Source organism: Garra rufa, chromosome 13 (genome assembly GCF_049309525.1).
Source record: "Garra rufa chromosome 13, GarRuf1.0, whole genome shotgun sequence".
Taxonomy (NCBI): domain Eukaryota; kingdom Metazoa; phylum Chordata; class Actinopteri; order Cypriniformes; family Cyprinidae; genus Garra; species Garra rufa.
Window position 1 is genome coordinate 15,022,693 of NC_133373.1, and position 72,089 is coordinate 15,094,781.

At 37.2% G+C, this 72,089-nt stretch overlaps 4 protein-coding genes across 5 annotated transcripts in view; 3 read left to right on the forward strand and 1 right to left on the reverse strand.

Moving 5' to 3' along the window:
• zpax2 (zona pellucida protein AX 2) overlaps positions 1–1,236 on the forward strand; it is a 19,482-nt gene extending 18,246 nt beyond the window's left edge. Inside the window, exons 19-21 of the mRNA XM_073852727.1 lie at positions 1–163; positions 240–351; positions 420–1,236. Of these exons, the coding sequence (XP_073708828.1) occupies positions 1–163; positions 240–351; positions 420–490 (346 nt within the window). The 3' untranslated portion in view covers positions 491–1,236. The remainder of the gene's footprint in view (positions 164–239; positions 352–419) is intronic.
• A 25,480-nt stretch (positions 1,237–26,716) lies between these two features.
• On the forward strand, positions 26,717–37,526 carry rhag (Rh associated glycoprotein). Of its 2 annotated transcripts, XR_012338219.1 has the most exons (11): positions 26,717–26,978; positions 31,502–31,685; positions 31,824–31,974; positions 32,617–32,764; positions 34,670–34,836; positions 34,936–35,073; positions 35,170–35,291; positions 35,655–35,728; positions 35,861–35,934; positions 36,055–36,546; positions 36,581–37,526. XR_012338219.1 is itself a non-coding variant. In XM_073817125.1 (10 exons), the coding sequence occupies exons 1-10, from the start codon at positions 26,795–26,797 to the stop codon at positions 36,127–36,129; spliced, it is 1,317 nt and encodes a 438-aa protein (XP_073673226.1). In that variant the 5' UTR covers positions 26,717–26,794; the 3' UTR covers positions 36,130–37,526. The 2 variants fall into 2 exon arrangements, 1 of the variants encoding a protein (XP_073673226.1); XM_073817125.1 differs by having other exon boundaries at positions 36,055–37,526.
• Positions 37,527–40,908: 3,382 nt separating this feature from the next.
• Positions 40,909–45,941, forward strand: LOC141283283 (uncharacterized). The gene is made up of 7 exons (XM_073816569.1): positions 40,909–41,113; positions 41,437–41,506; positions 41,944–42,081; positions 42,231–42,289; positions 43,069–43,158; positions 43,285–43,377; positions 45,252–45,941. The coding sequence occupies exons 1-7, from the start codon at positions 41,111–41,113 to the stop codon at positions 45,300–45,302; spliced, it is 504 nt and encodes a 167-aa protein (XP_073672670.1). The 5' UTR covers positions 40,909–41,110; the 3' UTR covers positions 45,303–45,941.
• Positions 45,942–46,432: 491 nt separating this feature from the next.
• rd3 (retinal degeneration 3, GUCY2D regulator) lies at positions 46,433–54,928 on the reverse strand. Its single transcript, XM_073816568.1, has 3 exons — positions 54,785–54,928; positions 51,154–51,485; positions 46,433–47,490 (listed from the first exon to the last, which is right to left on the reverse strand). The coding sequence occupies exons 2-3, from the start codon at positions 51,438–51,440 to the stop codon at positions 47,124–47,126; spliced, it is 654 nt and encodes a 217-aa protein (XP_073672669.1). The 5' UTR covers positions 51,441–51,485; positions 54,785–54,928; the 3' UTR covers positions 46,433–47,123.
• Between the last annotated feature and the right edge of the window lie 17,161 nt (positions 54,929–72,089).

Here is a 72,089-nt window from a genome sequence, read left to right on the forward strand (position 1 = left end):
ATGTGCCAATCCTAAAGACCCTGAACAGACCATCTTCCATCCTGTAATCCCAGATGACAGAGTGGACATCCCAGATCACTTCAAGAGATTTGAGGTTAAAACGTTTTCTTTAAAGGAGGATGATGGCAGTTCTGAAAGTGAGGATGCCACCTTGGCCAGAAGGGTAAGCAAAAAAAAAAAAGAGAGAAAACAAAAAACTAAACTAACCCTAACCTGTACAATTTACATTGGAAATTTAGGTTTTTGTCCATTGTGACGTTATTATTTGCCATGTCGAGAACACTGCTGATGGACGTTGTTACAAACAGTGTGCAGCGACTCCGAATAAGATCAAGAGCAGCTCAAATCGAGGTAACCATCTAAATTCAATTAGGTAAAAGTGCAGTTTGTTGTCTCTGACCAGTCTTTCTCTTCTACAGTTCGCAGAAGTTCAAGCTTTTCAGAAGAAACCTTGCAGCATGTGTCTATAGGCCCTATTCTGTTCATATGAACCTAAGTTTTTAAATTTCCAAATTATGACAGGAAATGTACGTTACTAATTCTGAAGCAATCAACATGAAGAGACTTCTCGTTTTGTGCACTGCTTGGTGCAGCATGGAACGCAAATATTATATAGCTGTGCGATGTTGTGAACCTGTGGACATGTTTTGTGATGAATAACATCTGCCTTACAAAATTATTACACCAATAAATGTCTGTTACAGACACCTTCCCATTGCAATTACTTAATGTAGATGCTGTGATTGTCCACAAGATGGCGACTCAAGTTTAATAAAGCATTTAACCCTGCTGAGAGGAATTTTATCCTCAATTTGGGTATGACTTTTCTAAAAAGCTGACCAGGGAAGGTAACGCAAAAGTGGACGTATGCCACATAAAACATTCTGATTCAAAACGATCTAAAATTGATTCAACTCTTTAGAGAAACTTTATTGTGATTTGTTATAGCTTTTCCTCCAGACTAAATCCACCACATTTCCTGCAGTAGGGGGTTATGGGTAAAATTTGTGTTGCCTGATAAGGGAGTCTGGAAGAACAGGTAAGTAGCTCATCTGTTACAGGTTGATCAGTGTTTAAACAATCACCTCAACATGTTGTTTGCTATATAAATTATGCTAACTGAATATTACTAAATGTAGGAAGATTATAGTTAGCAGTTGTACTGCACAAGAAATATTGTAATGTAACAAATGTTCAAATTGATACAGCGATATATGAATGTTGACTTTTTTTTCTTTTGACTATGCAGTTTTTTCTTTAAACACATTTTAAACCGCTTCCATATAATGACTGTTTATAGTGACCATGGACTGTCTCTAAAAATTGAAAAAATAATGAATAAATGAAAATAAATTATTTGAAATGCAGTATACCACTCCTGTGGATTTTCTTTTCATCTGCCACCACAAATGTTTAGTATAGTGAACAGGACATTGTAGATACACTGCAAATTTTACATATGTGAGATCAGCGTATGTCCTTTCTCCATGAATAGATCAGACTGAAATCATATAACAAACATTTTGCTCCTATAAACATGTCATTGCATCAACAAGCAGGGGGAAAACTGGACTCCAAACCAGCCAGACATTGATGTTCTTGGCAGAGCTCAAGACTGTAGACATGCATGGTTTCCTTAGGATTTCCATTCTGAAAAAAAAAAGCACATCACATTTACACCAGACAGACTATAGATTAACTCATTTACCTTCAAACAACCCTTTAAAAAAGCATGTATAAGTTGCAGGCAAATCAGATCTTTCATTAGGTGAGACCCTTGAGGGTATGATTTGGAAAGGCACACATCTTAATAAAAGGTCTAATAGTTGAAAATGCATATCAGATCAAAAACCAAGCCCTGAGGACAAAAAAAAATGCCTGTACAGATCAGAAACAGCGTTCCGTCAAGCAAAACATCTGGGAAAACATTCTGCTGCATTTTAGGTTCACAGAAGCATGTAGTCTTTGTTACCCTTAATGGAAGATGTTTGAAACAACCCGGACTCTTCCTATAGTTGGCCTCTTGGACAAAATGAGTAACTGAGAAGGGCTTTGGTTAGAGTGGTGACCAAGAAGCTGATGGTCACTCCAGTTGAGCTCCATGATCATATTTTGAGTTAGGAGAAACCTACAGAAATACAAAGACCATTGCAACACTCCACTGATTTGGGCTTTATGGCATTTTGGCAAGAATATCCTCTCCTCAGTGAAGACACATGAAAAAAAAAAAACAGTTCGAATTAGCAAATAATAATAATAATAATAAACACCTAAAGGACCCTCAGACTGTGAGAAATTAGGTTGCATCATGTTCCAAGCAATTCCAAGTATTTTGTCTGAAGGAAACCAGGCCCTGCTCGCCACTCGTCAGAGTAGAAAGAAAGCTCAGTATACCAAAATACTGAGACTGCTTTAATGAAAACCCAGTCCAGAACATTCAGAACCTCAGACTGAGCAGATGGTTCACCTTTCAACATGACAATGATCCTAAGCACACAGCAAGAGTGTCTTATAGACAACCCCATGAATGTCCTTGAGTGGCCCAACCAGAGCCTGGACTTAAACCCAATCAAATATTTCTGGAGAAACCTGAAAATTTGTGAGTGTTCCCATCCAAGCTGAGAGAGCTTGAGAGGTGAGGAGAAGAAATGCTGATGTTCAAAGATTGTCACATCATATGAAGGAATATGAAGGATGAATACTTTTGAAAGGCTATATATATATATATATATATATATATATATGTGTGTGTGTGTGTGTGTGTGTGTGTGTGTGTGTGTGTGTGTGTGTGTGTGTGTGTGTGTGCTTTGATATGTGGTGGAAATATGTATATACAATGTGGGACATTATTAGTGCGCAAACTGAACCAGTGCGTTAGTTCAGAATAGTTTAAGAGAGTTAACAGCACAGGTTTAGTTAAGTTCGCATATTTCAACATGTTTATTGCAGACGTATAAACAATGGCCTTATACAAGTATGTGCCAAAAAAATTGAATATTGAGGGAAAGTCCATTTATTTCAATAATTTGTTTCAAATAGTGAAACTTGTATGTTATATTAGCTCACTACACACAAAGTGAAATATTTCAATTCTTTATGTTTCAATTTTAATGGTTATGGATTAAAGATAAAAAAAAAATCCAGTATTTCACAAAATTAGAATATTTCATGTGACCAATAAAAAAAGGATCTTAAAAACACATGTTGGCCTTCTGAAAAGTGTGTTCATGTACTGTATTATGTCCTTAGTACTTTGTTGGGCCTCCTTTTGCACTAATTACAGCATCAAGGCGGCGTGGCATGGAGCCGATCAGCCTTTGACACAGTTGAGGTGTTATGGTAGCCCAAGTTGCTTTGATATTGGCCTGTCTGCATTTTGGGGTCTCTGTTCCCTTATCTTCCTTTTGACAATACCCAATATATTTTCAATGGGGTGTTAGTTAGGGGAGTTTGCCGGCCAATCAAGTACAGTTATTCCATGGCTATTAAACCAGGTACTGGTAGTTTTGGCTTTGTGGGAAGATGCCAAATCCTGCTGGAAAATAAAATCATCATCTCCAAAGAGCTTGTCGGCAGCAGGGAGCATGAAGTGCTCTAAAATTTTAAAATGTGGACTTGAAAAAAGACAATGGACCCACACCAGCAGATGACATGGCTTCCCAAACCATCACTGACTGTGGAAACTTCACGCTGGACTTTAAGCAGCTTGACTTTTGTGCCTCTCCAGTCTTCCTCAAGACTCTGGGACCTTGATTTCCAAATGAAATGCAAAATTTGGGCAACAGACCAGTACTTTTTCTCCTTAGCCCAGCACAGACGCTTCTGACGTTGTTTTTGGTTCAGCACAGAATTCTGCAGCTGTAGCCCATGTCATGCAGACGTCTGTATGTGGTGGTTCTTGATGCACTGACATCAGCCTCAGTCCACTCCTTATGAAGCTCCCCCAGATTTTTGAACTGCCCTTGCTTGACAATCCTCTCAAGGCTACGGTCATCCCTGTCACTTGTGCACCTTTTCTGGCCACATTTTCCCCTTCCTCTTTACACTCTGTTAATATACTTCGATACTGCGCTCTGTGAGCATCCAGCTTATTTTGCAATTGCCTTTTGAGACTTTTCCTCCTTATGGAGGGTGTCAATGATGGTCTTCTGCACAACCGTCAAGTCAGCAGTCTTCCCCATGATTCTGAAGCATACTAAGCCTGACTGAGACAATTTAAAGGCTGAGGAAACCTTTGCAGGTGTTTTTCATTAATTAGCTGACTAGATTGGGACACAGAGAGCATACAATGTTGAACTTTGTCATGATATTCTAATTTTGTGAAATACTAGATTTTTTTTATCTTTAATCCATAATCATTAAAATTTAAACAAATAAAGGCTTGAAATATTTCACTTTGTGTGTAGTGAACTAATATAATATACAAGTTTCACTTTTTGAAACAAATTATTTAAATAAATGCACTTTCCCTTGATATTCAATTTTTTTGGCACATACCTGTATATAACATCTCCTAGGTTACGTATGTAACCATGGTTCCCTGAGAAGGGAACGAGACACCGCGTCCCCTAGGGGTCGCTATTGGGGAACGTCGCAGCGTGATTTGTGTCTGAAGAATGCATATGAAAAAACTACATGAAATGGCCAGCGACAGCGTATGACGTCACCGCAGCATGACCACCACTGCTGGTGCGTCACTACCAGGCGTCACTGTGTAAAGAGGAGCCGGTGTAAACACACATCCGCTTCAACGTCTGAAGCTTCTCGTCCGAAGCATGGCAAAAAAGTGTAGGGGACTCGGTGTCTCGTTCCCTTCTCAGGGAAACATGGTTACATACGTAACCTAGGAGACGTTCCCTTCCGAGGGAACTCTCACCGCGTCCCCTAGGGGTCGCTATTGGGGAACGGTTATACCCACGCTTCCATGCTGAGGGGAGTGCATGCTATGACAGCCAGCACTAAGCATCAATTTTGAGAAGAATTGCCCCAATTAGGACGTGGTGACTGCTGTCGGAACGTTTATCCCCCACGGCCAATGGCCTGAACTGTTACCCACTTACCTGGATGGGTCAAAGGACCCAGGGCACAGCTCAGGCTTGGAATCAAGCGATTCCTTTGGGAGAAACGGCTAAGTATTAACTTATTTAGAACAGGAACTGCCAATACTACCGAGTCTAGTACCCTCGGTGAACTGACTCACAGAGACTAGCAGATCTGTCCTAGGACAGAAACCGTTCTAGCAGGGGTTACCGTCAGGTAACACACCCTGGATAACAGATGGTCAGGAGATATCGAAGGTGATATTGAGTGGAGTTGGGCCGAGGGAGAACAGGGTTTTAAGACCAACTCAAAAATGGGAACAAAGGACCGCGTAACCCATACCATATAGGATTTTAGAGAAGAACCCAGAAACTTGGTGGGGACTTACCACTTATGTGGATTTTAGGAAGTGCACAGGGATTGCGTGCACACTGATTTCAGAAAGCGCCCAGGGTTCAGCGTGGGACACTTACCCTAGTAAAGGGTTTTAGAGACAGTGTTTTTCCCTTTTAGGGGGTTTCACCATTAAAGCTCCAGGCTTGTCAGAGATGACAAGCATTTAGATAGGGGAAGAACCCTCCCTGAGGGAGGGGAGCAATGCTACACCCCAATCAGGACAGACAGTCCGCAAACTGTTAGTCGACTGATGAAATCATGGAGCTACTGACCATCATAATAGTGGAGGTAGATAGCGGACAGACTCCTAACCCTGAGCTGCAGGGAGGAACATCCATCCTTAAAAAGGGCAACACTCTGAAGGGACCCTTTAGTGTAAAGGGGAGCATATAAAACCCAGTCCACATGGATGCCTATTACGCCTACAAGGAGAAGGTGGTGCTCAGAAATTACCCTTCCTTAGAAGGGGAGCATACTCATCCCACCAGGAGCCGTGCTCTAAAATGGGACCCTTCGCAAAGGGGAGCAATCGTGCTCGATTCAGGAAGCCTGAGAGGAGGTAGTGACTATTTCTACCCTTTGAAAAAGGGAGAAATTTGCCTTGCGGCAGTGGCGCTGCTTTGAAGGAACCTTGAATAAAGGTGAGCTGCCAGCTGCCTGAAGAGACTTCTACGTAAGAAGCTCTTGACTCTAGCAACGTCAAGGGTAGGCTTCAAAACCCTGAAGGACAGGGAGGAATACCAACACCCGCCAGAGGGTGGTGCTCTAAGAGGACCCTTTCCGCAGAAAGGGGAGCAGCCAAAGTCATCTCAAGGCCCTGAAAAGGGAGAGCTCCTAGCTAGTTGTGAGGCCTGAAGGGGAGCTTGTACTCGACCCGGTAGTCAGGCACAGACAGGCTCCTAACCCTGATTAACAGAGAGGAAAACCCGCCTCCCAGGAGGCAGCGCTCAGATTTCACCTTTCCTCAGAGGGGGAGCCTACTTCTCCTGCCAGGAGCAGTGCTCTTGTGAGACCCTTCCCAAAGGGGAGCAATCACCATAATCATGGTTGAACTAGTCTCAGGAAATCCCCCCTCTTTTTTTTTTTTTGGCGGTTAATTAACTCCACAATTGTGACGCACTAAACATACTCCTGCCCAAGCGCCAAATTCCCTCAGGAATAAAGCAAGCAAGGAGCTGCTGGCGATGCCGCGAATGCGTTAGATAATGCCGCGAGAGGCAAAACACACTCATGCAAAATGAGGAACAGAGAAACTCACCTCCCTCCTTTGCGAATGCAGAAGTGTGAAAGTGCGGGTATCAGATTACCACACACGTCACAGGCATGCCTCCAGTGAGAGAATACATGCACTCTTAGACAAAGAGAAGCTGAAAACGACGAAGAGGATGTGTGTTTACACCGGCGCCTCTTCGCCCGGTAGTGACGCACCAGCAGTGGCGGTCGTGCCGCGGTGACGTCATATGCTGTCGCCAGCCATTTCGTGTAGTTTTTTCATATGCATTCTTCAGACACGTCACGCTGCGGCGTTCCCCAATAGCGACCCCTAGGGGACACTGTGAGAGTTCCCTCGGAAGGGAACTCACTGAATGAACCAGAGCACTATCTCCACTAGATGGCATTATACAATGTGCACAGCTCTGTGTCCAAGTTTGGAAGAGAAGAATGAACTGTGCGTGAGCACTATCTGTCCAAGAACAACAGAACATACTGCTGCCAGAAAACAGATATTCAACATAGACCTATATATTTGCAATATATAAGATTCAGTCAGCCTCAGCTAAGTGAATTATGCTATATTTATGTTTTCTGTGATATAGGTGGGTGCACAAGATTTTTTGTCTCCCAGTCCTCAGTAGCTTTGTATGTTCTTGAGTAGGCTCGTTTACCCAAAATGTCATTTGTTCAAATCTGAACCAATTACTCTTGTTTGTCAGGTTTTTTCAACTGATTGATTAAGGTGGTTCAGAAAACCAGTGTTTTGTTTATTAATCAGACCTGATTTTTAAAAAGAACCCCAGGTATTAAAGGGATAGTTAACCCAAAAATGAAAATTTGATGTTTATCCGCTTACCCCCAGGGTGTAAGTGACTGATGTAGGTGACTTTGTTTCCTTAGTAGAACACAAAAGAAGACTTTTTACTTAAACCGTTGCAGTCTGAAGAATTTACTAATTCTTGATTGTTGAGAAGTGGAGCAAAACCAGGTGAAATATAAAAAAAAAAATAAAACCTTGTACTCAGACAAATGAAACCACATTTTTGTATTACTAAGGTACTAAGCTACCAAGCTATGCTTTGATTCAACTTCCCAACCTTTGTTGTGCTTTTTACCTTGCTATCACTTATTTTGCAATCAAACAATCAAGATGTTTTTAACATTTCCAAACGCATTCTTATGTTAGCAGACAGATTACATTTTCACATGTGACCAACAATTCCTCAACACATATAAATTATAATCAAAATATTCATGTGACAATGTTGACGATGTTGAATTTGTAGTAATTTTAACTATCAAATACACTGTTTTGTATTTAATGTAATTAAAAATGACTTCAAAACCACAAAAATATGATGACTTCATGTTAAATGTCAACTCCGCCATTGGCCAATGACCATGGTCAGACAGAAAATCTTGCGGTGTTGACAAATTTGGCATTTCTTTTACAAAACAAGTGGAGTAAAGTAAATATCAAAACCAGAAACAATTTTTATTTATTTTCATGTATTTCTTTTATTATATTTAATGGAAAGCAATGAAAAGTACACACTACAGACATGATTAAAATACTGTATAAACTTCTAACATATCTGCTGCTACTTGTGTTTCTATTCACTTGTGTTTCTCAGTTCCTGTTGTTTACATGGAGTGCTGCGGTCAAGTTTTCAACACCAAACGCTCTCATTATGCCTCCTCAGCAGTCAGGAAAGCAATCCTCCTTTAAGACCCTTGACATCAAACATATGCTACTTATCAGCCTGAAGATATAGTTTATCTAAATGTTTAAATAACACTCTGATCTCCAGCCCTAATGAGGCAAATATCTGCTAAAGGTCTCAAATCTGTATATGTAGTAATACAATGTAATGTAACACACACACACACACACAAACACACAAACACACACACACACACACACACACACACACACACACACACACACACACACACACACACACACACACACACACACACACACACACACACACACACACACACACACACACACACACACACACACACTTTTTTATATATACAAACAGCCAGACTTGATGCAACAGCCACAAATGCATATCTTGCTCAGTGTAGATAATCACTCAAGAGGTTGAACTGTGTAAAATGCATTGAGACTCAGTACTGAATAAGCCACAGAAGTCTGGAGTGTTTCTGCACAGTCGGAAAGATAGCGGCTGAAACGGCAAGAGGGAGGGTGAAGAGATGGGCATAAGTGCTTGGCCTCTGTTTGATAACACTGACTCTGCCATCCAGGGCTTCTTATCACAAACAAAAACATACTTGCAGTTATTCTTCAGATGAGAACTTTTTTTGTGGCACGACATGTCTGTAGTGAAGTCTCTTGTTGAATTCAAAAAGTTTAATGTGGACGAAAGTTCATCAATCATAATCACCTGGCTTACAGACTGAGTAATACTATTTATCAATCCGCATTTCATATGTTCAGCTGCCCAATGTAATTTTGTCCCACAAAAATTAAACAAAAATCAGTCCAATTGAGAGGTAAATCGCTCAATCTGGAAACACTGATTGTGTGGAGCAATAAACAGCATTATATTAATTAATATTGCAAACATATGTGCAGTCAGGGTTCAACATGTCAAGGTTTTAGTAAACGTACACTTTTAGGTAGATGTAATTTCAGTGTGTGGATGTTTTTATTTATTTTGACATTTTTGTTCTGAACCTGAACTGAATTTTAGGTCGTTTGGGTTGCACACTTGTTTGCACCTTTTAAACGTACACTACAAGTCAAAATTTTGTAAGTTTTTTCTTTGTTTCTTTGTTTTAAGTCTCTTATGCTCAACTAAGATGCATTTATTTACTCAAAAAAATTATTTACTCAAAGCAATATGAATGGTATTACAATTTAAAATAACCATTTTCTATGTTAATATATTTTAAAATGCAATTTATTCCTGTGATGAAAGCAGAATTTTCAGCATCATCAATCCAGTCTTCAGTCACATGATCCTTCAGAAATCATTGTAACCATCTAAAACCAAACAAATAAAATTAGAAAGAAAAAAAGTAAGCAAGAAAGAAAAATATTTTTATTCAGTAAAAAAGCATTACATTTATCAAAAGAAACAGTAAAGACAGTAAAGATTCATACAAGTACAAAATTATTATATTTTAAATAAATACTGCTAATCAAACTTTCTATTCATCAAAAAACCTGGAGAAATATCTATCCTGGTTTAAAGTAGCAAAAGCTTTTCCACGATTACTAATAATCCTTATTAATAATAGACCAGCATTAATAACTGATAATAATTGAGCAGAATATCAGCATATTATAATGATTTATATTTTGATTGTTTTATTTACTATTTTTATTTTCAGTTTTTATTATGTAACACTGAAGACTGAATAATGATGCTGAAAGTTCAACTTTGTCATCACCAGTGTTGGGAAAAGTTACTTTTAAAAGTAATGCATTACAATATTGAGTTACTCCCTAAAAAGTAACTAATTATGTTACTTATGTTATTTTTTATGGAAAGTAATGTGCTAACTTTTGCAGGGATGGCTTGTTTGTTTGGAGATGGATCAGTGTGTGAAAGAGAAGAGAAAACCATAGATGAATTCGCACAGACCTATTCAGGTACTGGTCATTTAAAAGCTCAATGCAGAAAAATATGATGGGGTATAATTGCTCTCGGCTTCAAAGTTAAAACAAAGACTATAGAATACCCAAGACATGTCACTCGTGTAGTTTTGAATGGGGAAAAATGCAACGTTCATTATGGCCGCGAAGCCCCGCCTTCTTAGTGAAAGAGCCAATCGTTGATTAGTAAAGTCAGGGCGTCACTGCAGTTGCTATAGAAACAATCTGTGCTCTAAGACATGCACTCAGTACTGCTTATGCGCACTGGCTCATCTAGCCGGAAAAATAAGCGGTTTTTAACGCTATTGGAGCACAAGGAACCATATTTATGAGGCAGTTCTTGTTGGATTTCTTTGGAGATTTAAAATATGAAATTTAATCGTAACAGTTTTGGAGAATTTGATGTTTCCCCATTCAAACAGATAGGAGCTGCACTTGCCTGCCCGAGAGGCGTTTCAAAGATGTCCGTGGAGTGACATGACTTGCCTTAAAGGGACTTTGGTTAAAATGATTTGCAACTGTCGCTTTGTCGCGTCCTGCAGAGATGTCACTGACACTGCGCTCCGCTGAACTGCGGCATTCTGGCGCCTCAGTAACGCAGCATACATTCACAAATGATAACTCAGAGGCAGAGTTCAGCTCACGCAGGGGCGTAATTTCCACTTGGGGCTTTTCAAAATCCTGTTTGTGTCCTCCCACTTTCAAATGGTTTTGTAAAAGTATTGTAGAATGCACACTCAGCGCCGCTGATTCGCGCGATCGTTAAAATGAAACCAAAAGTAAAACGCGCACACACATTCAAAAGCAATTTTAATACCCCAGGTTTAGAGATACATAAAATATCTAGGCTGTTATTAGTATGTGGGCTAAGTTGTGTAGTTGTCTATAGCGTATCATGATGGGAAAATTCGGTCTCTATTTGCACTTTGAATACTGAAAGAGTAGCCTACTTTGATCATGCCTGCATTTGTTGTCTACACGACTAAGAAAGAACTGTGTCGTTTATTTTTTGTTATTTAAACTGTAGATTTCTTAAAAATGCAGTGGCTGCCTCTAATTTAAATGGCTGTACTTCTAATGGAGAAAACAAACATCTTGTTCATGTATTCATATTTTCATTCATTCCTGTCCCTCCCTACACGTCGACGTCACTTCCCTGGTTTGAAAAAAGCACGTAAAAGTCCTCCTACAAGTTGACATGCACACAGATGTAGTAGGAGGACTTTTACATGCTTTTTTCAAACCAGGGAAGTGACGTCGACGTGTCGCCATTTGTAGTTTTTGAGACTAGTAGGGATCGGCTAAAACGTGTTTTTAAAACACTCATGGTGGACTTACAAATGTTCTGATGCAGCGTTTTGTGAGTACATAACCTATTTACACTACTGTACAAGTTTGGTAAGATTACTTGCACGTTTAGTGGTGCAATTTACGAGATACATCACATGTACCATTCACTCCTGTAACAAGCTAGCCTGACAAGCCAGACCCACGTAAATGTAGGGTCTGGGCACTCTCCATAGACAGAGCTCAACCAGAGGGGTGGGATAAACGGTTGTCTTTCAAACTCCCTCTCCACGCAATAGGATAACGCTACAACCAATCAGAGCAACGAAGAAGGTGACGTACTACGTAGTCAGAGCGACGGAAAAGCGAGTTCCTTGCATGTGTTGTGGAAAAGCTTAACTTCAAGTCTTTCAGAGTGGCGGCCAAAGCCGATTCGAAAGAACGTTGTTCGCTAGCAGCAGCCATCGCTCTATCTCTCACGCGTAATTCACGGAACCAGAGAATGTCTGACGCCTGTTTCACACATACTCCGTCTACAGTGCGTCTGCAGTCCATGTGCGTTATGTATGCGGTGCAAAAGCAGCACGGACTCGTTTTGCTTTCACACAGCGTCCGTAACTGATCCGCGGCTCTTTACCACAAACACAACATTTATCCGTTATTTTGATTTAAAATCCAAACATGCTTTTTCAGCATTGTGATCCTCTTTTATCACAGTACACTAATACAATAATACTAGACATATTCACGTTTAAACTCAGTAAATATAAACAACGTATTATTCATCCATTCATCCTCAATAGAGCCATCGCTCTATTTCTCACACATAATTCACAGAACCAGAGAATGTCTGATGGAACTTATGGTCGCACGTCAGTCGTCATCATGTTAAACCCGCCCACCGACTCGTGATTGGCCCGGTCGATTTTGGATTTTTAGAAATCTCAAGTGAACGGAGAGTAACTAGACTGCCCTTAGAAGCAAATGTAATTTGCTGCCGCTAGGGGCGCATCTAGATTCTAGGCTAGTAACAAGCAATTCGAAAAACTCTAATATCTCCATAAATGTTCGACTAAGGTAAAAAAAACTTCGGATGGGGGTATTTAGATGGGCTTCGGAGTGCATAGCAATGAAGTCAATTCTACTCCGAACCATCCCTTTAAGGCGTAAAATAAACATATAATCAAAGGCTTTCAGAATCAGCCCATTTGCTTGTAAAACATCTGCAATCAGAATCAGCCATGAAGAATCAATATCGGCACATTACTAAAAATAAATTGGGTGCTCCTATATTTTTTTGGTGCTCCTAACTTTTTGAAGTTGGGAACACCAGTGCTATCAAGTAAAAAAGTTAATTTCAAGCCCTGCTATGCCTTAGGACAGCATGAAAAAAAAAAAAATAAATAACAGATAGAATTATAATAACAGTTATTCTCCCTGTGCTATTTTTTAATGTTTCAAGTGTTGCATGTGTTTTTCTCCTGTAGCTTTTTTTTTTTTTTTTTAACTAAGAAAGCATTAATTTTTCATTATGTTTAGTAAAATCATTTATTAGTCTTAGGTGGGATAGGTATTTTCGGGAGGGGGGTTGCCAGATTTTTTTAAAGGTTTAAAGGGGGGCGCGACCAAAAAAGTTTGAGAACCACTGATTTAACATATTTAATTATTTCAGGTTTGCGATGAATTTCACTGTTTTTATTCATTTTGAGGAATACTGTGTGTTTTGTTTTTTTTAGTGAGTGAGATGAATTAATGCATGTTTACATTTATTCCAGAACTAATAATCTTACAATTTCTCTCAACATGGGGACAGGAGAGCGTTTAATCAATAAATGGGGAGAAAAAGTAACTGGCGTTACTTATTTGAAAAGTAACTCAAGATATTTTCTTGTCAATTAAAAAGTAATGCATTAAAAAAAAACGTAATATTATTACGTAACTTGTGTTACTTGTAATGTGTTGCCCCCAACACTGGTCATCACAGAAATAAATTACATTTTAAAATATATTAAAATATAAAATATAATTGCCTTTACTGCACTTTTATCAAATTAACACAGCCATGATGAGTAGAAAGAGTTCTATCAAAAACAAAGTCTGAATTATTCCAAACTTTTGACAGGTAGTGTATGTTCCAAACTGCAAAACATGAAAAACATAATCAATCTTGATAAATATTATGAATAAAAGCTTATTTATTCACCCAGGACCTTCAGAGCTTCTTTATGGAATGCATACTTGTAAGGCTTTTTGTGTGCTTACGCCCAATATCAAATGACTTTTGGCTTCTCTGATATGTGCTTGATATGTGCCTCATAAATTATGATGCTCGAGGGTCTTTACATCTGCCTCTTCTGAATCTAACTGTAATTTGACACAGACATTTTCCAGGTTTCACAATTCAATAATGTGCATCGGCATTCCATTTCTCCATCCTCCAGGATCTGTTTGCCATTATGGACTTTCACAAGGAGTCATCCATAATCTTCATGGAGAAAGGTCACATGCTGGTCACACACATGTTGTTTGCAGTGTTCATGTCTACACTGTTATGCCTGAGCACTAACAGTTACCGCCTGGTGTTTACAACCAAGGGTTTTGCCACCCGACAACACTGTCACAAAATCAGTAAGAAGAAGAATTTAAAAATCAATGTCAGTGGACTTTACACATCAAATGCTCTTTTTTTATAGTTGAAATATTATTTTTAATTTGAGAGATTTTCACACATTAATAGCATTTTTTAGTTTTTAATCTTATGCTTTACCTTTACTATGTAGATACTGTAACATTCATACTTTTTATTCTGTACATTTTAATTTTTATTAATTTTGTATTTTTATTTTATTTATATTCTAGCTGTTTACTCATGAATCTGACTTATTTTTCACAGTTTTAGCAATGTAAATGCATAAATAAATTATTGATATGATTTATAAATGTGTGCTTTTAAATGCATTTTTATTTTATTAAAAAATATTTCAATATTTCACTATTATTTATTTACAACATACAATGCATCACTAATCATTGAGCTCCTGTACAAACATCCTGTTTTCCTTTTTCTTTTCTTTTCTTTTCTTTTCTTTTTTTTTCCTCTCAGTCTGGCAGATTAGAGCCAATCCTTTTTGGTTTTTCAAAGGCATCCTGATTGATTAAAGCGCTGGAGGAAAGGGTGGACGAGGTCACTTCAATTAAGTCCAGTTTAAGGAAACTAACATTGTAGACTGCGTGAACTAATCTAAAGCCCTACTCAGTTCTATTGTCCATTAAAGTTAACTGATCGTACTTTCAAGAGGCATTACAAATCACTGCAATGAAAAATTAAGTGCAGTGAACGTTTTCCTTAAAAACATTTATGTACGATTGTTTTAAACAAAGAAATTAAATATTTTGAAAAGATTATCATGCATTTCAAGTTGGCAGTAGCCTGAGACAAACTTCTGTTTTTGTTATCTGCATAATTGAGGCAAAAGAATTTAAAGATACTATCGAATGCTTTACTATCAGAAGATAAGAACTCAGATTTAAGTATGGCTGGTACTTTGCTTTTGCATTTGATCTGGTGCCAAATTATTTCAGCTTAAAGAAATAATTCATATAATGACAAAACTAATGTATTAATAACCAGTGTGCTAATTTTAGTAGCATTTGTTCCACACAAACCAAAGTCATGCAATGTTTGCAGAAGGGAGGAAGTTCAGCAGATAAACCAGGAAATGGGCAGAACGTAATTAGTATGTGTTTTTTTTTCTGTTCTTCTCGTCTCTGTCTTTGAATAGGATGCAGTTTGAAAATCACTTTCAATTCAAACTATTTTAATTTTGTAGAATAGTTTCTCGGTTCATTGAAAAGTAAATTAAAATTCATTCATTTTAGGCCTTGCGTGGTCACATTTCATGTTTTTTAATTTCAAAAATGTGCAAAGTTTATCTGAGTAAGAAAAAATACCTATTGCAACACACTCTTGACTTTGTTTCATCGGCTGAAGTGTTGCGTGTGAGTCAGGCAGTTGTGTTCATGGGCTGTCCCTCTCTCTGCCATCAATAACGCGGCTGTTGCACATACCACAGCGCTCTTACAAACCCAGCAATAAATCCAGACCCTCCTGCTGTCAGATGTTCAAAAATAATCTCAGGTGCTCTGAGTTATTTTAAAAACAGATAATGATTAATGCGTTCATATACAGTCCAACATGCAATAACATATGCAGAGATCCATTATTATCTATGCATGCGTTAGTTAGATATAAAGAATGTATTAAAATGACCAAAACTTAAAGGATTAGTTCACTTCCAGAATAACAATTTACTGATAATTTACTTACCACCATGTCATCCATGTATTCATATCTTTCTTTCTTCAGTTGAAAAGAAATTATGTTTTTTGAGGAAACCATTCCAGGATTTTTCTCCATATAGTGGACTTAAATGGGAGCCAATGGGTTGAAGGTCCAAGTTGCAGTTTCAATGCAGCCTCAAAGGGCTCTACACGATCCCAGCTGAGGAATAAGGGTCTTATTCAGAGAAACAATGCGTAATTTTCAAAAAAAAAAAAAAAAAAATTAAAACTTATGTACTTTTTTAAATACAAATCTTTGTCTTGCACTAACTCAACTTCACGCATTTTGTAGTCACGTTGGAAAGGTCACGCGTGATGTAGGTGGAAGTATCAACCCAGTGCTTACAAAGGAATGTGCAAAGAAAGTCAAACGCCCTTTACAAAAATTTGTAAAACAATGATGTATGGGGATTTTGAAGTTGGAGAAGAACATAAGATGAAGTTTTTTGCCCTACTCTACCTTTTTGAAGTGAAGTACACAGAAGAAGTGATAATGTTATTACGTAATGCTCTCTAATAGTAAACTTCCCATTAGTCAATGAAAAAAGGCTTGGTCAAACCAAATTTTGTTAGTTGCTTAGTCACAGAAAAAAGAAATCTACAGGAAGTGACAGACAGATTGTTAACAGCTGGTGTATGTGGCAATGTAGTACATTAGGCAGGACATCCAAATGCTTGCCTGTCATTCATCGACCTCAAATATTGCTTTTCATCTGAAATATGTAAGTAGTAGCAACATTACATAGCTGCTCAACCTAATGTTAACCTAGAAAAATATATGCTATTGAATTGTCTGTGTGGACTATGGAAGCTGAATAGTACTCTTAAAATACTCTGTCCTGTCGGCACGATAGTCATGTAGTTAGTGCGCAACTGCGTTCAGAGCAACCCGAGTTCAAATCCCACTTTGAGGTCCTTTGCTGTTCCCACTCCCCTCTCTCCACCCAATACATTCCTGTCATCTCTCACAATAAAAGGTACAAAAAGGCCGTAAATATATTCTAAAAAAATCTTTTGAATCTGTAAAAACTGTGCACTCAGAATAACAACGAAAAATTGTGCTTTTGTTAAATAATTAAAGCAAATAGGATGCACATTCTGCTGTCTCCGTCTCTGTGAACTTGACAGCAAAACTTCAGACCTCTGTGTACACTTGTCACAGGTGCGTGTAGGAAGAGCGCAACACGAAGTTGAATACAAAAGCAAAAGTTCTTTAATGATAATCCACAGGGGTAATCAATCCACAGGCAGAACAGGTAGAGATACACACACACATTATGTAAACTTAAGGCCAGACAAAGAAACTCTGAACACAAACTAACTAATAAAGGGGCGCTAATTACAAAGACAGGTGCAGGGAATAAAAGATAACTAGGACAGGAACTCCAAATAAGGGCATACAAGGAAAAAACCAAGGCAGACAGTTCACGTGTGACAATACTTGCCTTACAGTCATGAAAAATATATCTATAGAGAGTGAAATGTCTACTTTTATGAACCAGTTCAAATAGAAAACAAATATTCTCAGATTGTGTAATCCATATTAATCATGCATACAGGCGCATCATCCACTACTGCAGAGATGATGAGTCATAGTCGCCGACTTCATCTCTTAAGTTGAAAACAATAAAAAGCACTAGTTGGTGTGCTGTGGCAAGCTTTTTTTTGCATGTGCTTGGGTGTTTATTAGGATATCTATGCATATAATGTATACATATAAAGGGTAATTATTGTGATTTATATGGTTTATTAATAAACATGCAACTAATAGTCGACTAATGCTTAAAATGAACGAATACTAGTCAACCAGAAAAATCTTTGGTTGAGGACAGTTATGAGTGAATTAGTAAAGTTGAACTAGTTTAAGATGAACATTTGTGGTTGAAAAAGGTTTTAGAAAATGGCTGACCATTTCGCTAGATAAGACCCTTATTTCTCGGCTGGGATCATGTTCTAAAGGTGCATTGAAACTGCTATTTTGACGTTCAACCATTGTGTATATGGAGAGAAATTCTGGAATATTTTCCTCAAAAACCTTCATTTCTTTTTGACTGAAGAAAGAAAGACATAAACATCTTGGACGGGGTGAGTAAATTATCAGGATTTTTTTTATTCTGGAAGTGAAATAATTCTTTAATTCTTTTGATGTATATAAAGATCAAACAATTTTGTTAATCTGAGGCCCCCTATGGTACTCAACAACCCATCCACTCAAAGTTAACATCTTGATTCTGTAGGCAAAATTTTGGCTATTATTACAAATGCTACTCCAATTTCGGACAATGAATGTAACTATTGTACTTTTCTGTAAGCATTACATAACGGTTAGGTACAGTATGGGAGCCTGATGCAAAACAAACAAGATGCTGACTTGTGATTGTTCTTGATTACCAACATCCAATGTGTTGATTACTAGCCTGTCTGGGTTTCCCTCCTGGTCCCCTTATCAGACAGCACAAGATTTCCCACAGCCCCTTACCACAGGAAATGAGGGTGTGGTGGATTTGGGAAGGGGTGCTATTGGCATCAGAATCCTCCAGAGTTGACAGAGGTACCACAACAGGATCTGTTGTCAACTCTACAGTTTTTTGTATAGACCCCAGCACTCACTGTGCAATCATTTGTAATTGGGCAAGAAAATGTAACTATGGTAAATCAGGAATTTTGTCAGACCATTGAGCAAAATGAGTTGAAAGGTGACAGACATCATGAACAGACCCAGGTGGAATGCAACATTGTATCTCACAATTCAGCCTTTTTTTCTTACAATTGTGAGTTTACATCTCGCAATTCAGACTTTGTTCTCAGAATTGCCTGATACAAACTTGCAATTCTGACTTTTTTCTCAGAATGCAATTCTGAAAAATAAACTCAAAATTTCTCAGAATTGAGTTTGTGTCTTGCAAATTGCGAGGTTATTAACTCGGAATTCTGAGAAATTAATTCAGATTTGCGTGATATAAACTCGCAATTGCATGTTATGAAGTCAGAATTGCGAGATTTGCTCACAATTCTGACTTTTTTCTCATAAAATATCTATGAAATATGTGTCAAAATGTAACAAAAAAACAAATGTCTACAGAGTTCTGCATTCCATGTGTGTATTTTTTTATTCAAACAATGATGAAGCACATTGTTTATGTGGGACCAAGTACAAAAATCATAATTACTTTTGTTTAACGTAAAATCATACTTTTACAATTCACAGGAAATGGAATTCCATCAACACATGCCGATGGTAAAATCTTTTAACACTGCCTAACTGAGAAGCCATCAGTGTTGAATGGGGCATTTTCAGTCAATACTTTCTTCACTGGCCGCTTCTGCATTCAAGAAGCAGATTCTAAAGTTCTAGTTGGAAAGCCTTTTACAAATACATTGTGAAATGTTGTAACTATAGTTGAATACACTTAGCATTTCTTTGAGTATGCTGGGGCCCCGGGATCCTGCTGACTGACTTGGTCCGGCATATGCACTGAAGTGGTCAAGCAGCTGTGGGATCCATGGGGTGATGAATCGGTGGACAGCTGCTGTCTTTGAAAGCAGGTCAACACAGATTCGCTTACACCAGCCTCAAACACACAACATATGAGCTTTGGGATGAGCTTGTTTTTTATGTAATGATAAATATGCAATACACGTTCTCAAATACCGGTGAGAGTATATTCTAAGAGTGCTGAATGGAAAAGATTGATCTATGATAAATCTTTCATTCCTATAACAGATCACTTCACAGTGATACCTGCTGCTTTCTTGAAGGGATTCCTGGTTATTAAGACTTGTATGGCTTAATATAATGTAAATGACACCCCTTACTGAAATATGTAGTAGAAAACCCATGAAAGATTTATGTTATTTAAAAAAATCCTATTTTTTATCATAACACAACTTGGAAAATAAAATACAATAGAAGACAATAGCGGCTACTGAAAGAGCTTACAGGTGGCGATGGATATAAGCATAGTTTTACACCAAATGTTGTACCATAGATTTTTTTTCACACAAGGAGTCCAAACGCCCCAGGATTTCCAGTGAAATCTTCACTGAGAAACTGCTTTTGAGCCTGCGGGGTCACGATAAGCATTGGCATGTTTACATCCTGCGAGAATGGCATTGAGCATTTCTTGTCTCTGCCATTTGTAAGCTCTTTCAGTAGCTGTTATCGACTAAAAGCCTCAAAGGCATCGGGGTTAAAGTGGAAAGAACAAAGACGTGGGTCTTTATGAAGTTTTATTTATCCACAGGCATCTTCCCATTCTTTTTTCCTCTTCTTATTGCTAGGAAAGCAGTGAAGACTTACATCGCTTTTCTTGTTGCCCTTCGACTGAAAATTGTACCCAAAAGCAGCACAATGAGGCATCAAATCAGTATTTTATTTTCCGAGTTGTGTTGCGGTATAAATAGCCACAGGTAGCGCCAGTAGTTCACAGAGTGCAACCGTTTTACATCATTGAAATAATAGCGCATCCCGTCATTATAGAATGAATAAATGAATGAATGAACTAAATAAGTAGTGAGGTAATTAAGGTACAATAATTAATGTTTCATTATGTTTCTAAATGCTGTTCAGAAAATAAATAAATAACCTATCTACACTTGAGGTCAAAAGTATACACCTTGCAGAACCTGAAAAACAAAAAAAAATATTTTACCAAAATAAAAGGGATCATACAAAATGCTTTTTATTTTTTATTTATTACTGACCTGAATAAGATATTTCTCATAAAACACATCTGCATATAGTCCACAAGAGAACACAATAGTTGAATTTATAAAAATGACCCCGTTCAAAAGTTTAGATAAACTTAATTCTTAATTGTTTTTACCTGAATGATCCATAGCTGTGTTTAGTGATGTTTGATCATGAGTCTCTTGTTTGTCCTGAACATGTAAACTGCCAGCTGTTCTTCAGAAAAATCCTTCAGGTCCCACAAATTCTTTGGTTTTTCAGCATTTTTGTGTATTTTATCCCTTTCCAACAATGACTGACTGTATGACTTCAAGATCCATCTTTTCACACTAAGGACAACTGAGGGACTCATATGCAACTATTACAGAAAGTTCACTCACTGATGCTTCAGAAGGACACACTATGCATTAAGACCCAGGGGTGTAAACTTTTGAACCGAATGAAGATTTTTTTTTTTTTTTTTTTTTGCAGCTTAATACTGCCCTTCAGAAGTTACTTAGAAGTTTCCTAAAAGATAAAATAAATTAAATTGACCCTGATTTTCAAATTCAAATTTCAAATTTCAAATTCATTCCTTCTGAAGCATCAGTAAGTGTTTGAATCTTCTGTAATAGTTGCATATGAGCCCCTTAGTTGTCCTCAGTGGATCACAAAATCATACAGTCATTGTGGAAAAGGTTCAAATACACAAAAATCCTGAAAATCAAAGAGTTTTGTGGGACCTGAAAGTTGTTGTTTTTTTTTCTCTCTCTGAAGAACAGTAGGCAGTTTAACTGTTCAGGATAAACAAGGGACTCATGAACAACTATCACTAAACTCGCACACACACACACACACACACACACACACACACACACACACACACATGTTTGTTTTTGTGAATTGTGGGGACATTCCATAGACGTAATGGTTTTTATACTGTACAAACGATATTTGCTATCACCCTACACCTTCCCTACACCTAAACCTAGCCCTCACAGGAGACTGTGCATATCTTTACATTCTCAAAAAAAAACGTATTCTGTATGATTTATAAGCCTTTTGAAAAGTGGGGACATGGGCAATGTCCTCATAAGTCACCCTCTCCTTGTAATACCTATGTCATACCCATGTTATTACACCAATTTGTGTCCTGATATGTCACAAAAACAAGGTACACACACACACACACACACACACACACACACACACACACACAAAGCTGTGGATCATTCAGGTAACAACACAGTAGAATGCAGAATCAAATGTATACTTTTGAATGGTGTCATTTTAATAAATCTATCATCTATCTATATAGAAATTTAAAATTTATCTACAAATTTAGATTTTTACTCTTCTCTTAACACAAAAAATATATGCCATCTACAGACTTGGAAATAAACAGGACTATTGGTATAGTACTCTTTGAAGATTAACAGTCCTTCTTCACTGTCAATAGCTATGTTTCCATCTTATGTGCATGGATGAAATGGAACAAACAAGATGTGCATAAATTCTAAAAATGCACAAAAAATATATGTTTTTTTTCTCAATTTTTCTCAATTTTTAATCAATAAACTACGACAAAAACACATTTGCCAAATAAACTTTTTAATGCACTTCAAAAAACTCAGGTGACTTTGCACAATTAGATGGCATAACTAGACTAAACTGCATGTCTTTGCACAGCATCTGAAATGTTGTTTTAGTCATTCTGAAATGCCTGAGCAAAATCATTTCATCAAAGTGGTTCAGTATGATTACCTTCCAGTACTGTCTTACACGACTGCTTTCCCAAACAGCAGGCATCCTCCTCCAAAAGCAAGACTGCATGACCGCATTTATTTCATTTTGTCCGCTCTAAGGCGCAAGTAATTAATTCTAAACAAAAAAGATCCACAGTGGCTACTTCTGCTACAGCAAATTACCTTTTTCTTGGTGATATGTGGTGCCAGGTTTAGTTACGATTTTGTTGTCTTCGCCTCACTGAATGGAACAGTGGAATATTTCCATTATGTTCGAAAGGTAAATTTGCAGCTTTGGATGAAAACATATCTATTGTTTGACAAACAGCAATCTGAACATTCTGCTAAATAACTTATTTTGCGCTTCACTGAAAAAAAAAGAAAAAAGAAAGAAAGTCATACAGGTTTGATGGTGAGAAAATAATGACAAAAATTCCCCAGTGACAAATTTAGGTGAAATAGGGACACTGAAAAAAACATGTCTAGTTTGTTTTGTAATAATAATCAATCAGTAGCAAATACAGACCACCTACACCATTGTTTTTCCCAAGAAAAGAAAAACGAAAATGATTTTTGTTAATGTTATTTTTTGCGTCTTCAGTGTGGGCAGAATTGTGACTTCTTGGCACAAAGCTACATTTTTTGAGTTTTCTTTAGGAAGTTTAGGCACCTCTACTCTGAGCATTATTTCTGAGATATTTGTCTCTGTGACAAACACACAGGAATGTTTAAATTGTATCTCTTTCTTTTCTGCATGCATTCCTTCAGGAAGGATACAATAAATCAGAGGCAATCCAGTCTACTGGGAGATGCATGAAGCGTGATATAGGAGAACCGCTCATTTAGACATACCATTCCCACACAGTGAACCAGTGCTGGGTTATGTCACATTCACCCAACCAATCTGATGTTATGGCTCTGATTCTCCTCAACTAAAGTCTGAACTCTTTTACCAGCAAATCTAGACTATTGATAGAGCAAATGTAATAGATGATTTATTTTTTTAAAACAAACCCCCTAAACTTCATGTTATAAGAAAGTCCTGAGTATCTAATCTTCATACTTTATTCTTTTTACATCCTCTTTGCAAAGTATGAGTACAATGTTATCAGAGGGAGGAATGTGTGTTCATTAAGCCAAGATCATGAGATGCCTGTGGTGCTGTGGTATACAACAATCAACACTAGAGGAATGAGATGTGATTTACTAAGGAGGTCAGGAAACCCTGAGACCTTTGCATGAGTGGAGTTCTGGGTATGAAACAGGAGAATCCTTTTAAAGAGACTACTGGTTAATGATTCAATGACCCACAGTGTCTGCACTGTGGGTCTCTACTGGTTAAAAGCTGCCATCATCCCATTAGGTTCCAAAATATGCCAGTTACTTTCAGGATTTGCTCACATCATGATCTGATTTATGCATTTGTTGTGGCAAAAGCCTTTAAATGTATCTTTAAAAGACTTAAAAAGTCATAAATGGATCTATAAGAGGCCTCTAAGGTTATAAATCTACATAGACGTTCTAAAAAGCATCACTGTTACAGCATTACTACCAATAGTGTAGTTTATTACTAGAGCTAAATATCGGGCACTTAACTGCATGTTATTTACAATTAAATACAAACTTTTATAGTTTTAATGTATATGCAATTTATGCAGTTAGTTGAACTTAGGACTTTTTTTGTAAATATGTCTCTTGTCTTTAAAATATATTGGTATAGTAAAATAGTATAGTAAAATGTGCTTTAATATATGTAAATATAGTTGTAACCACACATTTGAAATGACTGATTATGTTTGAGTTCTTTTAGAGCATGTTTGCCCAAAAGTACAATAAAGAGTTAGTTGTGATTACATGGTTATTTATGTAATTGAAGGGTTGAGCAAATAGACAGAGTCATTTAGGTTATAATTTTAAGTGAATTTGCTTGAAATTAGTTTTAGTGTAATTATTGTTTTGTTTTTTTGTTTTTTATAATCCAGGGGCATATTTGCATATGACCTAGTATGGCATAGTCTAGCATTGAGAGTTCAGACAAAACATCATGATGATGCTTTTTAAAGATAATCCAAAAAATTTTAGGAGAACAGATGTAAACATTTTTTACAAAGTCATGTATACATTTATGTATTATTGCAAAAGTAATTCTTAATAATTTTCTCTGTGTGGAGTGTGCACAGTCGTTGTTTATTGGATCAGTTATCACACGTCTTTTTGATTGGGGTAAGATATATGTTTTTGTATTTAATGCTGTCCACTGTGAACTTCCCTAATCACTTCCCTTTGGGAAAATCCTCAGTACCATTTTGTACCATTCTGAAGTGCGTTCCACTTCGACAACATGTTCTCACTCCCCGGGACCCCTTGCCGTCGTTATTTGATGCTCAGGGTACCCCCGTTAGCATAATTTTTGGACATGCAGGGTCCTCCATTGCTTTAAGTTGTTTTCATTATGCGTCACATTTAATGGTTTGCATGTATTTGCAAAATAGAATCATTTTATATGAATGTATGCTTTCATAGATATTTTGGGGCACTTAACCCCACCCCTACCCCTACCCTAAACATACTCACTGCTGAACAATATAAAACAAACAACAGGCAAATAAAAGTACAGTTACAGGTATTTATTGAAAAAACTCACCATAAAGCCAGTATTAAAGTATTACAAGTATTACAGTAAATCATACGTTTTTATTTGCTGAAAATGATCTTGTCCCCACATATTTCACATTCAAAAAGATACTCCCGAACTTGTTTAGCATGACATAATTGGTCACGAGACATACAAGATCCAATGGCATTTTTACAACCAAAGCTGACGTAATGCTTCTTCAGGCAGCAATTTTTGAATTTGTGTATAGATTGCACACAGGATGAACTTTACAGTAGATAGAAATCAATCCTTTTGTCTCAAAATACTTTTTTAAATAAATTGTGACTGTAGTTGTATTTGCCTGTTATATCCTGGGCTTTATGCTGACAAATGGTTAGGTTTAATGCTTTGTTGGGTTGGGTTGCATGTTCATAAATGTGTAAATAGTGTAATGTATTTTTTTTTTTTTTTTTTTGGACTGTTTACATTGAGAGAAAAAATCACACACCCCAACATATATGCAATAATGGCAAAATTATTACCCGGTATGTAATTTAATTATGACAATAAAATTCCCAATGCCTTTTGCATCGCATTATTTATCCATGTCATTTAGATCACTGGTTTTTACTGTAGGCTGAAAAGGTAAATTGGCCAATTTGGATTTGGATTGCATTTTGATGGTTTCATACTCTCAGCTGCCAATAATTGATACAAATCTCCATTCTAAGTGAATGTTTGTCATATAATCTGGGTCATATGATTATATTGCATAGTTGTTGTTTTTTTTTTTTTTCATGGTTTTCAATGTTAAAGGTATGTCTCAACATTTGAAGCGGATCAAAACCTTTTATCAAAGTTGGCTTAAACCAAAACAATAGCCGTTCTTGTCTTAGGACAACTTTGATGAACTTTTCTGATCCACTTTAAATGTTGACTACTGTCAGGTGGGATTGGGACTTAGGCTTTATGCCAGTCTTTATCTGCATCAGGGCCCTTGGAAATAAGTAATCAAACTAAATAATTTTCTTCATTTTGAATTCATTTGTAGTTATTTGGGTTTACTGCTCACAAAATAATTCTTTTGTTTAGACTACTTCTATGTTATTTTTCCAACTTGAATTTGTGAAAAATGCCCGATTTGAAGGCAGCATTAGTCTATATGTTTTTTTGTTTGTTTTTGTTTTTGTTTTCATTTTTTCATCCAACAGGCAAAAAATCATAAGACTGAATACTTGTCTACTTACTTGTCTTTAACAAGATATGTGAGTTATCATTGTCGAATTATTTGAACTCACTCAAAATGTACAATTAGCTGAGTTTTCACTTTATTCTAATGAAAATATTATAGGCTTTTAAGAGTGTTTTAATATTGATTTTCTTCCGTTTTAATGTTTTAAAATCATATGCCCCTGCTTGTTACTTTACTGACAACATTGTTAGGTACAAAAAATAAATGTCTTTATTTAGGAAGTGAGAAACTTGCTTGCGCCATGCTCTACTACTCAGCTCTCAAAGTTCAGGGTGTGTTAACCACTGAATTACCATATAATACAAACAATAATTAAAGTGTTTGAGTGCCTTCATATTTTTTTGTTTCTCTTAGGAAACAATGTTTATGTATGTTGTGTATTTAATACACTGTTCTTCATTTACATATGTAGGAGGATACAGTGCAGCAGGGGTGTGACCATCCCCACCTTAATGATCTCTCTTGCCATTGGTCTTCCAAAACCTGCAGCCAATTCAAAACCACATGCCACTTTCTGCACTCCCCCCACAAGCCACAGACAGCGTGAACTGTGCAAGGGGTAGAATCAAGAGGGAGAAGCAACCAGAGAGGAAGAACAGCAAAGACAGAGAAGGTGTAAGGCATGCCAGCATACGCCACCAACATGAGGCTCAAGTTTCCCATTCTGGCCTTAATACTGGAAGCCGTGACCATTGTCCTCTATGCTCTCCTTGTGGTATATGACACCGGTGATGCTCACGGACATGATGGGAGTCATGCAGAATCGAATACATCTCATTCAAGCAGCCCAATGACCCTTTATCCCAGTAAGTATCCAACTGTCAGATTAATGTGTGTTGTAGATTTGTCTATACATAAGGTCTTGTTTTGACATCCAAACTGATTGGGTTAATCAAGTCTAAAATTGTATTTAAATCTTATTTTATTGGCTCAACCTGAACACATTATGTTATCAGGAACTTCTAAGTGTCAGATCAGGTGGATGTAGCTTTTGGTCATTGTTATAACGTCTGGATGATTTCCAAATGAATTCATCTTCTTTAAGGCTGATATTTACTCTAGTCAACTTTGCTACTGAGTTTCATGGTGCTCCTCACTCATCAGTGGTCACTGACTGAGGGGTTTGTTTCTGAGAAATGTTTGGCGGCAATATTTCACTAATGTTCATTCAGCACGCAAGTCCCTAAAAATACTCCCTCGGGAGAGGAAGCAATGCCATGGGCTCTTGCACTCTGCCAGAGAAAGACAAAGAGGAGAGGGTGATGAAAGTCAGCTTCGGTTATTTATCTATTGATAAATTGGAATATTTTTAACAAGACACACTGTAGGCTGAAAGAGGTAAATTGGCCAATTTGGATTGCATTTTGATCGGTTCACACTCTGAGCTGCCAATAATTGTTACAAATCTCCATTGGTTGTCATATAATGTGGGTCATATGTTTATATTGCATAGTTTTTTTCATGGTTTTCAATGTTAAGGGTATGTCTACAGTAGTCAACATTTGAAGTGGATCAAAAAAGTTCATCTAAGTTGTCCTAAGACAAGAACGGGTATTGTTTTGGTTTTAGGACAACTTTAATGAAAGGTTTTGATCAACTTCAAAGGCTGACTACTGTAGACATACCCTTAACATTAAAAACCGTAAAAACTATGCAATATAAACATATGACCCACATTCTATGACAAACATTCACTTGAAATGGAGATTTGTAACAATTATTGGCAGTTCAGAGTGTGAAGCTATCAAAATGCAATCCAATGAAATCCAAATTGGCCAATTTACCTTTTTCAGCCTACAGTGTGTCTTGTTAATAATATGTTGGCATTTTGTAGATCTCTATTAAATGACAGAAGAATTTGAACCAAAATACTGATTGGATGCACATAACAACTAAAGACATGGTAAACAGTCTGTTTATTTTGGGTCGTGGCCCACCAGTTGAAAACCACTGATCTGCAGAATCTATTATAAATGGAATTATTCATTCAACATTGTAGGTTACTTTGAGACAATTTAAACTTCAATTGCATTCCTTTAATTTTCTCTACATGCTTTGCTCATTTGTTGAGATGACATGCATTGGTTGTAAATACCCTTATTTCCTTTTATCTTCAAATTGCACTTGTGGTTTTTTGCTTGGACTGAATCCAACTCTGGGGTGTGGAGAGTATGAACATGCAAGATAGACTCAGTGTCACATGGCTCCTCAAAGTTTCCATTCAACCCTTCAAAATTTGTAATCTTATTTTATTACAGTTACAAATATGTTAAACTTTACTGGTAATGTAATTGGATGCGTTGTCTAGGGCTTGACAAGAACTGTCGTTTGTTTGTTAACTGTAGTTGTAACTTTATTTGTGGTTGTCATCACTCAACATTCTTAGTAACTGAAGTTTGCCATTTTTGAAGTGCTGGGCAAACAGTGTGACCTCTATAAACAATTAAAATAGTAAGTGAAAATAAAATAAATATAAAAAGCATATGTGTTTGTAGACTGGGAAAATTATAGGCATCTGTCACTTTGGTACATACATGCAAAGCATTCCATAAATAAGTGAGAACAGCTTCAAAGAAAATAAAATAAAGGGCGCTTTAATTTGGGCAACATATAGATATGTTATGTCAATGCACTCTAAATTAGTGCTGACAGAATGTAATTAAGTTGCTGAACATTTTCAAAGAAAGGAAACTTTCCACCCATTAGGAAAATGGGGCCTTTGAGATTTTATCAGCTAATCTGTTGCATGTGGGAACTACGAAAACTATCACTGGGAAAATTATTCTGTTTGTTGTAGCAGCCAACAGTTCGGAAAATGGATTGTGCACCTTTACTCAGCCGGCAAAATTATCTGTAGTCACTATGATGTTTTTCCAAAGTTTGCATACATATAGCCAGTGAAAAGTCCTTTAGCCAACGCTATCATTGTAAATATGTATTGCTCAAGATCAACAGAAAGATCAGAGGAAAATACTTGGTTCATGCAGCGGCTGATAAGAGTTGATAACCTCTCTTTCAGCTGCATCAGAGGCCCACCTAAATGTTTTTGAGAGGTTTTCAGCAAGACCACATTTTATTACTTAACCATCAAAGATTACACTCTTTAAAATAAAGGTGCTTTAAAAGGTTCTTCACAGTGAGGCCAGAGCAGAAGCATTTTTGGTTCCACAAAGACCCATTCAGTCAAAGGTTTTTTAAAGAACCATCTCTTACCTTTTTATAATCTGAAGAACCTTCTTTCACCACAAAGAGCCTTTTGTGAAACAGAAAGGTTCTTCAGATGTTAAAGGTTCTTTTCGGAACCATTTAAACAAAAAAGATTCTTCTATGGCATCGTGAAGCATCTTTATTTTTTAGTGTAGTGGCAACGTAAACGATTCCTTGAAGACAGAGTAAGAACACTAGCGTTGTACCACGGGAAGTTAGAAGGATGGGAAGGGCTGTAATGATATAACAAAACTAGATTCTATCACATTTTTGGGTATTCCTCAGTGAAATGTTTTCCACAAAACATCAAAAATGACCACTGAGAATTGAGTGTATGTGGTAATAGATCACATTCAATTGTTTGTTTGTTTTTAGATGCTTTGCGTAGCAAGATAAGACTGAAATTTGCGGATTTTTAATCATCGCATATTTATCTGAAGTTTTCCTGTTTAGTCTCTTTCTTACAGTATCACCATAGTGGTTCTTTGTGTACAGTCTGCTGGCAGGATGGAGTATTTTATTTAAAAAATAGGATATGATTGTTAATAAAGACAGCAAGCTATAAAAAATATATAGCAAGCTATAAAAAATATTCAGCAGGGAAAGAAAATTCTGTTTAGTTTGAGTCCTGATCAAAGTTCCTCAACACTAAGCTTAGTTGGTAGTACTCAAGAGGTCATTGGTTATCTTGATGAGCTCAGCAGATGTCAGACCATGAGCACTATGATTGATGACTATTTGGGTTTGTTGCTGGCAAGTTTAGATTTCATGTGGATTATTGAATGGGTGGAGGGTTTCAGAGGCATTCCGAGGAAGCCTGAATGTTCGCCCTATTCAAAGCTTGGTGCCACACCTTTTGGAGGTTCATGCTTCTTAGCTCAACTTGTCTCTCTTGGGACTGACAAAGGCCGTTTTAAACTTCCTGACAATCGTTAATGTGTCAGATTATTATCAGCAAGCACAATGATATTGTAGTCTAAAAACAGGCATTGCTGATGAATCAGGTGTTCTGAACTGTATCCTATCTCTGTGTCCAGGGATGTTGACTGTACAGCTTCCTGAGTTGGACAGTCTAGAACTCATTTCCTCTTTGCAGGAATGATAGGCAAAGGCCAGCTGTATTGGAAAAATGTGTTGTTAAGACAATCAATGTGCACATTCAGTTATTGTGAAGTTCTAGAATTGTTATACATGTTTGCATTTCCATTCATCCATCAGTGTCTTGGCAGGGAAACACTCTGGATACATTCATTCATAATGCAGCAGTGTAATGCATCATAGCAAATTAGATTATTAATCCATAAATTAAAGTTATTTAATTTCTGACATGGTTTCCATCCCTGGTGGTGAGTATAATTTATGAAAACAAATTACTTCAGGTTGCTGCAAATCACTTGGTATGCGGCATTACATCTATTCTAAAAGTTTCACTGCATGTGTATTGCCTTGTTGCCACATTCAGAAACTAAGAAAGCAACAGAAATGTCTTATAGTTTGTCACGTTGCAGCCGGTTAGAGCACTGAAAAGGCTGGATAGCTTTAAATGTGACTGATCCTGGAATAAGTATATGTTGACACTCATCAGAGTCATGTGAAGTGAATAAAATTAACAGGGTCACTAGAGGCAACTTCTTAACCTGTCATTCACAGACTAATAGAAGAGCACACAAGAGCATCAGCGACGGAAAGAACCTGGTTATTAAATTGTTCTGGCAATTTTGCAGGAATTACTCTAAAACAGATATTGTATGTGGAGCAGAAATGTATAAATGTGTTGCTGTTTAAAATGAACAGTTCATCCTGAAAAGAAAATTCTGTAATTTACTTACCTTTATGTTAAGGATTCTAGTATTGTTTCCTGTGGAACACATACAATGCCTGTTAAGATTATACAAAGGACAAAAAACATCACAAGAGCCAACACATTATAAAAGTAGTCCACCTGTACAATATGTTTGTAATAATGTTTGACGATATGTGTGATGAACATCCATAAATGTATATTTCTATTGACTGAACAGTGACCTGTTCACACTGCAGATAAACTAAATTCTAAAACTAATTCAGGATTCAGGTGTGGAGAAACAGCTTTTTTTCATAAACTCTTTATCCATGTGTCCAGTGTTTCAGGATGTACACGTGATGATCTTCATTGGCTTTGGTTTCTTGATGACCTTCCTGAAGAGATATGGCTTCAGCAGTGTGGGGATCAACCTGTTGCTGGCTGCCTTTGGCTTGCAGTGGGGTCTTCTCCTCCAAAACATCTGGCATATGCACAATGGAAAAATAACAGTCAGCATTGAAAAGTAAACTCAGCTTTTTGGTTAAACTGATCATCAAATCATCATCTATCAAAACAGTTACATTTTAGATGTTCTGTTGTCTTTAAGTAAATATGCCTATGGGTAAAACTTTTCATCTGTCACATATTTCCTTCTTTACAGAATGATCAATGCTGACTTCAGTACTGCGACTGTTTTGATCTCATTTGGAGCTGTTCTGGGAAAAACCAGCCCTGTCCAGCTTCTCATCATGACCCTCCTGGAGATCACTGTCTTCTGCATCAATGAGCATTTGGTTGTGGGAGTCCTTGGGGTTTGTACAGACTTGTTAGTTCATATACTTAAATCAGTGCATAGACTGCAATCATAATTTGTTTTAATATTCTGGGGGAATCATTGTGTATCCACTTCTATCCCTATGTGATCATTAACTTGATTTGCACTATATCAATCGTAGTGTAGGTTTAAACATTATGTATAATTTTAATACTACTGTTAATTAGGTTGAAGGTTTCTTAATATTTGTAGCAGAGTCTCGTGAAATTTCATGCTATCTGAGGTCATGCAAGGAACTCCTTTTTACAAAAGGAAGCTGGGTCAAAGATGAAGGAAAAGCAGTTTAGGCAAGTTTTCTGTCTCCTTCCTAAAGTTGGCCGGATAAACTTAATGAACACACCCAGTGTTCCAATAACAACTTAAATGCAGTTTCCAAAGAAACTTCTTCGTCTTGAAGAAGATACAGTGCCTGTATTACCTGGGGATAAGGAAATACAATTAGGCCTTTTAGTATCTTGATTGACTCACAACAGTTCTTGTCTAAGGAACTAACAGGTCTGACATTAAACATTGATGGCATCTTAAGGAAATAAATCTTATCTTAAAGCAGCAGTCAAACATAATTACATACAAAAAAATCTTTCATCTGGTATTCATAAACATTCTTGTCTTCTAACAGGTTTCTGATGTTGGTGCCTCCATGACCATTCATGCTTTTGGGGCTTACTTTGGGTTAGCTGTCGCTCGAGTTCTTTATCGCCCTGGTCTTCGGAACGGCCATGAGAATGAAGGCTCAGTCTACCACTCAGACTTGTTTGCAATGATTGGTATGTGTAGACCTTTCAGTCAGCTATAAAACAGATATTTGTCCTTTATGGCGCTTTTCCACTGCACAGTACCAGCTCGCCTCAGCTCGCCTCGGCTCGACTCGAATCGGCTCTGTTTGGTTTTCCACTGTGTAAAAGTTGTACCTGTACCGGCTTCCAGGTACTTTTTTTCGTACCACCTCCAGCGAGGTTCCAAGCGAGCTGAGGCGATACTAAAATGTGACATGAAAACACAGCAGACTGCTGATTGGTCAGAGAGAATCGTCACTATTCACTGCGTCATCATTGCACGCGCCAGCAATAGTATCCAGAATAACCCCGCCATTTAAAAAAAAATTTGGCCAGAGATTGCGTGACATATCCAATCCATTACATATTATGGCAACTCGGAAGAATACGCCGTGGTCAAACGAGGAGGTGCAGACAGCGGGTGTGTGTCGTGTAGAAGATTACATCACGGCAGTTTCTTGCAGCATCGCTATGACAACCAGGTACTATTGTGGAGGTACAGGAACAACTTTTACACAGTGGAAAACCAAACAGAGCTGAGTCGAGCCGAGTCGAGCCGAGGCGAGCCGAGGCGGGCTGGTACTGTGTAGTGGAAAAGCGCCATTATTGCACTCTGTAATCAGAGTGACTAACCAGATCTGCTAACATGGGACTTGCCCACAAATTTCTCCTGGAGCTTCTATATATAATGTTATCATATGTATGCAAGACTTTCAGTAGTATTGTAGTACTACCTACAGTGCATCCAGAAAGTATTTACAATGCTTCACTTTTTCCACATTTTGTTATGTTACAGCCTTATTTTCAAAATGGAATAAATTAATTGTTTTCCTTAAAATTCTAAAATATTTGAGTATGATGCTACAAGCTTGGCACACCTTTTTTTGGGCAGTTAACCCCATTCTTCTTTGCAGTACCTCTCAAGCTCCATCAGGTTGGATGAGGAGCTTCACTCAAGCACATTCACAGAGTTTTCCTATAGCCACTCCTTTGTTATCTTGGCTGTGTGCTTAGGGTCGTTGTCCTGTTAAAAGATGAACCATCACCTCAGTCTGAGCTCCAGAGCACTCTGGAGCAGATTTTCATTAAAGATAAATGCTGCATTCGTCTTTCCCTCGATCCTGAATAGTCTCTAGAAAAATATCCACACAGCATGCTGCTTCCACCACCATGCTTCACTGGTGATGGTATTGGCCAGGTAAGGAGTGGTGGCTGGTTTCCTTCATCAATGACGCTTGGCATTAGGTCAAGCACTTCAATCTTTGTATCAAACAAGATAATTTTGTTTCTCACTGTATGAGAGTCTTTCAGGTGTCTTTTGGCAAACTCCAGAGGGGCTTTCATGTGCCTTTTACTGAGGAGTAGCTTCTGTGTTGTCACTCTACCATACAGGCCTTATTGGTGGAGTGCTGCAGAGATCGTTGTTCTTCTAGAACAACGATCTCTGCAGAAAAATGCTGGAGATCTTTCAGTGACCACTGGGTTCTTGGTCACCTCCCTGACTAAGGCCCTTCTCTTCTGATTGCTCCAATCAAGTTGTAGAAACATCTCAAGGATGATCAGTGGAAACAGGATGCACCTGAGCTATTTTTTTTTTTTATAAATTTGCAAAGATGTCAAACAAACATCTTTCACATTGTCATTATGGGGTATTGTTTGTAGAATTTGGAGGGAAATAATGAACTAAATCCATTTTGGAATAAGGCTGTAACGTAACAAAACGTGGAAAAGGTGAAATGCCTAAGTGAATACTTTCCGGATGCACTGTATGCTGTTTTTAACAGGCAGCTGAGAAGAATTGATACACAGTTTGTTTAGAATGTTGTACTGGTGTGTCTTGGTATTGTGTCTTTAGGTACTTCTAAACATTCACCATTCCACTTTTCTTGTCTGTAGGCACAGTCTACCTGTGGATGTTTTGGCCAAGCTTTAATTCTGCTATTGCTGAGCCTGGTGATGCTCAGCTAAGGGCTGTTATCAACACCTATTTCTCTTTAGCTGCTTGCGCTCTCGCTGCCTACGCTACCTCCAGTCTGGTGGAGAAGAAGGGTAAACTTGACATGGTGGGTCATGCCAGTTTCTTGTTATTCTACCAGATCTCAATTTTTAGCAGTCTGCGATCTTTATGACTTATGCCTATTGTGTTTTGTGTCATACCATAGGTTCACATTCAGAACGCCACACTGGCCGGAGGTGTTGCTGTGGGTACCTGCGCTGACATGGACATCCAGCCATTTGGAGCAATGTTGATCGGAATCACTGCTGGCATTATCTCCACCGTTGGATTTAAGTTCCTCTCTGTAAGAATTCTTTCATATCCCAGTGACTCTAATATATTAGCAATCAATCACATATTAATCCATCATCTTTTCTTTTTTCTTTTTTGGTCTCCTCAGCCTGTTCTCGCCTCCAAACTTGGAATCCAAGACACCTGTGGTGTGCATAACCTCCACGGCATGCCAGGAATCCTAGGAGGCCTTGCTGGCATTGTGGCTGCAGCACTAGGAAAGAAAGAAAGGTTCCATGGCATTTCTTTACATTGTGTCTTTAGATTTGTGCTATTATAAGTACACTCTTAAATGTAAAGGTGCTTCATGATGCCATAGAAGAACCTTTTTGTCTAAATGGTTCCATAAAGAGCCTTTAACATGTGAAGAACCTTTCTGTTTCACAAATGTTTTGTTTTTTTGTGGCGAAAGAAGGTTCTTCAGATTATAAAAAGGCAATAAAAAGGTGGTTCTTCACAGCACCTTTGACTGAATGGTTCTTTGTGGAACTAAAAATGGTTCCTCTTTGGTATCGCTGTGAAGAACCTTTTAAAGCACCTTTATTTTTAAGAGCATATTGCAACAATTAATATCTCTGTGCTTGTTTATCCCAGTGTTTCAGCAGCTTATCAGGCATGTGGTTTGGCGTCTTCTCTTGGGTTTGCTTTGGTGGGTGGATTGATCACAGGTGGGTACTAATACAAGCAAGATGTAGTCACATGCATTTTAAACTAAATTACAGACATACTTATTGTCAAAGACTCACTTAGCATTGCTTTATTAATTTACAAAAGTAAAACATTTTTCATACCTTCTCCAGGTCTGATAATGAAGATTCCATTCTTGGGGCAGCCACCTGATCAAAACTGCTTCGATGACTCAATCTTCTGGGAGGTATGTCAGAAAGGTTGATATGTTAATGCAGTTTTGTAATGCAAGGGCATGGTCTTAACTGTTCTTAATGCTTTGGAAAATGTCTCACAGCTAATAAGAGTTGATGCTTTTGATATGCAGGTACCTGAGGAAGAAGAGGAAACTGAGGAGCGCTTGACTCATGGCGATTATTCCAAAAACAAAGCAGAGGCTTGAAGCTCTGCTTCAAACCAGCTCACTTCACAAATCTAGAGACCCGGTCCAATAAGCACTCAGGGGCTGTTTAACCTCAGCATCTACTCCACTTCTACAGTGAACTCACTATATGACATGTCATGTATTATTTTGTAATGGGTGGTTTTCTAAATACATGTAGCTACATTTTAAAAACTCCCGCAACTCATATTATGACACTGATGTTGTCTCTCAAACCTTCTAAAATTAGGCATTATATAATGAAATGTAAGATGGTTAAAAGTAATTACCAAAAAGTTACTTAGCTAACTCAAAGTGTGGGTCAGTTATTGTTGTCATGTGCTGAACTACACATAACTGATTAAATAGTTGCTCACTGTAACGTGCCAAAAATCTGAGCCAATGTGACATCTTTTGCTTAAGTGTCTCTTATCAAACGTCACATCTTTTGCTTAAGTGTCTCTTATCAAAGTAGTTTTGAATAAGCTTTATTATTTTTTTACAGACCCAACATTTATCATCACTCAATATTTTGCTCTTTTAATGTGTTTTAGTCCACATTCAAAGAGAGATCCTTCAACAATTAGAGTTGCTTATTGTTGTGATCAGTAACAACCCTGTATGACGTGACATATGAAGTATTTTAAGCTATTGTATCCTAAAGAACTAACAAATATATTGTTGTACTTTTATATTTTCACACAATTTATAATACTTTAAAATATGAACTCAGGCAAATACAGTGGCCTCAAAAAGCAATTAAAAATGTACAGAATAAGTAGCATTTAATTTTTTTTTTTATAAAATATCAAAAATAAAATTTTGGCATGTATTTAATAGAAAGATAATAAGTAACAACACTTTTCCAGTTTGTTAGAATAATATTAGTGGAACGTGTTCATAGTTTGTGATTTTCTCCAGGTGTTGTTACTCAACTAGGGTACCTCTGTGAACTCGAGGAGCACTAACTTCATACCTCCACTAATGGACCCTGGGACCAACTGGTTAAAATTAATAATAACAAAGAAATGAAGATAATTCTGAGGGGGAAAAGTGTCCAAATGCATTTTGGGGCCACTGTACATTTACATCTTTTAAACTGCATCTTTTTGTCAGGATTATTGTAAAACTCTGAAGTCATACAATAGCCTTACATAAAAGCTCTTACATTGCTTGAACGTTCAGCTCGTAGTACAAATAAGCAGACGTGATCGGATAGTCACTGCTTGCTCTTGGTAAGACTTGTAAATGCCATGTTGTTTTAATGATAAAGAGGATATAATCCTTGCAAATGGTCTTATGGCAAGCTGACTCACTGATTCAATTTTTTGTGTTTCTGAATGTATGTGTTCGCATATGCCTCACTCTAAACCTCATCACTTAATTGTATTTGAAATGTCTGCGAATGTATTAAACTTGTACTGTCATTTATAAAACCAGCTGTCTGAATTATTTTTTGTTATAATGATACTGAGGGCTTTTATTTTAATATGTAATGTGTGAGTATAATATATTTTTTAATATATATACAGTCAAGCCCAAAATTATTCATACCCCTGGCAAATTCTGACTTAAAGTTACTTTTATTCAACCAGCAAGTTCTCCCAGAAGATAATAAGATGATGTACAACAGACATCATTGTGGAAAAAAAATATTACTTTTATCTTTTATTTACACTTGTACAAAAAGTGGCATGTCTAAAATTATTCATACCCTTCTTAATAATCAATAGAAAAGCCTTTATTGGCTATTGTTTCAGGTTGGAGGGTCTCCCTGCCATCACCCTGATCTTTAGCTCTCTCCACAGATTCTCAATTGGATTTAAGTCAGGACTCTGGTTGGGCCACTGCAAAACGTTAATGTTTTTGTCTGCTAACCATTGCTTCACCACTTTTGCTGTGTGTTTTGGGTCGTTGTTGTGCTGAAATGTCCACTGGTGCCCAAGGCCAAGTTTCTCTGCAGACTGCCTGATGTTTTTGTTGAGAATTTTGATGTATTCCTCCTTATTCATGGTGCTATTTATTGTGATTAGGTTCCCTGGTCCACCGGCTGAAAAACACCCCAAAACATTAGGTTCCCACCACCATGTTTGACAGTGGGGATGGTGTTCTTAGGGTTGAAGGCTTCTCCTTTTTTTGCCAAATGAAGGCTACATCATTGTGGCCAAACAATTCAATTTTAGTTTCATCTGACCATAAAACAGAAGACCAGATGTCTTCCAAAGACCAGACTTCTTTGTCCAGAGGAGCATTTGCAAAGGCCAAGCGGGCTTTTGTGTGCCTTATCTGAAGAAGTGGTGTCCTCCTTGGTCTGCACCTGTGGAACTCAGAAGTGTGCAGTGTCCATTGGACTGTCTGCCTTGAGATGTTGTCACCAGCAGAGCCCAGATTCATCAGGATGGCCTTGGTGGTGATCCTTGGATTCTTTTTTTACTTCTTTCACTATCCTCCTGGCCAGCACAGGTGTCACTTTTGGCTTCCGACCACGTCCTCTGAGATTTTTCACAGTGCGAAACGTCTTTGTATTTTTAATAATACGTTGCACTGTAGCCACTGGAACTTCAAAACATTTAGATATGGTCTTATAGCCCTTTCCTGACTTGTGAGCAGCCACAATGCACAGCCGCAGGTGCTCAGTAAGCCATTGTTTTAGCCATGACTTCCACAAACCAACAGAGCTTCTGTTTTTCACCTGTTGAGTTGATTAAAACAGCTTTTCCCAATGAATCAGGATAATTAGGATGCTTTAGAACAGCTTGGACTATTTGGAATGGTATAGAACTTTGGATTTTTCCATAGACTGTGACAGTTTGCAAAGGGTATGAATACTTTTGAACATGCCATTTTTTGGTCAAATGTAAATGAAAGCTGAGAAATTTTTTTTTTTTTTTTTTTTTTTTTTTTTTCCCACAATGATGCCTCTTGTATATCGTCTTATTATCTTTTGGGAGAAGCCTGTGTCATTTCCGGTCAAAAAAAAAAAAAACTTGCTTGTTGAATAAAAGTAACTTTAAGTCAGAATTTGCCAAGGGTATGAATAATTTTGGCCTTGACTGTATACACACTATATTGCCAAAAGTATTGGGACACCCCGTTGTAATGAACAGGTTTGAATACTGTAGTAATGTCTATAAACACAAATCCTAATGTTTAAGCATATAATGCTGCCTTATGTTAAACTGCTTTAAATTACTTTTCCACATCAATCTACACTCCATACACCACAATGGCAAAGCAAAAAAAAAAACTGGTTTTTAACAACTTTGCAAATTTAGTAAAATTAAAAACTTAAATGATTCTGTTGCATTCATACCCTTATTTGGGAGAGTTTAAATTTAGCTCATGAGCATTCGTATTGCTTGTAGATGTTACTACACTTTGAATGAAGTTAACCTGAAGTTAAATGGAAATGATTTGGAAAGGCACACACGTCTTAATAAAACGTCTAACAGCTGAAAATGCATTTTTTTTTTTTTTTAATGAATTAGTTGTGACAATTCTGTTTTTTCTTGGTCATTAGGGTGCATGGAGTGTAGCTTGATGTGGAAAAAAAGTAATTTAAAACAGTTTAACATAAGGCAGCAAAAAAAAAAAAAACTTAAATAATAAAGGGGAATGACTAGTTTCGCAAGGCACTGTATAAACACTTTTTCATTATTGCCTACATTCACATAAACTGTAAATAAATTGTACATTTAGTTTTTTTATATTAGTCCACATCCAAAGATCATTGAAATTTCTTGCAACAATAGTTAGCATTGTGATCAGTAAGAACCAATGCTAAATTATTTAAAACTATTGTGCCTTGAAAAACTATAAAACACATTGTCGACTTATTATAGACATAACAAAGGAGATGTAAATAATGCAATAATGACAATACTTTCAGTGACCGTCAGGGGGAAAACGTCCCACATTTTGTATCATTTATTCGTGGGCGCCCTCTATAGAAAAAGTCATGTATTACAGATGAAATATTCACTTTTGTATTTTGTGGCGGTACATTAAAACCAGCGAAATATATTATTATTATTATTATTATTATTATTATTATTATTATTATTATTATTATTATTATTATTATTATTATTATTTTAAATAATCTATACACAGTGGATACAGTTACTTTACATATGCTAAAACAAGTTGTGTCTGGGATGCGGTAACAGGGTAACACAGATGAGTTTCTGTTGTCACTCTCGAGGGGCAAAAGAAAAAGATGCACACCATGCAGCACGTACGAATATCATCTGAGGAAAATACCTATTCAAATGTCAATAATATTAAAATATTTCAGTAAATAAGATATAAAAATTAGTAGAATATCTTGTCTGGAAGTACCTGTTTTTCCATGTAAGCTGCAAAAAAAATGGTCTCCTGTGGGCGCCTAGAAAGCCGAAATCTCCATTAAACCGCTTTTAATGTCATTTTTAAGAGTTATGTAAATTCAAATATATAATATAATTGTAATAATTATTAAAATGTAATAATTATTACATAACAATAATTATTGTTTGTTAAACTTAATCTACCGATGAATGGCTGTAGTTGGCCCAGCCTCATCAGCGCTTAGAAAAGTAACAGCTATCATGTGATGACGCCGTCTGCGTGTCGCTTCAAACACGAACTGGACAAAATTATACCTGAATAGTAATACTGAGAAACTTTAATAGCTATTGAATTATATATACACAGTACACAGATAAATCAGGAGATATTTATTTGCTCTTAAATCAGGCGTTATTCATTTGCTCTTGCGTCGGTCACACGCATGCGCTGCTCAGCAGTACACGGATAATTTAGTGTGCATGACGTAAAAAGATGGCCGCGCAGTGGTGTTTATCTTATTGATTCACACGCACTGATCACAGAAATGAAAACGAGTCATTTATATTCCACGCTGTTTATTTTCGGCACGGATTATATTCATATCGGGCAATTCCTCTGGTTTTTCCTATTTTGTTGTGGTCAGAGGGACCACATTTTGTAGACAGTTTAAACCATGGTAAAGTGTTGTAACAGCTTACATAAAAATTCTCGTTAAACCTTCAGATTAAGCTCTAATTCTTTGGTTGCTGTTTACATACTTTTGTTTCTAAACATTTTCTATGGATAAAGCCTAACGTATTTGTGAAGTAAACGAGTACGTTATTTGTAGAACTCAATTAGGTTCATGACTTTCCTTGACAGCATTTTTAAGCGTCATGTGGGCTTTTAATCTGCGGTTCTTGCCTATATTTCTCATAAAGAGTACAGAACACGGTTCATGTTTGAACATCTGAAAAGATTTGGATGCTAAGGTTTTATGCTTTATATGTAATTTTTTAGTCTGCCAAAGTGGACACCATGGAGAGAAGTGAGACAAGTACAAAAAGCAGGAGTAGTTCTCACAGCAGAGGTGAGTTTCTCTAGACAGGTGTTCTGTGTTAGGAAAGAAAATGTTGAGAAGCACTATTATTAGAGAAGCAGTATTAATTAGATCTTAGCCTAATATTTCACCTACCTGACTGGAACTTATAAGAACAAACATGAATGCCAAGATTCTTGCCCTGGAAATCCTGGTTCAGTTTGGCCAATCACAAATGCCTTTTGTTCCTTAGTTTATTGCACTCATCTCCTTGATTTGTTATAACTTTCGTCAGTCTATAGTAAAACTAATGTTTTTACAGGTCCGATGGATTAGTACAGCCCAAAAAAATGACAATAATTGACCATTTTCAGCAGCAATAATCAGCAAAATATAATTTCATTTGGTTTGGTTTCATTGTTTATGTTCAGTGCTGCCAATATGGCTGATTGATTGAAGCATTGTGAAAACACTCTGTACATTAACAGGAAGAGAAAATCGAAAACGAGCAAGAAGCCGAAGCAGATCTTCCAGTTCTTCATCTTCCTCTTCCTCATCATCATCTTCTTCGCGCTCTTCGTCCAGCAGTTCATCATCACATAGTAACTCCAGCCCCAGTAGCTCAGGTAAGTTAAAAAATATATATATATTTATGAATTAAAAATGATATAGTCTAAAAGGAGAATTTTTGTAGGTGTAAAACTTCAGATACATTATTAACCGGAAAGAGGAAACTGTAATAAAGATGTCAGTGTGTTTTGTGCTTCTACTATAGATTCTTGCAAAAAAAGAAGAAAATCTTCGAAGAAAAGGAAAGATAAACATGGCAAGAAGGTACCTTGCTCTTTTTTCATTTTAGTTGATTCTGTAAATTTGTGTACTTTTGTCCAGAGTTGTCAGAATAAGCAAGTATGAAGGGACAATTCACACAAAACTTAAAACACAATTTAGTCACTCTCATTGTTACAAACCTGTATTTTGAACACAAAAGCAATTTATTTATGCAGTTTATGACATTTAGTGACCAAGGGCTGTCAGTTTTAAAAATAAATAAATATGCAACATTTTTTGACTGAACTATTTGTGACCCTAGACCACCAAACCACTCCTAAGTAGCACATGTATATTTGTAGCAATAACCAACAATACATTGTATGGGTCAAATTATCGATTTTTCTTTTATGCCAAAAGGCATTAGGTTATAAAATAAAGATTAGGTTCCATGAAGATATTTAGTAAATTTCCTACCATAAATATGTCAGAATTAAATTTTTGATTAGCAATATGCATTGCTAAGAACTTCATTTGGACAACTTTAAAAGCGATTTTCTCTGTATTTAGATTTTTTTTTTTCTCTCCTTCAGATTCCAGATTTTCAAATAGTTGTATCTCGGCCAAATATTGTCCTATCTTAACAAACCATACATAAATGGGAAGCTTAATTATTCATTTTAGGATCTCATTTTCAAAAAAAAAAAAAAAATGACTGGTTTTGTGGTCCAGGGTCACATTTCATTAAGAAGCTTGTTTATTTATTTATTTATTTTGTTCATTTATTAAATGTTGATTTGGAATCAGTTTTCACTTACTTGTTTTTGCTATTATTATTATAGAAAGGAAAAAAAGAGAAGACACGTAAGCGGAAGAAGGAAAGGGGACACAAAGGACAGGACGACAGCTCTGGACCTGTTCAAATTTCAAAGGTACTTTTTCCAACTCGACTCAGAATTTTAGAAATGTGTTTCTTTCATTCCTGTTTTTAATACGTTATCATGAATTTTCTGTGATCATTAAAAAATTATTGATACAACAATTTCTGTCATCCCCAGTATCTTAAGGAAAAGAAGAAAAAAGGGAAGTACAGTATGATTTCAGGGAAAAAGATTAAAATGAAAGTGAAAAAATCGAAAAAGGACAAGCAGGTGAGGTTTTTTGCTGGGCAGATTACACACAAAAAACAAATTAGACATTTGATATTGTTATAAAAGCATGGAATGGATATATTCCTCTGCTACTTTTATCTTTTTATGATGATCGTTGAAAATAGTGCTGAAATGTAAACCAGATTAAAGGAGAACTCCGGTGTGATTTTGACCTAAAGTGTATTGAATCATGATACCGAGTGTGAACGTACCTTGCACATCTCATCTCGGTTTGTGTCCTGCTGTCCGAAATCTGGGGTCAGTTAGCCGATGCTCACAACAGGTTGTCAATGAGAGTCAACAGGGCATCGGAATAGCCATGTAAATAAATCACTGTTTTACGCCATTTACGAGGCACAAAGTAGCTCCACACTTCATTGGTAGACTTCCAAGGGCCCTGACATTTAAAACGAGACATTGAGAACTCAAAAAAAGCACCGGTAGTTTTATACAGGTAGATTTATACAGACATTTTCCACCAGGAACAGACCGGTCGCCACCATCTTAAATTTAGTCACGATAAGTCGAGTGTCGAGCATGAAGGAAACTACAACCTGATAAGTTGATAACCTTGTAGCTTGGTGCTCGACACTCGACTTATCGTGACTAAGTTCAAGATGGCGGCGACCGGATTTTCTCTTCCAGGTACTGTCTGTATAAATCTTCTTGTAAATAAACTACCGGTGCTTTTTCTGAGTTCTCAATGTCTCGTTTTAAATGTCAGGGCCCTTGGAAGTCTACCAATGAAGTGTGGAGCTACTTTGTGCCTCGTAAATGGCGTAAAACAGTGATTTATTTACATGGCTTCTTCGATGCCCTATGGACTCTCATTGACAACCTGTTGTGAGTATCGGCTAACTGACCCCAGATTTCGGACAGCAGGACACAAACCGAGATGAGATATGCAAGGTACGTTCACACTCGGTATCATGATTCAATACACTTTAGGTCAAAATCACACCGGAGTTCTCCTTTAACTATAGTGAGTTTAACGGTTTTGCACAGATCATTTATTAAAGAATTAGTTCACTTCCAGAACAAAAATTTACAGATAATGTACTCACCCCCTTGTCATCCAAGATATATATGTCTTTCTTTCTTTAATCATAAAGAAATTGTGTTTTTTGAGGAAAACATTTCAGGAATTTTCTCTATAGAGTGGACTTCAATGGTGCACATGAGTTTGAACTTCCAAAATGCAGTTTCAAAGGGCTCTAAACAATCCCAGCCGAGGAATAAGGGCCTTACCTAGCAAAACGTTTGGTCTTTTTTTTTTAATAAATTATTATTTATACAAATTTAACCACAAATGCTTGTCTTTTCTTGCTCTGTGTGCTCCAGTTCAAGACAGTTCATGTTCTCCTCCAACTTCACAATCGCCCTACATCGCTGTTTTACCTTTTTTGTAAAGAGTGTTTGACCTTCTTTGCATGTTCACTTTGTAAACACTTGGTCGGTACTTTTGCAGCGCTGTAGGGCGATTTTAATGTTGGAGGAGAAAATGACAACTGGAGTGCACGAGTACGCATGCACATCGCAGAGCTAGGCAAGATGTGCATTAGTGATTAAAAAGTGTATAAACATTGATTTATTTAAGAAAATGACCGATCGTTTTGCTAGATAAGACACTCGTTTAGAACCCTTTAAAGTTGCATTTAAACTGCATTTTGGAAGTTCAAACTCGTGGGCACCATTGAAGTCCACTATATGAAGGAAATTACTGAAATGTTTTCCTCAAAAAACAATTTCTTTACTGAAGAACGAAAGACATGAACATCTTGAATGAGTAAAGGGGGTGAGTAAATTATCTGTAGAATTTTTGTTCTGAATGTGAACTAATCCTTTAACCCTTGCTTTATTATTTTTTTTAACAGATGGACAAAAACAGAGCTGAACTCCTGGAGTTCTTAAACTCCACTTTCTGATTCAATCCAGACCTGGAACTGCCGAACCAGACAACCTATTTTTTTCCATTATTCGTCTGACTTCCACTCAGGGAAAGACCATCTTCAACTATTAATGTTGTTGCCTGATGTTATACGTTGACAGTTCCTAACCATAAACTATGTGAATAATTGTCCTCCTTTTTTAAATTCCAGACTGTGTCCTGAAATGCTTATTTTATGTCTGATTACATGTACCCTATGAGAACTGTGGCTTGGATGTAACATTGTTACATGTTACTGAAATTGTATAAAAAGAAGTATTCTTGTATTCTCATTTTTAAATGCAAACCTCAAATACATCATAACAGAATCAGTCCGGATTTGTAAGGAATTGTTCAGAAGGATGTCAAACATGTGTGAACAGTTTGTGCTGATTTACCAGGGAGATGAAAGTTGTATATCTCACAAACAATTCAAATTTGAAACAACATTGTCGTCGTGTTGTTCCAGTGGTGTTTCTTGTCATCCCATGATAATCTGCATATTTACCATGTTGAGCCAAATGCAGACGCACCACTAGCAGGTAGTTGAAAGCGTATGATCTGCGTTTGTGAGTTACATGCATCTGACTGTGCTGATGACAATACTGTTAAATAAATTTCCATTTTGTGTCCTTTATTTTATGGTGTCTCAAAAAGGTACCACATACATTATAAACATTTGTTAGAAATTGGTTAGAGTGGCATAGTTTCAGTTACAAAACAGTTAACAAAATCATTTAGATTTTGTAAGGTATGCCTGTTACTGCATGAATAATAACTATTAATCTGTAGCCTAGCCCTACACTCTTAAAAAATAAAGGTGCTTTAAGATATTCTTCAAGCAATGCCATAGAAGAACCATATTTGGTTCCACAACGAACCATCTCTTTCTTACCTTTTTATAATCTGAAGAACCTTCTTTTGCCACAAAGAACCTTTTGTGAAACAGAAAGGCTCTTTAGATGTTTGAGGTTCTTTATGGAGCCATTTAGAAAAAAAAAAAGGTTATTCTATGGCATCGTAAAGCACCTTTAGTTTTAAGAGTGTATACAGCTTCTTTGTCAACAGGTATTATTTAGGTTTCAGGTACCATAGCAGTGAGGCATTTGTCATAAAACTCTAGAAGCATATGTGCATAAATCTTTATTTTTCAGCACAATGAAATTAAAACATTGATTTTGTACATTTACATTCTACAGTTACACTGATTGTAACACAAAAGTAATTAAAATTATTTTAAATATGTTTTGCAAACAACTTATCACTTACACACTTACACACATACTCTGACAAGACTGCCATACAACAAGCAAAAATTAAGTAAAAATCTACCATTCACAAGCATCTCAACATTTCCACACCAAATGCAGCACCACCTGTTTTGAAAAATAGGGCAAGGTTACAAAACTTGACCTGCACTGGAATGTTTTTGTAGAAAATGATATCAATTGCAAAACAGACGGGCCGTTAAAAACCCTTTTTTCAAAGTTCACAGGATAAATTAGGCAACTGTTTCAGAATAACTTGAATCTGATGGTGAGTGATCAGGAAAATACCTGGTTTCCCGTTTAAGAAATTTACTGTATGCACATTCAGTTCTAAATGAAAAGTGTGGGTTTTATGATCTGTAGTCCTTGTAAAAGATTTATTAATTTATAAAGCTTTACTTATAAGACTTAGGTTTTATTTCCCAACATCGACATACCTCTTACCTCCATACTTCTGAAAATATAAATACACTGAAAGTAACGGTGATATGCTGGGAATATCAGACAGTCGTTGACTGGATCAGATCCTGCTGAATCCCTCTCCCAGACACTCAAGCTTTCCCATTGATTCCCTTGTGTCTGAACTCTGGCATGCTCCAAACACGCTGTGCTTTCTCTGTTGTCTGAGCAAGGCCCTTCTCTACATCCCCACACACAGTCTTAACATCTACCCCATCTTCCTCAGAGCCATAATTGTTTGATTTCAGTCCCAAGGTGCTGCCGAATGGGTTGATCCGCACGCGAGACTTAAAGCTCATCAATGACAGGCTAATGGAGCGTTTGTTGTTCCACTGGTGGGTCAGACGCTGCGCCTCCTGCTCCTCTTGAGCACGCTCAAGTGCTTCCACAAGCACAGAGCGGAAGAGTCCGGAAACCTCCTGCACCTCAGGCTCATTCTCCATTAGCACCTGCCGAAACCTGTGAAGAGAGGAGAGAGTGTGAAGAGTTTTGCATTACACTTTTGTAAAAGGAGCATTATATGTCATAGAAAAAAGTTTCATTAATTATTCGTACTGTGTGTATTACTAACTTGCAGAAATCAAAACCTGACCATCCAAAAATGCATTCATTGTAACTAAGCTGTAAACGTCTCGTTCGAAACATAACTTGTTGAAATGAATGTTATTGCTTATGAGCTGCTTTCTTGCGAGTGTAATAGCCAAAAGAATGAAGAAACGTGACAAACGATGAGATCTGCATCTCTATAAGGATCACATACACAAAGGCATTGCCATGTTAGAATTGAAGAGGGTCCTGTCAAAACTGTTGCTGTAAAAAAGCACACAATCCCCTAGAATATCCTTTTATGCTTACACATTACGATTTGTACTCATGAAAATTACTAAATTAGTCAAACCTGTTCATTAGAAGGGGGTGTCCCGATACTTTTGGCAATATAGTGTATAAGGATTTAGAATTACAAAAAAAAAAAAAAACATTGAAAGATAAAGTATGAAGTTGCAATTACTTTGCTTACTTGGACCTCAATTGAAAAACTAAACGATAACTGAATTATTATAACATGATACACCTAGTAAAAACAGCATTTAATAGCCATTTACAAACTAAAAAATTCTTTTGGCTGTGTGTCTGGTTTAATCACCCATTAAAACAGATTTTACACAGCGCAAAAACATCCACCTCTCCTTCCCAGGTGAATTGTCGCCCTATGGTCCCTATGAGAGCAGAACATAAGCACTTGACTCATCAGAGTAAAAGCAGCCTCTTAGGACCTGTGCGCTCTTGCTCCACAGAATAAGATGTTCTTAGGCAGTCTTAAAATAGGTTTTAAAGCTAATTGTAAATAAGGTTGTAAGATTATGTCAGTATTTACTCACTGTTATGTTGTTCCAAACCTGTATGCAGCTTTTTTTGTTTGTTTGTTTGTTTTTTCACATACAACATTTTCGTTCATTGACCACAGGAAGACAAACTCCAAAAAGTACAAAAAAGCACCATAAAAGTAGATAATATGATTTGTGCAGCATATTTCCAAGTCGTCTAAAGCCATACAATAGAACCAGTGCTATTTTAGTATCACTGAGATACTGTTGAATCAGGTTTTATTTCTATACAGTTTTATGCAAAAGTTTGGGAACGCCTTGCAGAATCTGTAAAAATGTGAATAATTTTAACAAAATAAGAAAGATCATACAAAAAGCATTTTTTTTTTCATATAGTAAACACACACACACAAAAAGCTGAACTTATTAAAATAACCCCCAGCAAAAGTTTGGGAACCCTTGGTTCTTAATACTGTGTGTGGTTAATTGGATGATCAACGACTGTTTTTTGGTTTTGTGATGGTTGTTCATGAGTCCCTTGTTTGTTCTGAACAGTTTAACTGAGTAATGTTCTTCAGAAAAAAATCTTCCAGGTCTTAGAGTTTCTTCAGTTTTCCAGCATCTTTTACATATTTGAACCCTTTCCAGCAGTGACTGTATGATTAAAGATCCATCTTTTCACACGGAGGACAATTGAAGGACTCAAACACAACTATTAAAAAAGGTTCAAACATTCACTGATGCTCCAGTAGGAAACACAATGCAATAGGAGCCGGAGGGTGAAAGATCAAGGTAAATTGTACTGAATTTGTCTTCCGGAACACATGCAAGTATCTTCTGTTGCTTCCGCATGGCAGTACTAAATGGACAAAAATTATATTTCAACAAAATAAGAAAAATTCGGACATCTTCATCCTGTTCAAAAGTTTCCACCCCTGGCTCTTAGTCCCTCAGTTGCCCTCAGTGTGAAAAGATGGATCTCAAAATCAAACAGCCACTGCTGGAAAAGGTTCAAATATGCAAAAGATGCTGGAAAACTGAAGAATCTGCAGGACCTGGAGAACAATGCTCAGTTTAACTAACCACACGCAGTATTAGGAAGCAAGGGTTCACAAACTTTTGAAGTGGTTATTTTAATAATTTCAGCTTTTTTTTTTCTTGTGGACTACATGTACACATTTTATGTGAAGTATCTTACTCAGGACAGTAATAAATAAAAAATAACATGCATTTTGTATGATCACTCTAATTTTGTTAAAACTATTCACATTTTCACAAACTTTTACATAAAACTGTATTTTCCATTTTAATTTTAGTTAAAATTTTAGTAATGTTGGTGTGTTTTTGTAATTTTTAGGTGTAGTTTTATGTGCCTATATAGTTTTTATTGTTTTGTTTTATTTAGTTTGAGTTATTTTAGTATATTTTAACAATTTCACTTAAAGTAACAAAAAGGTTTTTTTTTTTAATTGATTGATTGATTTATTCGGTTTCAGTTCTGGTTTCTGTTTTAGTCTTAGTTAAAATAACCCTGTAAGGAACAGACCGATTTAATTATATTTAGAACTGTTCCTCACGCAGATATACTGGAAGGTCTTGACTTGGAATATAACACCGATTTATTTTTGGTCAACTGTCCCTTTAAAGGAGAACTCCGGTGTGATATTGACCTAAAGTGTATTGAATCATGATACCGAGTGTGAACGTACCTTGCATATCTCATCTCGTCTTGTCCACTGCTGTCCGAAATCTGGGGTCAGTTAGCCGATGCTCACAACAGGTTGTCAATGAGAGTCAATAGGGCATCGGAATAGCCATGTAAATAAATCACTGTTTTACGCCATTTACGAGGCACAAAGTAGCTCCACACTTCATTGGTAGACTTCCAAGGGCCCTGACATTTAAAACGAGACATTGAGAACTCAGAAAAAGCACCGGTAGTTTATTTACAAGTAGATTTATACAGACAGTACCTGCAAGACAAAATCCGGTCGCCGCCATCTTGAATTTAGTCACGATAAGTCGAGTGATGAGCAGGAAGGAACTTATCAGGTTATCAACTTATCAGGTTGTAGTTTCCTTCGTGCTCGACACTCGACTTATCGTGCCTAAATTCAAGATGGCGGCGACCGGATTTTGTCTTGCAGGTACTGTCTGTATAAAGCTTCTTGTAAATAAACTACCGGTGCTTTTTCTGAGTTCTCAATGTCTCGTTTTAAATGTCAGGGCCCTTGGAAGTCTACCAATGAAGTGTGGAGCTACTTTGTGCCTCGTAAATGGCGTAAAACAGTGATTTATTTACATGGCTTCTTCGATGCCCTATGGATTTCGGACAGCAGTGGACAAGACGAGATGAGATATGCAAGGTACGTTCACACTCGGTATCATGATTCAATACACTTTAGGTCAATATCACACCGGAGTTCTCCTTTAAGTCATGGGTGTTGGTTATAATGAGAGGGGGGCTGAACAAAAAGTAAGTTGCTGTGCTGTTGCTACCTGAACAAAAATGAACAGCGTCGGTTGGGGCTCATCTGAATCTCTCAGGTGCGCATCCCGTGAGGCCTGTGTGGGATTTAAAATGATCACTTCAGCAGGTTAGAGCTGCTTAGTTCGCCTAGAGAAACAAACATGGCTGTCTTTGTGCCTTTCTTGGTAGTGACATCACAAAGACGGCTTAGTAAACTAATTACCCAGATCGCCCTCCCCTGAACCTGTGATGACGAACATCCTCAAGTTGAAAACAAAACGTGCAGTGTTGAGCACCCAACATGCTCGATTGACCCATTTGTCTTACCTTTGTATTACAGTTCCGCAGTATGATGGTGGTACTTTGCTACACAGGTCCTCAAGGCCGAGTCTCTCTCCTTGGCTGATGTCATAAGAGCTGCGTGGGGTGCTCATGAGCCAGCTGTAGTCCACGCCGCTCTTTAGCCGCCGATATTCATTGTCTCGCTCTCGCTGTTGCCTCTCGGCCTCTTTCATCTGCCAGCTCAGCTCCAGCATCAGGGTGTCCGTAACCACTTCAGACGGCTCACGTCGTGGGCTGCGATAGTACGGCTCGTTCCAGCTGAACCACGACATGCTTGTCGCTGTCACCTGCCCTCTACTGCTCACCTTTAATTTTACCTGTGGGGATGCAGTAAAAGCTGTCATGGATACACAAAACACAGCAAGAACATTTTACAGTGTACAGTAGATGATGGGTCTTGGAATTAGTTTTTGTGATGCAAAATGTTTATTTGCAATTTGCAACTCTGCAATTTACCAGAGTTAAAGTAATGGTCCACATAAAAGTTAAAATTCTGTGATCATATGTCAACAGTCCTGGGTCCTATTGACTTTCATAGCATTTTAGTACTATGGATCTAGAAGAACCCAACATTTTTCTTTACCAACATTCACTTGCAGCAATGCCATAGAAGAACTATTTTTGGTTCCCCAGTGAACCAAATAACCATCATGTTGTTGGGGCTGAATGTTACCAAGCCATAATCTCAGAGCACAGATGCTCTTTAACACCTGACAGACATGACAGCGCTGAGCTCTCGGCTCATTTCCAACACGGAATCTGACTCAGGTTTTACCAGACATCAGGTGGTAGCCAGACACATTACTGTATATTGTACAAAAGTATACTTGTCTTTAACTTCAAACATCTAAATTTGTTGATACAGTTAGCAATTTGAGAAAGATACTGATGTATTCCCTTGTGTTTGCCAGGCTTATAAATGATTTACCTTACAAATCTGATGAAATGGCGCACACTGCGTTTCCAGATAAATCTTATAATAAACCCAAATTCACAGCAATATGCAGAGATTAAGTTTGAGATGCTCCACACATGTTAATGATAACTGTTTGTGTGGAGCAGCATTTACTGCGAACTGAGCTGTTTTGAGATGCACGTAAGTAATCTACATGCACAATAATAAACCTGCATTGCATATATTTGTTTAATTGAATTGAAGCATTTGTGAATTCGCAATAGCATTATTATTTAATTGGTTTATCTATCATGCAGCCTTCTCATGCACATTCTCATCCATGAAATGCGCCACTTCTGTTTTTTTGCCCACACGACCAAAATGCAAATAAGGATTTTTGAAAATAAAGTACTGGAATTAAATTGAGACATTGTGACAGCTCTATAATATGATGAAATACACTCTTAAAAGTAAAGGTGCTTCACAATGCCATAGAAGAACCTTTTTGTCTAAATGGTTTCATAAAGAACCTTAAACATCTGAAGAACCTTTCTGTTCTTTGTGTTGAAAGAAGGTTCTTCAGATTATGGTTGTGGAACCAAAAATAGTTCTTCTATGGCATCGCTGTGAAGAACCTTTTAAATCACCTTTACAAAGCATAGTTTTGTTGATGGTTTTCAAGAATAATGGCATGTCACATAAGCTGTCCATGTTGGCATGTATCTTATTAGGTTAAATTCTGGCATGTATCTAATTAGGTTGTATTTGTACGGAAATACTGACACATACAGACACGTACACCACAACAGATGTGCAAAGCATTATCTCTTTGCTATTAAAAGTTGACAAGTCTAATTTTCTTTTATCCTATGCATGCTAATTTGTTTATCTACATCTTATTGGTTGGATTTAGCAAAAATTGCAAGATTTTCTTTTGAATTTTCACTCAGATATTGCTAGTGAATTTCACAAACAATTACAAAGAATCTGCAAGTACCACATCAACCATTTCTTTTTTAAAACACATTTATTTTTACTTTCCTGGGATGATGAGCATTTGGAATTAAGAACCGTTAATAGGACAGTTCACCTCAAAAAATTAACATTTTGTCACTAATTACTCGCCCTCATGTTGTTCCAAACCTACAGTCGTGGCCAAAAGTTTTGAGAATGACACAAATATTAGTTTTCACAAAGTTTGCTGCTAAATTACTTTTAGATCTTTGTTTCAGTTGTTTCTGTGATGTACTGAAATATAATTACAAGCACTTCATACGTTTCAAAGGCTTTTATCAACAATTACATGACATTTATGCAAAGAGTCAGTATTTGCAGTGTTGGCCCTTCTTTTTGAGGACCTCTGCAATTCGACTGGGCATGCTCTCAATCAACTTCTGGGCCAAATTCTGACTGATAGCAACCCATTCTTTCATAATCACTTCTTGGAGTTTCTCAGAATTAGTGTATTTTTGTTTGTCCACCCGCCTCTTGAGGATTGACCACAAGTTCTCAAGGGATTATAATCGGAAAGAGGCTTCATTGGAGAATATGACTTTGCCCCAGTCCTCAGCAGTCCATTCGCCATACTTTTTGCAGAAGATCAATCTGTCCCTGATGGTTTTTTTTTGGAGAGAAGTGGCTTCTTTGCTGCCCTTCTTGACACCAGGCCATCTTCCAAAAGTCTTGGCCTCACTGTGCGTGCAGATGCGCTCAAACCTGCCTGCTGCCATTCCTGAGCAAGCTCTGCACTGGTGGCACTCCGATCCCGCAGCTGAATCCTCTTTAGGAGACGATCCTGGCACTTGCTGGACTTTCTTGGATGCCCTGAAGCCTTCTTAACAGTGCAGTGGAAAGTTTTTTTCAGGATTAAGTTAATTTTCATGGCAAAGAAGGACTATGCAATTCATCTGATCACTCTTCATAGCATTCTGGAGTATATGCAAATTGCTATTATAAAAACTTAAGCAGCAACTTTTCCAATTTCCAATATTTATGTAATTCTCAAAACTTTTGGCCACGACTGTACAGTATATGGCTTTTGAGAATTGTCTCAAGAGTTTTGTTTGTCCATACAATTCAATGTAATCTTAACCAAATCTGTTTGAGTACTAAACAAAGAAACATGTCATCCATAAACCTGCCTCAAACAGAAGACCAGATCTGAGTGCAAAACAATTCAATTTCAGAGAATGTCAAAGCTTTTAGATACACTAATTTGGATACAATAGCCATGTTGATACCGACCATTTGACCAAAGCAGTAATTTATGATCCGATGCATCAAAAAGAGACTATTATGGCTTAAAAGCTCTACTAACATTTTAAGCTTCTAAAACTAAAAGTAATCTGCTCAATAACAGAAGCCGAGAATGCTGCAATGGTCTTTTCACGTAATTACTGATGAAAATCTAATTGAAAAGATGAAACACTTCAAGGTACTAAAGATAAAAAGCCTTTAATTAAACGGGCTAAGTCATTAAAATTGTTAAAAGTGTAGACCTACAATTTAATATGCTCAATGTCCACCTGTTACTACTAGCATCACTGTTAATTGCTGTCAGTCATTCTTAAAATACAAAGTTTGACATCTCAAAATGTGCTGAATTCATCAGTCTTGTGTTTTTCTCAATATTGTCTTTCTCTACGTCTATCCACCCACTCCTCCTCCATTCTCCTGTGCTATTTCCTCTTTATTCCTTTCTGATTTGCTCAATCTCCTTACCTTTAGAAGTGATTCGGTTGTCTTGTAGGGCTTGTAGATGTGTAATGGCCCAGGTCACATTTCCTCTTTGAGATTGCTCTGAAGTGTGTCTTTCCGTTTGCGGTTGCTATAGCGATGCTCCCCAAGCCTATTCTGCCACATGCATCATCAGCTGAAAGGCAGATGGGATGGGAGAGCAGAAGAGAGGGGGAGGACGGGTCATGCGCTGCATAAACAGATTACGAGCATGTGTGGGCTATGAGGTCATGTGACTAAGACGGGTTATCTGGTACAGGGCTAACGCTGAGGCCTTATTTCCTTTTCCCCCAATTAAGTTTAAAAACCTCATGATCGTGTAATGTTTCAAAAGTCTTAAGCTTCAGTGCAAGCGAGGAAATCTGACCTTTTGTTCAAAGAGCTCACATGTTGATTGCCAGAAATTAGCTTATTTCATTAGTGGTCTAGAAATACTGTTCATTTTTCATGTTTACAAGTTTAAATAAAGAATGCATACATGAATAGATTAATACAATTTCCAAAGGCTATATCTTTATTTCAAATTATCACTAATTATTAGTTAAGATATGTTGGCATTTCTAATGTTTTCTCAACTAGGTAACAGATATTGGCACAGACCTGTTTTGAGTGACCTAGCAGCTCGGTAGAGGACTGGAGGACAGCAGATGGAAAAGGTTTAATCCAAGCAGATGTCTCAGCTTAGCAGTAAAACCATGACATGCATGAGGCCAGTCGCTCAGTTTGGTCACTTAATGAGTCAAATACACTCAGACAGCATGCCGATGGTCTATTACGTCTGCGAATAGCTCATCAGAGTGTTGAAGTTATAACGCTGGTTCTTGAAGTTGATTGGCTCACTGTCTGTTCCACGCTGACTTTTCTGTGGATTTCAGTGACCTTTTCTGCAGGTTACATTGTTATGCCAGAAGATGACTCAAATCATTGAATCATTTGTTTTAAAAACTTTATTCAGGAACAAAATAATAGGCTGTTCAATGTGACAGTGTTCAATGTGACAGTGTTTCTCAGAAAGGAGAAACATCTTCAGAAAGAAAGGGATAGATAGAGGCAGAAAATAGAAAGAAGAAAAGGTATTCATGAGTTGAATGAGCGAGACCAAAGACATATGCGCAAATTATGGAGAGAGCAATAGAAAAAAATCTAGGCTTAAGAGAAAGGCAACAGTTCCAGGGCCAGGGCCTTCAAGGTTAGAAAGGGCTACCATCACAGAACCACTTCATATTACAACTTAGTGATAACAGGGTGTTACTATGCTAATATCTACATTATTACCCAGAAAATTACATTCACTTTCCATTATTACCATTTAATTTTCTAAGTTAAAATGTAGATACTACCATTGCCCTGTTATTACTGAGCTGTAATATGATGTGGAACCACAGTTACTTTACATTGTGCTATTTAGTTAAGTGTACTTGATTACATTTAAATATGAATATGTATCAAATTTTATACTGAAATCAAATGAAATTAGTTTATTAAATTGAAAAGATGTTATATGTTTATATCAGTTGTGAGTCATATTCTAATGAATTTGGCTCAATATTACTGTACATGTCCTTGGCTGAACTTTACCATCGTCTAATATTACATTAACATAACATTTATAATAATAATAATTTAAAATAGGAATGCTTAGCCAACTTTAAATAAAGAACATAAAACATAACTTTTCCAGCTTCAACGTAATCAATAAACTAAGGGTCTGTCCTGTCACACAGGAAATTATGATATAAAAATGTACTATTTGAAGAAATATTGATTAATTCATCTCTTTAACTGTGTAGATGAAGGTGGGGTGTATATCCAATACTATGTTTTTGTAAAAAATCTCCTATGTAATATTAGTTTTTTTTTTAAACTATATGAGTGCCTGTATGAGTATTCTGTGATTTTGTGTAATACAGTTGACCGAAAAGTTGCTCATATTTCTTATAGGAATTATAAAACCATGTTAGATGCAATCAGGGACATGTGACCAATCAGAAAATGCTATTTGTATGAAATAAATTCTTTAGGAAACCATTCTAACACATACAAATTTGTCTATGATGGGGCCTGACATTTTAGGGGTGAAATACATATAAAAATGCTGAGATGGCATGGTATGTGTTTCTCGTAGTTGAACATGTCCTCTACATGACTCAACATTCAGATTCAATAATTAGATTCTTATTTTTCTCCAAGATTTTTTCAAGTGGAAATGTAAGTTTCTGGTAGAATGACTGAGCTCACTGAAGCGGTTGTCATTCGAGTAGTCTCTCTCTCAGCCATAGAAGCTGTGCAGCGCATCGTGTTGCATTCTTCTTTTGGGGTAAATTCTGGTTTATTCCTCTCAGCGTGTCTTCTTCCAGAAACTAAAAGTAGCCGAGATGAACTCGATGAATGTCCACGTTTGTTTACAGGTGATGTGGGCATTTATCTACATGTCCGCGCGTCTTACATGGCTGTTTAAAATTTGAAAAGCGGAGCCGCTCATGGGTGTAATTACCTCAGAGTTCAGACAGGAAAAACTGGAGCTCATGTTGGTAGCATATGGATCAGAGAATATTTGTTTTCAACGTGACTTACTATTAAAGTATATATTTTTTAAGCTTTCAAGTGTTCTATACATATATGCTCATGTCTGTAAAGCAGGTATTCACTGAGATTCAGGTTGTTTTATTTACAGTGCATTGCAAAAGTATTCATACCCCTTCATTTTTTTTCACATTTTGTTTTGTTGCAGCATTATGTTAAACTGCTTTAAATGAGTTTTTCCCCACATCAGTTTACACTCCACACACTATAATAATGACAAAGCAAAAACCAGATTTGCAAATTTTACAAATTTATAAAAAATAAAACACTGAAATGAGTACATTGCATAAGTATTCATACCCCTAACTCAGTACATAGTTGAAGCACCTTTACAGCCTCAAGTCTTTTTGGGTATGATGTGACAAGCTTTGCACATCTGCATTTGGCAATTATCTGCCAATCTTTGCCTCACCTTTTCACCTCTCAAGCTCTGTCAGCTTGGATGGGGGCTGGCAGACATTTTCTAGAGTCCTAGTTGTTCCAATCGTCTTCCATTATGGATAATGGAGGCTACATGCTTCTGTGAACCTTCAATGCAGCAGATTTTTTTCTGAACTCTTCCCTAGATCATTGCCTTAACGCAAGTCTGTCACTGAGCTCTACAGGCAGTTATTTTGACCTCAGGACTTGGTTTTTGCTCTGATATGAATTTTCAGCTGTTAGACCTTTTCTGAGAGGTGTGTGCCTTTCTAAATTATACTCATTCAAATGAATTTGCCACAGTTTAACTCCACCCGAAGTGTAGTAACATCTAGAAGCAATATTAATGCTCCTGAGCTAAATTTCGATTGACCCGGAAAAGGGTATGAATACTTATGCAACGGGATCTTTTCAGTTTTTTATTTTTAATAAATTTGCACAAATTTTAACAAATGTTAAAACCCTATTTTTTTGCTTTGCCATTATGGAGTAGGGAGTGTAGATTGATGTGGGAAAAAAAAGTAATTTAAAGTAGTTTAACATACGGCAGCAACATAACAAAATGTGAAAAAAATGAAGGGTTATGAATAATTTTGCAAGGCACTGTACATGTCTGTGAAGAGAGGTGACAGGGAAGGCAAAGAGTGCACCCTGTATATTTTCTTTATTTATGAATATAGTGATATATTAGAGTGTTTTTAGCTCTTTTAACGATCTTAACAGTGTTGCCGTGGGATATGTTTCATGTTCCTTTTAGTTTCATGTCCTTCACATTCATTTAACATTTTTTTTTTATTTGGGGCATCCAAGTTATTTGACTTAAACAAAAAAGTAACGCAATGGTTTCCAGGTAATTAGTTGCTTTTTTTTTTTTTTTTTTTTTTTTTGTTTCCTGTAATTGTTGTTCAATTCCAATTCCAATTCCACTCCAATTCCATTTCCTTCTTTGAATTGGAATTGTTGAGTTCATTCCTGAATTGACCCCAACCCTGTTTCCAAAACATCACTCCTCAAAGTCCTCATTTTACTGTATAAGTGTAAATGTAATAGAAAAAAATGACTGCCTCTGAGTCTAAGCCAGACTGGAATCTGCTGTGGTTGGCCCAATTTACCCAACATAAATCAGCTATTCAATTGTTTGTTTATTATCAGCTGAGATATTTTTTTTTTTATATTGATATTGTTTTTGAACTGATATCATTGCAGAAGCAGAGGTTTTTATACTGTATCTAAGGTTTGGAATATTGTTTTTGCTATTGTGGCATGTTGTTTGTTAACATTCGTAAATACTACAAAAACAATCCATAATTTTGTTGGGAGGTATAGCTTGTCTGTTAAGAAAATGTAAGCATTGTGGAAATGTGTTCACTGACTGCATATTGGGTGAAAACGACATGAAATGTGTGAATGGTATGGCCACAAAAGACCGATGCTGTGCTAATTGTGTTTAGAGTTTTGAAAATGTGACAACTGTTTGGACAAACGCTTGTTAGCGACTGAAAAAAACTGTAAAGGTAAGTAAAAGGAAGTCTAGGTAAAACGTGCTTTTATATCTTGTCACCACTAGAGGGAGACTTTTGACCACTGACAGCAGTTATTGCGGGCGCTTCCAGATCTGCATATATTGGATTTTTTTTGTTTGTTTGTTAGTTAGTTTTTTAGGTTGTATATGATAAAGTAAATCAATATGTTGTGGAGTGATAGCCTACATGTTGTCACAGTGACTTCCAGGAACAAACTTTTCCAGTTTTCACTGTAAAATTTTATGTGCCTAAATCCTTTATTTCACTTACTAATGATTTTATTGCAAATGTAGGCTACTATTGCGCAAAAAGTACTAAAACTGTGTTGTTTTTAATATTTTTAAATTTTAATATTTTTAAATAATACTATTTCATTCAAAAATGACAATTATGTTTTTGAGCTCACTATTAGCTAACTATTAACAATGACTTTTGCCTCAGTAAACTCCTAATTTGCTGCTTATTAACAGTTAGTAAGGCAGTTGGTAAGTTTAGATACAGGGGAGGATTAAGAGATCCAAAATATGAATATGCACAATAAGGCATTAATATGTGCTTTATAACACTAAAAAATGCTGGGATTAAAACAACCAAGCACTGGGTGAAATATGGACAAACTTAACGATTAGGTTGTTTTGATCCAGTTAAATGTTTAATGAAGCCTTGGGTAGTTTTATTTTACTTAACTATTCTTTAAAAAATAATGAATGGCTTAAAATTATCCCAAAATCATCACCTTAGAATTATAAGGTTCTATCTGACATCTATCTTCTATCTGAGCTATTTACATATTCTTATTCTGTGACCACTTATTTACATTATGTGATGTTTCTTTTTATAAGCTGAGTACATTTTGGGACTTTTTTTAGAAAACAAAAATGGTTCTATCTACAGAAGTATACCTCTGTATACCTTTAACTCAGGTTACTTAAGAGACAGCATGAATTCGCCATACCAAAACACTGATGCATTGTTTCTTTATTTGATATCAACACATTTCCTCATTGCACAGGTCGGTGGTGAACATTTTTATGTGCATACGCATGCGTCGACAAATCTCTCAGATGAGTGCATTAGGGGAGTTTCATTAAAAGAGGGACATGGAACACGGAACACAGACAGGAAGAATCTAGTCACATGTTCGGTGTGACTGTGATTCAGACTCGTGAGGTGCCTGTATCGCAATGAAGACATTTGGACTATAACACAAAAAGGTATTGTGCTACATTGCCTTACTCTAATGTCAAGATCTGAAAGTCATGGACGAAATAACTTAGTAATCCAATGTCCTCTTGTTAATCAGTTCTGACACATACAAGTTATAATGAGCCCCCTTCCTGCCCTTTTACTGTGAGGTTTAGAAGAAATAATTAGAGAAAGCAAGTCAAATGGAGCTTTTCTCAAACTTGAAAATCTTTGAGAAAACAAGTTTCATCGCAATACTGAAATAGCATATTCATATTCTTATAAACATTTGCAATATGCATATCTATTCATTAATAGCTTTTTTAGACATAAAATGAAACTAAAATAATAATGAAAGAAAAAGGAAGTGGCAGTACAGATCATATGAGCGGTTTGTACCATTTGGGGTTTCCAACATTTGCTTGCATGAGCTTTTTTTAATGGCCTTTGCTCAAGGAACGATTTCATCTACCAACAAAACTTTTTATGATCCAGGACTGGACATTTGAGCTTTACCACACTGCTTATCGATAATGAGAAGTGATTAGGAACCCACACATTGATAAAATATATGTAATTGAGAATGTGAAGCTATAATAGGCCTCATTGTTTTGTTGGGTTTAGAGTTTTGAATATTTTTCCCAAAAGTGAAAATCACGCTTATTTAATCAGCCACATGTCCAGATCTTTTTTTGTGGAGCATAAAGTCAGACAGGCAAAGCCCAACAGGAGCTCACAAAACCTAAAAAGGCTATAAAAACACCATAAAAAGTAGTTCATGTGATTTGTGCCCTACATTTCAGGTCTTCTGAAAACACACAATTTGCTAGTATGAGGAACATATCAAAAGTTACATAATTATTTCACATTCAGATTCAATTCTTTGTCATTTTGCTCTTAATTTTGTAATGGTCAATGATTAGTCTGTTCCTTACACAGAGCTGTTCGAATTGACTACTTTTATGGCACTTTTTGCCATATTGGCCAAATTTGACAGTCCCAGGTTTCTTGAAACTAAATGACAGAATTTTTTTTTTTTTTTGAGAGAACTCAAATAATCATTGGAGCTTTGCATCATCTGATGAAGTGAAAATCCATCTATTAGATTTCACCCTTCCTTTTTTTAAAATCAGGATTTCGCAATTCTGACTCACTAAGTCTGACTCATGCAGAAGATAGAACACGCTTTTCTTCAGTGTTTCTTTTTGTTGCATAATCCCACAAAAGTGATTCTCAGAAAACAAAAATCCTTTCACTTTATGCCTAAAGGTTTATCAGTAAAAGTGGGCTGATGGCTGTTTTTATGGCCACTGCAACACCGTGCTGATGCTGGCACTCTCAGAGCTGTTTTCCACTGGTATCTGGCCTTATTCTAGGGTTCTAATGTTTCAAGTCAGCAGGTTCAGAGATGATTGTTTTTATTTCCTTGTTTTGGTCACATGCAGAAGTACTGATGTGCAATGTCTTATCTCAGCAAGTGTGTAGCAATAGACTGTTTCCCAACCCTGTTCCTGGAAGCAATTTGGATTTCTCTCTTATTTTACCCATACATTTTAGGTTGTGGAATTGTTGAGTTGTGATTTTTCCCAGAAACCTGCCCCGCAGCTGATTCAGATGATTTCATTGGTCACATAATTCTGAAACAGAAATTAACCCCAAACCTACGCCCTAACCTTAACCTTAACCTTGAACCAAAGTAACATACAGTGCAAAGTATTTAAAGCACTTTACTTTTTCCACATTTTGTTATGTTACAGCCTTATTCCAAAATGGATTATATTCATTATTCTTTGCAAATGTATTTAAAATAAAAAACGAAATAATCACATGTACAGTATTCAAAGCATTTGCAATGTCATGAATTGAGCTCAGGTGCATCCTGTTTCCACTGATCATCTTTGAGATGTTTCTACTGCTGCGTCCCAATTCGCATACTATCCGTCCTAAATAGTATTCGAAAATAGAATTAGTATGTCCCAAATCGTAGTATGTTCAAAAAAGTATTCCAAAGATTCCCGGATGGTCTACTACTTCACTTCAGAATTCGAAGTGCGGATCAATGCTAGAGTTGTGACGTTCGCGAACGAACCGATTCTTTTGAACGGCTCATAAACATGAACGATGGGAGCCGAGTCGCGGCTGGGGGGGGAGCCGTTCTTTCTGTCGTTCTTTTTTCCTATGCGTGTTTCACACAGATGCACACAAATTATTCCCGGATGGTCTACTACTTAACTTAATTCGAAGTGCGGATCAATGCACACTCTAACGGCTAATATTGCCCACAACACATTGCGCGGTGAATGAGGATCCAATTAGAACTACAAACACGCATAAAAATTGTAAAAAAAAAAAAAACTACAAACATGGCGGATAAGCGCGACCAACGGACAGGTAGAGAAAGGGGTTTTAGTGATAAATAATCAATGTGTAACCTAATAAAAAAATATTTATTTAATGTTATCCATGGTATATTTCATGTGCAGCAACATTATTAACTTTTATAATGATTGGTTTGGTCATTCACTTTTAAATGCATCATTATGCATACACAAGCAAAGTTCTCGGCATAAAAGACTCGTATAAGAATGTGCCTCTTCATTTCTCTCTAATTAACTGACAGGGCAGTTTAAACAGTGACAGGATTTAGGTAACTCAGCAACAAACGAAGTAGTGTGTCCCAAAGCTTGCCTACTATTCTGCTACATACTCAAAAGTATGTACTTTTTCTTCACAAAAAGAGTACATACTTTAAGGGCATAGTATAAGTATGCGAATTGGGACGCAGCAACACACTTTGTACTAAAGGTAAATCCAAAATAGTGATGTCACTGTCTAAGCAGAGGGATGTTGTGCAACCCTATGGAATATAGTCCACACATGACAAATGAGGTAATAATCAATATTTCAGAATAATTCAAACTCAGATATTGGTGTGTGATATCTGAGTTTTATAGCCTGGGTGTCCCCATACTGCCTTGCGCAGCGCGATTTTATTCACGCTTCTAGTCAGTCTGGAAACCATGGACCTAATTTTCACCTAAGATAGGGAACCAATCACAGAACGGGGAGGGAGCAGCAAGACGATGACGCCTTCTATGCGACTCACCGAAGCAGTTTGTTACTATGGATCCAGCATGGCAGCAGACGCGAAGTTATCTTTCGTGTCTACACCGGACGCGAGTGGCGTGACCCGACGCGACAAATGACATTAGAACCTATTATGCTGTCTACATTGGATGCGGCGAGACACGGCAAATCCCGACCGACTGTAATCTGCTGCCGCGTTCTATTTATGACGTGCTCACACAAAAGTTTAAATGATTTGCAACGGTCGCCTTGTCGCGTCCAGTGTAGACAGACTTTAGCTGTTGCGGTGCGGCAACTGTCGCGTCCGGTGTAGACACGGTATAGTGTTCTAAGTAGTTTAGAACGCAAGTTTATTTTGAAAAAAAAGAGCAACTTTAGGCGTTCGCTCTACATACGTCATCCGGTATAATTGAAACGATTGGCTATGAGCTACGCACAGGCGCATTTGATAGACATTCGTATCGCCCAATAAACGGCTCTGGGCATTCGTAAACCACGCCTCAAATACGAGAAAATGAACATGTGGTTCCCAGACCACGAATCATGACGAAGTCATAACGTGGTCTGGTGATAGCCAGGCTATGAGTTTTAATTATTTGACTACAAATCTCACCTCATCATTCCTCCCAGTGATTATTTCCAGGATAAACTGAGATGCCCCCAAGCTGACTTCTTAAAACTGACTAAATATTTAAAAAGAGCCAAAAGAGCCGTTCTTTTGAACGGCTCTTTGAAAGGAACGGAACGGAACGCCAAGATCCGGATCCCCTCAAAGAGCCATAAATCCCATCACTAATCAATGCATACTCTAACGGCTAATATTGCCCACAACACATTGCGCGGTGAACGAGGATTCGATTAGAACTACAAACACGCATAAAAAGTGTTAAAAAAAACTACAAAAATGGAGGATATGTGCGAACAACGGACAGGTAGAGAAAGGGGTTTGAGTGATAAATAATCAGTGTGTAACCTGATAAAAAAATATATATTTTAAATGTTATCCTCGTTATATTTCATGTGCAGCAACATTATGAACTTTTAATGATAGGTTTGGTCATTAACGTTTAAATGCATAATTATGCAAACACCAGCAGAGTTCTCGGCATGAAAGACTCCTGAAAGAACGTGCCTCTCAGGAAATTAAATTAAACGAAATGTAGATAATGTTAACTGTGATGATTGACAGGGCAGTTTAAACAGTGACAGGATTCAGGTAAGCAACAGAGCGTCCATTAAAGAAGCAGTTATGACAAAGTATGTCCCAAAGCTCGCCTACTATTCTGCTACATACTCAAAAGTATGTACTTTTTCTTCACAAAAAGAGTACATACTTTTAGGGCGTAGTATAAGTAGGCGAATTGGGACGCAGCATACAACTTGATTGGAGTCCACCTGTGGTAAATTCAGTTGATTGGACATGATTTGGAAAGGCACACATCTGTCTATATAAGGTCCAACAGTTATTGGTGCATGTCAGAGCACAAACCAAGTCATGAAGTCCAAGGAATTGTCTGCAGACCTCTGAGACAGGATTGTATCTACACTCAAAAGGTTCTTCAAAGCAATGCCAAAGAAGAACCATTTTTGGTTCCACAAAGAACCATTCAGTCAAAGGTTCTTTAAAGAACCATCTCTTTCCTACCTTTTTATAATCTGAAGAACTTTATTTTGCCACAAAGAACCTTTTGTGAAAGATCTTCAGATTTTAAAGGTTCTTTTAGACAAAAAAAGGTTCTTCTATGGCATTGTGAAGCACCTTTATTATTAAGAGTGTAGCCACAGAGCTGGGGAAGGGTATAGAAAATTGTCTGCGGCATTGAAGGTCCCAATGAGCACAGTAGCCTCCATCATCCATAAATGGAAGAAGTTTGGAACCACCAGGACTTTTCTTAGAGCTAAGAACTGAGCAATTGATTGAGAAGGGCCTTGTCTAGAGTTGTGACCAAGGACCTGATGGTCACTCTAGTTGAGTTCCATGATCATATGTGAATATAGGAGAAACCTCCAGAAGGACAAACATCACTGCAACATTCCATCGATCCAATCCTCTCCTCCGTGAAGACACAAGAAAACACACTTGGAATTTGCAAAAAAGCACCTAAAGGACTCTCAGACTCTGAGAAACAAGATTCTCTGGCATGATGAACCTCAATTCTAAGCATTACATTTGAAGGAAGCCAGCTCTGTTTATTACTTGCAGAGTCCCATCCCAAAAGTAAAGTGTGCTGGTAGCTGTTTTTTTAGCAGCAAGGACTGAGGGACAGTCATTATGTGATATTGTTTGTAGAATTTTGAGAAAAATAATGAATTTAATCAATTTTGGAATAAGGCTGTAACATAGCAAAATAGAAAGTAGAAAAAAGGTTAAGCTCTTTGAATACTTTCTGAATACATTGTATCCTGACAGGTTGGGTTATTTGTGGTCGGATTCGTCCATGTTTCCATGTTTGTCCAACTGCATCCAGGAACTTTTCTTGACGGGTAACTGTGTTTCAGAAAATCAGAAGGAACACAGCACAAAATAATCATTAGGAACACAGCATGACATAAAATGTATGTAGTCAGACAGATAAGGATTATTTGTAGTGCAACGTTATTATTTCAAATGATTTGTTTCAGTCATTTTGAGTGGACGGACGGTCCCTAAACTGGAAGTGCCTCCCATAATTTCAATTTCAATTGACTTGTTCAGAAAAAGATGGACACAAAACTCTTTTAGGCATCTGCCTGAATGGCGAGCCACAGTGTTTTGCAGAGAGCACCTGTCACTCGTTCTTGCCTTGATTTGTTTTGACGCGAAACCCCTCAGACATTCACAGCTGTTCTCGTGCCACAAACCCCTTCCCTGCCAGTCTAATTCCTGCTATTTTTGTTCTCCAAGGAGAGATGGAAACTCTTGGAGGAAATGGAACCACTTTGGAATCTACAACACATGGCTTTAGCTGCCTTCACGTGCTGTCGGAATTATCATGCAATAAATACATGGACATGAACAGCCTCTCAAGTCGTACAAGTGTGTGCGAGTTGGCGCTTCGTTCTCAGACATCATGTCAACACAACAAAGTTTGTTGCCCTTCAACAAACCATCTTCAGGCATCTGGAAAGTATCAGGCGTGTTTGTCCAGTGTCCTTTTTTTTTTCATTATCAAGGCTTCTGACACCATATAGTAATAAATCCAAAACACACCTGGCTTGTACAATGGATTTTGTTTACTAACCTTTATGCATGTGACTTCCAAGTACAGGTCCCGTTTTGGGACATCTTCTACAGAAACTGCCCGACTTTCAAAGTTGGGCAGGCCAATAACACAGTAGAACAATGAGAAGTGACTATAAATTTGAATTGGTTTCCCCACCACATCTATTGTTTCACTTTCCATTACAGTTATGTATATGACTAACCATTTCCCTGTTGGAAAAAACAGCATATGCTGGTTAGGTAGGTTTTGATGCTGGTATGCTGGTTTAAGCTGGTCCTTAGCTGGTTTATGCTGGTCCTTTGCTCGTTTATCCTGGTCCTTTGCTGGTTTGTGCTGGTCCTTGGCCAGCTACATGACCAGCTAAGGACCAGCATAAACCAGCTAAAGACCAGCATTAACCAGCATAAACCAGCTAAAACCAGCATCCCAGCATCAAAACATACCTAACCAGCATATGCATCAAATGGGCTGAATATCTAGATACCAGAGTGAATGTATTTAATAGTGCATAGGTAAGGTTCTCAGCTTTGATCTTCGAGGTCTGCTTTTTCTGAAGAGTTTAGCTCCAACTTTAATCAAACACACCTGAACAAGCAAATCAAGGTCTTCAGGATCACTAGAAAGTTACAGGAAGGTGAGGTTTATCAAGGTTGGAGCTGAACTTTGTAGGAAAGTGGACCTTGAGGGCCAGAGTTGGGAACCCCTGGTTTAGCCTAAAAAGGGTTTGCACTTAAGTCACTGTTTGGTAAGTTACCGGATGTGCGGCCATGTTAGAGATACCTAGATGTAAACAACAGCATGGACTGTACGGTTATGGTGTACGATAGGAATTCGTTGCTCACTAAACCAGGGCAAAACATATGTGAAGGCTGCTAAATCATATAGAGAAGGACTTAGTAAGCAGGAAAGAGCACAATATTTTGACAAAATAAAGTAAATAGGTGGTAAAGATACATACAAGCAGTATCAATTAAGATATTAGCCCAATATTTCACCTATCTGACCGAAAATGATAAGAACAAACACAAAAGTTGTCAAGATTCTTGCCCTGGAAATCCTGGGTATTCAGGATGATGCAACGGCAGCCATATTGCGCCAGAACAGCCATCACACACCAGCTTATTGGTGGAGAGAAGACTGAGTGAAGAAGCCAATCAGTATATGGGGATGATTAGGAGGCCATGATGATGAACTGAGGCCAATTGGCAAATTTGGCCAGGATGCCGGGGTAACACCCCTACTCTTTTTTGAAGGACATCCTGGGATTTTTAATGACCACAGAGAGTCAGGACCACGGTTAAATGTCTCATCTGAAGGAAGATGCTTTTTGACAGTACAGTGTCCCCTATACTCACTAAAAGGTCTCCCATCCAGGTACTGACCAGGCTCAACCCTGTTTAGTTTCAGTGGGCAACCAGTCTAGGGCTACAGGTTTACATGGCTTCTGGCTATATAGTTGTCAACGAATGGGACACTACATTTTTTTGAGATCTGTTGGAGATTGATTAAACATCTTCAAAATGTTTAGCCTTTAATAAGATTTCCCCAAGAAAAATACACAACTGAACCTGGTATCCGACAATAAAGCACTTGAACATGACTAACTTGTAATTACGACTTCAGAAGTAGCTACATGAAGACAGCATTACTCCCAGAAACTTCTTCTCAAACATTTGTCTCTCCAGATTCACACCCTTGTTTATGTTGTTTCTGTGTGTGATCTGAGCACCGTGAACTTTATAGGCCTGCTGTGATATTGGACTGTTGTCTTAATCTCTGTTTCAGCTGTGAGAGGAATGCGTGTGTTTTGGGTGAGGTTCTATAGCTATCTCCTGTTCACGATATGTGCATACTTAGTACATATGGTGTTTGAATTACCAATAAGTAAGGATAATGTGAGGAACATAAAAAAAACCTGACAAATCACTGACTTCAAAAAGATGTCACATGCATCAGTTAGGTCTGCATCACATGCATCAGTTATGTCCGCATGAAACAAAATCAAACAAAAATATTAGGCAAGACTTTTTTGAAATTCATCCAACGGTTGTTGACTGAATTATAAAAAATGTGACTTGCATATCGAAATAGAGGTCTAAATGCGGTTGTCTTAAATGCAGTGCAGCTTGCATACATCAGCAGAGAGAAGTGACTCATATCAGCCAAGTTATGCCATTTTGATGACTGTGAGGTTTAAAATAAAAGTAAAGAAAAATATTTCTATCATGACAACTCTTGGAGGGGTTAGCATGGTAATGTACATGACAATGTTAATGTATTTGGTCTTAGCGAAATAGATCCAAAACTTGCTACCTGCCAGCACATTTACAACATGTAAGAAACACATATAACATATGAAAAAAGCCATTGAGGTCAAAAGTTTACACCCCCTTTTAAAATCTGCAAACTGTTAATTATTTTACCAAAATAAGAGGAATCAAACAAAATGCATGTTATAATTTATTTACTACTGACCTGAGTAAGATATTTCACATAAAAGATGTTTACATATAGTCCACAAGAGAAAATAATAGCTGAATTAAAAAACAAATTACCATTTCAAATGTTTACATCCCTTTGATTCTTAATACTGTGTTCTTACCTGAATGACCCACAGCTGTGTTTTTTTGTGTAGTGATAGTTGTTCATGAGTCCTGAACAGTTAAACTGCCTGCTGTTCTTCAGAAAAATCCTTCAGGTCCCACACATTCTTTGGTTTACAGCAATTTTGTGTATTTGAACCCTTTCCAACAACGACTGTATGATTTTGAGATCCATCTTTTCACACTGAGGACAACTGAGGGCCTCATATGCAACTATTACAAAAGGTTCAAACGCTCACTGATGCTCCAGAAGGAAAAACCATGCATTAAGAGCCAGGGGTGAAAACTTTTGAACAGAATGTTCATTTGTTTTTTGCTTCATATTTCTTATTTAGTACTGCCCTTCAGAGGCTACAGAAGATAGTTACATGTTTTCCAGAAGACAAAATAAGTTAAATTTACCCTGATCTTCAAATTCCAAAAGTTTTCAAATGCTGAAAAAGGATTTTGACGGATGTAAACTTTTGAACAGGGTCATATTTATAAATTCAGCTATTATTTTCTCTTGTGGACTGTAAACATCCTTTATGTGAAAAATCGCAGATTCTGAATGGGAATGTAAACGTTTGGATCTCAACTGTACATGAGTGACCCTATAAGCAGATTTATGCAGGTGGAGCTGGGGAAGGTGGAGGGTTTTTGAAGCGTCCTGCAACTGCTACAGCAAGCACTAGCCAAGTATTTGAATGTTGAGCAGCAAGCTCATTGGCTGCTGATACAAAAAAAGAACCAATCAACTGTACCGTGTTATTATGTCAGATTGAGTTTGACCTATCAGTGTGCCATCTAGAGTTTCATGGCAGAACTTTGGATATATGCATGAATGAATTGTTTACAAGCTCACCAGTAACATTTGTTAAGAAAATAAAAATTTGGAACAAACACAGTGTAGTCAGTCAGTGTAGTTTGGAAATTGGAATTGCTGGAATTCATCTTTGATACATCTGAAATCTGGTGTTATTGCTTGTTACATCACCTGTACTTATTGACCTCAGTGTGATCAAAGTCTGCCTATGACTGGGGTTTGCAGCAGGCAGTGAAGTGTAATCTCCTGTCACATTATTACTCTCCTGTGATCTCACCTTCTGCTGTACTAAGGCCACTCTTAAATCTACAGAAATTATTATTACTTAATTTTAAGGATGACTAAAACTTATTGATTCATGTGACATAAGGTCTTTATTCTAAAGGATCATTGCAGATAAATATACAAAGATTCTCCAGCTATTCAAATATTAACATGATGACTGCCTAATCTTTAAATGGTAGTAGCTTTCAGTAGTAGGTCAGCTTCTTGCATAATATTCAGGAAGTTTTCAGTGTTGGTCACATTGAAGGAGATTGTTTTATGAGGTTAATGTGAATCTTTCAGCAGAGAAACAGGTGCTGGGCGATTATGAAAGCAGGCTCTTGCTGAACCTCTCGGTTAGACTGCAGAATCATGTGACGGCTTTGATGAGGCCAGAGTGCCGCTGTGTGGGATTAATTATCAGGCTGCATGTGGCTTTCATGCAATGGAAATACCTTTCTCTCTCCTTTTTTCTTTTAATTGAGCTATAGCTAGTTTCCATCATGACTCAAGGTTCTGCAATAACAGGCTGAATGGAATCTCTGTTACCTTTCAGGCATTTCCTCAAACCAGAGTTGTGCTAAAAGTCTCTTTAACCACAGACCTTAGATGTTATCTAGTATTTGTCTTTAAAGTTATTACCAAATTAGGCAATGCTATTTACCCTTCCATTTCACAAGATGTTCAAGGGTATTAGATTGTTCAAAATACAGTAAATGTTTGTGGCCTTTTGAAACGCCATTGTAGAAATGAAACCTTTTTTTGTGAAAAAAGTGGAAGCTAGAATGTAATGTCAACATAGATATAGAGCTCTGAGACAAAACGTTACCACAGACTTCATCATAGAAACTGATTTGCAATATAAGTTCTTTTTAGTTGAATAGTCACTATGGCCTACCAAACATCCTCCACCATCCAACTGTCCATTGTTTGCAGGCCATTTGGTAAATTGTTACAGCAAACAATGACAGAATCAAGCCAGGCTGCAGTCTTGTTTGAAATGTTAATATTGCTATAGATTTACCAACTGGAGAGTAAATGAGTCATAGTGCATCTGTCAGCAATTGAATTGAATTGTCAGGATGATGTTAGAACTCCAGAATAAGCAAGTTATTCTGCACTGCCAAATGTTGTTACACTAAAATGTTATTTACTGTTCAATTTAATTCAAGTTTTCTTTACATTTTCAATGTGGAAGGTTCAGTGAAACATTTAGCTTCTATTGTTAAAATGAGCATGCCATAACACCTATAAATTCACATTACACCATATTGGTATAATATTGGAATCAAGCTCTAGATTTGCTAATTTTCGTGGACACAAACAAAACATTTCTTAGTTACATCAATACGGAACTAACTTAACTGACCATTTCTGTTCAACAAATGTGATCAACATTAGAACGTCTTTGTTCTAAAATGGTTTTTTGATTGTTTTCATTTTGTATGTCTTGGTGGATTTAAAGGAAACGTTCACTTCCAGTACACAAATTTACAGATAATTTACTGTCATCCAAGATGTTCATGTCTTTGTCTTCAGTCGTAAAGAAATTATGCTTTTTCTGAGGTAAACTTTTCAGGATTTCTCTTCATATGGTGCCCCTGAGTTTGAACTTCC

Bases quoted from the DNA above. Each gene is read 5' to 3' on its own strand.
- rhag (XM_073817125.1), top strand. From the start codon at position 26,795: ATGCCAGCATACGCCACCAACATGAGGCTCAAGTTTCCCATTCTGGCC. The intron at 26,979-31,501 runs GTAAGTATCCAA...CCATGTGTCCAG, and splicing joins CCCAATGACCCTTTATCCCA to TGTTTCAGGATGTACACGTG. The intron at 31,975-32,616 runs GTTTGTACAGAC...GTCTTCTAACAG, and splicing joins TGGTTGTGGGAGTCCTTGGG to GTTTCTGATGTTGGTGCCTC.
- LOC141283283 (XM_073816569.1), top strand. The intron at 41,507-41,943 runs GTGAGTTTCTCT...GTACATTAACAG, and splicing joins GAGTAGTTCTCACAGCAGAG to GAAGAGAAAATCGAAAACGA. The intron at 42,082-42,230 runs GTAAGTTAAAAA...CTTCTACTATAG, and splicing joins CTCCAGCCCCAGTAGCTCAG to ATTCTTGCAAAAAAAGAAGA.
- rd3 (XM_073816568.1), bottom strand. From the start codon at position 51,440: ATGTCGTGGTTCAGCTGGAACGAGCCGTACTATCGCAGCCCACGACGT. The intron at 47,491-51,153 runs GTAAGACAAATG...CTCTCTTCACAG, and splicing joins TGCGGAACTGTAATACAAAG to GTTTCGGCAGGTGCTAATGG.